Here is a 72,089-nt window from a genome sequence, read left to right as displayed (position 1 = left end):
AAAAGATAGTGTAGCCCTGAAACCGGAAACCCAGGGTAGAAATCATGGCACCATCTTAAACTGGAATAAGGATTCAGGCTGGGTTCACACCATAGGCATGTGCAGCCTATTACATTAGGGTGTGCACCCCAAAGCTCAAACACACTTTTGTGAGATACTGTATTTTTTTAAATACAGTATCTCACAAAAGTGAGTACACCCCTCACCCCTTGTAAATATTTTATTCTATCTTTTCATGTGACAACACTGAAGAAATGACACTTTGCTACAATGTAAAGTAGTGAGTGTACAGCTTGTATAACAGTGTAAATTTGCTGTCCCCTCAAAATAACTCAACACACAGCCATTAATGTCTAAACCGCTGGCAACAAAAGTGAGTACACCCCTAAATGAAAATGTCCAAATTGGGCCCAAGGTGTCAATATTTTGTGTGGCCACCATTATTTTCCAGCACTGCCTTAACCCTCTTGGGCATAGAGTTCACCAGAGCTTCACAGGTTGCCAGTGGAGTCCTCTTCCACTCCTCCATGACGATATCACGGAGCTGGTGGATGTTAGAAGCCTTGCGCTCCTCCACGTTCTGTTTAAGGATGCCCCACAGATGCTCAATAGGGTTTAGATCTAGAGACATGCTTGGCCAGTCCATCACCTTTATCCTCAGCTTCTTTAGCAAGGCAGTGGTCATCTTGGAGGTGTGTTTGGGGTCATTATCATGTTGGAATACTACCCTGCGGCACAGTCTCCAAAGGGAGGGGATCATGCTCTGCTTCAGTATGTCACAGTACATGTTGGCATTCATGGTTCCCTCAATGAGCTGTAGCTCCCCAGTGTCGGCAGCACTCATGCAGTCCCAGACCATGACACTCCCACCACCATGTTTGACTGTAGGCAAGACACACTTGTCTTTGTACTCCTCACCTGGTTGCCGCCACACTCACTTGACACCATCTGAACCAAATAAGTTTATCTTAGTCTCATCAGACCCCAGGACATGGTTCCAGCAATCCATGTCCTTAGTCTACTTGTCTTCAGCAAACTGTTTACGGGCTTTCTTGTGCATCATCTTTAGAAGAAGCTTCTTTCTGGGATGACAGCCATGCAGACTAATTTGATGCAGTGTGCGGTGTATGGTCTGAGCACTGACAGGCTGACCCCCCACCCCTTCAACCTCTGCAGCAATGCTGGCAGCACTCATATGTCTATTTTCTAAAGACAACCTCTGGATATGATGCTGAGCACGTGCACTCAACTTCTTTGGTCGACCATGGTGAGGCCTGTTCTTAGTGGAACCTGTCCTGTTAAACCGCTGTATGATCTTGGCTAATGTGCTGGAGCTCAGTTTCAGGCTCTTGGCAATCTTCTTATAGCCTTGGCCATCTTTATGTAGAGCAACAATTATTTTTTTCAGATCCTCAGAGAGTTCTTTCCCATGAAGTGGCATATTGAACTTCCAGTGACCAGTATGAGAGAGTGAGAGTGATAAATTTAACACACCTGCTCCCCATTCACACCTGAGACCTTGTAACACTAATGCCCCATACACACGGTCAGACATTGATCGGACATTGCGACAACAAAATCCTAGGGTTTTTTTCTGACGGATGTTGGCTCAAACTTGCCTTGCGTACACACGGTCACACAAAGTTGTCGGAAAATCCGATCATTCTGAACGCAGTGACGTAAAACACGTACATCGGGACTATAAACGGGGCAGTAGCCAATAGCTTTCATCTCTTTATTTATTCTGAGCATGCGTGGCACTTTGTGCGTCAGATTTGTGTACACACGATCGGAAATTCCGACAACAGATTTTGTTGTCGGAAAATTTTATAGCCTGTTCTCAAACTTTGTGTGTCGGAAAATCCGATGGAAAATGTCCGATGGAGCCCACACACGGTCGGAATTTCCGACAACACGCTCCGATCGGACATTTTCCATTGGAAAATCCGACCATGTGTACGGGGCATAACGAGTCCTTTGACACCGGGGAGGGAAAATTGGGTCCAATTTGGGCATTTTCACTTAGGGGTGTACTCACTTTTGTTGCCAGTGGTTTAGACATTAATGGCTGTGTGTTGAGTTATTTTGAGGGGACAGTAAATTTACACTGTTATACAAGCTGTATACTAACTACTTTACATTGCTGCAAAGTGTCATTTCTTCAGTGTTTCACATGAAAAGATATAATAAAATATTTATAAAAATGTGAGGGGTGTACTCAGTTTTGTGAGATACTGTGTGTGTGTGTGTGTGTGTGTGTGTATATATATATATATATATATATATATATATATATATATATATATATATACACACACACACACACACACGCTTTTCGAAACAAATTTAAACAAACATTTTAAAATGTATTAAAACATGTTTTAATCATCGGATTTATTGGCATATATCAGGTACGCGTGTGTGTGTGTGTTATACGTCGATTCCTGCTGTCTCTGAGGGAAGACGAGTGCCAAGCGCCTCCGGATTATACACAGCCGCGATCTCCTGTGTACCCGGCTCTCAGTCACCAACAGTCACTCTCCTGGCCCAACATTGGACCACTGTCCTGTCTATCACAGGAGGCGGGATTTTGTGTGACTGATCGCTGGGTACACCCGCATCCAGCTCCCAACACCCCCAGGCCTCACCACATGTCTTGTCTGCATCAAGACACCTGCCCACCACATGCTGGAGGACACCAGAGCCCGCCACCGTGATGGGGTAAGGACTGGGGGGGGTTTTCTGGGGGGCGCTAGTGCCGCCCAGAGGGGGGGTGGGGGCAGTTGTGCTAGTTCCGCTCTGCCGCCCCCCCCCAAAAAAGAAAAAACCCCACCAGCCGCCACTGCTCTTTTGTATGATGTCTGTGTGTGAGGCAGGCAGCAGCAAGTCCAGTCCAGTCTGTGAACGACTTATGCCCCGTACACACGGTCGGACATTGATCGGACATTCCGACAACAAAATCCTCGGATTTTTTCCTACGGATGTTGGCTCAAACTTGTTTTGCCTACACACGGTCGCACAAAGTTGTCGGAATTTCCGATCGCCAAGAACGCGGTGACGTCAAGCACGTAGAAAAGGCCGGTTCAGAACCAAGCGCAGCACCCTTTGGGCTCCTTTTGCTAATCTCGTGTTAGTAAAAGTTTGGTGAGAGACGATTCGCGCTTTTTCAGACTCGTGGCTTTCAGATCGTTTTCTGCCGTTCAGTTTGTGCTTGTGGGTTTGTATCTGCTCTTCAGTGCGTGCAAGCAAGTTCCGCGTGACTTTAGTCACTGTATTCTTGTTCGTTCGTTACTGGTTTTCAGGTCGCTCTTCACAGGCCTTGCTGTTCTTCAGTGCGTTCTGTTACTTCGTTCTGAGCAGCCGACCGTTTTCTAGCCATGTTTCGTATGCGTACTCCTCGTAGAGTTCGTGCTGTGCGGGGGCTTGGTGTTGGGGTCCTGACCTTGACACAAGTCCAGTCCATGAACAGGGTGGGGAGGAGTTCATGGACCAAGAATTGGTTGCTTCAGCGTGACCAGTTCTCTCATATGCCTTTGCTCCGTGAGATCCGTGAGAATAATCCTGATGATTTCAGGAATTTTCTCAGGATGACGGACCCCGTGTTTCACCGTCTGTTGGCTTCGCTGACCCCCTATATCAGCAGGCAGGATACCTGCATGTGGCAAGCCATCACTCCGGAGCAGAGGTTGGTCGCTACCTTGCGGTATTTGGCCACAGGGAGAAGCCTGCAGGACCTCAAGTTCTCGACAGGCATCTCCCCCCAGGCTCTGGGGATTATTATCCCAGAGACCTGTTCTGCCATCATCCAGGTCCTACAGAAGGAGTATATGAAGGTAAGATTTTTATCCTTTTATATCACATTTTATTGTATTGAATGTTTGATAATATATTGTATTTCTTTCCTCATTCCCTAATTACCATGATTGGAATATGCTGTGAATGTCCCCTTTGTCCTCATGCATGCTGGATTTTTATGTAATTATTATTTTATGTCCTTCATACATATTTGCCCTTCAATAACCTCCCCAGCATGGTGTCTCCTGCCCTATATTCACCTCATGTAGTCACTTAACAATGTATTTTATCAGCTCCATAGTAGTGCTTTACCCCAAACACCCCCTAAAATGTTTGGAAATGTTATTTTGGATTTAAATTCAGGCAGAGGGCCAGAGGCTTTTTTTTGTGGTGTCCCCAAATTTTTTGTAACCCTCCCTCCCCCAACTGCTAAGTCAGCTGATTCCAATTCTCTATCCTCAATCATCTATCTGCTGACTTTGCCAAACCCATACACACTATACCCACCCCTTTAGTGCTCAGATTTATGGATGAATTCCCCAAAGCATGTAGTGCAAGGGCCTGCCTGTATACTTTACAATGGTACTGTTTAAAGTTCTTGTATCCTATTATTATCTTGATAGGTAATAGCAGAATGTCCAAATGTGCTCAAATGTGTACAGTGTGTATTTATATCTTTGTATTATGACACTTCTTACCTGTCCAGTGGGCTGCCAATAGTGTAACTAAGGAGGGGCTGTTCCAAGTAATACCCTGTATTTAGGCATTCATCTCTCAATGAAGTGAAGAGGGTTACCTGTCCAAGAGTTCCTCCCCCCTATAATGTTAGAAATGGCCCATGAGGGGGGGGGGGAATATGATAGGTGTACCTTATACTTTGTTGTTGTTAAATTCCCCTTAATAAATGCTATCTGGAGGTTGACCCATAATGTTTGTGTCTAATCTGCTTGCCAGGTTTCTGTGAAAAAATAGTAATGTTTATTGTTTTTTCCTCAACAGTTTCCTTCAACGCCACAGGAATGGCAGACTGTGGCCTCCCACTTTGCCCAGCGGTGGGACTTTCCTAACTGCGGAGGGGCAATTGATGGGAAACACGTCCACATCGTCCCACCACCCAACTTGGGGTCGTACTATTATAATTACAAGGGGTTTAATAGTATAGTGATGTTGGCGGTGGTGTCGGCTAATTACGACTTCTTGTATGTGGACGTGGGGGAGAATGGCCGGATGTCCGATGGTGGAGTGCTCGCCCAGACGGAGTTCTACAGGCGTCTCCAGAATGGCAGCTTGGACTTGCCACCTCCAGAGGACAATGTTGAAGGTCTCCCATTTGTGTTCGTTGCTGATGAAGCATTTGCGCTGGGGGACCACCTGATGCGGCCATTCCCGATGAGGACCCTCACCCCGGAACAGAGGGTTTTTAATTACCGGCTGGCCAGAGCCCGAAGAGTGGTGGAGAACACATTTGGAATCCTGGCCAGCCGGTTCCGACTATTTCTGACACCCATCCATATGGCGGAGTATAAACTGAACCATATTATACTGGCGTGCTGTGTTCTCCATAATTTTTTAAGAAAACATTCAGCCAACTATGCTGGCTCAGTTGGGCCTGAGGCCGGAATACCAAATACATCAACAATGACGGCACTTGAAAGTGGCCGTCCTGGCTTGCCCTCCCTGAGTGCCCGTGATGTCCGGTTACGATACCTGGAGTTCTTTGCGGGTAGGGGGGCTATCAATATGCCAGACAATCTGTGACACCTTTTTCAAATAAAAAACAACCAAAAGCAATTCTTGGTGGACATTTACTGCTTGTGTTTGTTTGAGCTGACCCTGACAGAAATGTGTTGAGTGCAGAAAATGTCGTGATTGGGTAACCTTATAAAGAATAGTGTTGGCTGGTACTTCCTAAATGCAAAAACACATTTCACTACAAGTGCACTTGCAACTGCACTGAACCTGCACTTGTAGTGCAAAGTGTATTTGCCCTTAGGAAATAACCCCCATTTGTGCATAAAACAGCAATTACATCACCCCAAAAGTGTTGTAGTGTTGAGACAATAATCCACACATTCTTGAGTAAGGCACTTTTTTATACCTGCACAATCACATGTGCATTTACCAAAGGTTTTTAAAACAAACCAACATGTTTGTTGTATAAAATGTTTGCAGTAGCATTATGAAAAATCAAAATATCCATTTCAGATAAAACAGGCCTGTGTAAAACCAACAAGAAAGCCAAAAAACTAGAACTTACAAAGTTCACATTAGGTAAAACCTGAAGGCTAGATCAGACATCAGTATTTAGGAACTGGGTTTGATCTAGCGTTCAGATGGGGGCAAATCACCCCTGGAAAAGCCAAATTTGGAAGATGCACACCAATTTACGAATGGCAACATGTGCTATCTGCCATCAGGGGGATCAAGGGACGTGTTTTGGGGGAGCAAGCCCTTCCTCAATGCGACTTTATAATTGAGGAAGGGGTTGCCCCCCCAAAACGCGAACATTGATCTCCCGTGATGGCAGATAGCACATGTTGGCACACTGTGTGCATCCTCCAAATTTGGCTTTTCGAAACATTGTAAAAATTTAATTAACATAAAACAGGTGATTTTGTGGGGTTTAAATTCGCCCCAAAACATCAATGATGTTATTATTTTTTTTAATAACATCAGTGATTTGTTGCTGGATGTTTTGCAATTGGAGATTACATCCCATGATCTCCCCTATCAGTATCTGGGCACTTTCTGATGTAAAGCGTTCTGGATCCCGATCACCTAAAAAAGAGATAAAGAACAAAAAAAACAGGTCTCAAAAATCTGCCACCATCCATCTCTTTTACCTGAACCTGTGGTCGCAGACACTCACCTGTTGTGGTGCCAATCTCCACCACGTCTTCTTCTTCCTCCTGCTCTTCTTCTTGTGTTTGGGGTATTTCCCCTTCTTCCAGGGGGGGGGGGGCTCTGGTCTCCTGGGATGAGGGGTGTCCGAGTCTTTTCTCCCCTATGTAAAACAAAAATGGTATACTTAGCACACAGATATTTGATGGCAGAACTCTAGAAATAGGAAACATTGCTTGGAAGTGGGGTACAATTTTCTATGTTAGCCGAGTTCAAAGATGTATTTTTTTTATTGCCCTTTGTCAAGCTGCAATACTTTACCTGTTTGGTACAAGCTTCACAGATGGAGACCCCCCCTATAGTATACACTGGAGCACCTGTGTGCCCCCCCTAATAAAAATGGTGTTCTTGTGTCCCACACTAGTGCTCCAGTGTCCAGATGTGAAAACAGCTGCTCAGTGTCCTCTCCTTACACACAATCTAGTTTGCATTTCATTCTAGTAACAAATCCATCTACACAAACAAATATTTGGCATCCAAGTAGGCCCAAAAAAAATGTGTGAAAATGCATATGGCCTAAACAATGGTGTTCTAGAGGCCGAAAGAAAAAATGTTTGATACGAACGAATAATGGGCCCATGAACATTAAAGTTGACCTTTTAAACGTTACAATTACTAAAAGCATATGGAGCAGAACGAACGGAATAAAGACAGAAAGAATATGAACACAGCACAACTACTTACTTTTTTGCAGCACTCTCCTGATCTTTCGGTACTGCTCCGGCTCTCTCAACTTCAGGTCTGACCACCGCTTCCTGAGCTGATCTTTAGACCTTCGTACCCCGAAATTCCTCTCCAGACTCCGGACCACTTTACCAATGATTTTTGCCTTTCGGATGTTGGGGTTGGGGTAAGGCCCATATTTTCCGTCATAGTCGGACTTCTTCATGATGTCGACCATCTCCAACATCTCCCCAAACGACATATTTGTGGCCTTAAAACGTCTCCTTCTGGATCGGGACGTGCCTGGATCCGGGCTTTCCTCCTCCTCCTCGTTGTTCGAATTATCACGCACCTGGTGTAACTCCGCCATCATGCTCTTCCCCCACTGCGCCGAACGAAAAGGGGCGGGGAATAGAATAGAAAGAACGTCAGGGGCGGGTGGAGTTACACACATGCGCAGTGTGTATAAAGCGTAACACGCTTGCGTATTACGTACGATCTGTGAGCGGAGGAAGGAGCATTGGACGCGCCGATCGTAAGAACGAAGGTAAGAGACAAACTTGGGCCTATACTGCTTCTAGATTGAGGCCTATATTGTAACAAGATTAGGAGAGTTTTGTCTGACATTAGGCTTTGTCTTGTGTTGTTTCTTGCAGTGAACATGGATATCTTAATGAGAGATACTGACTTCATGTCACTATTCATTGATATGCTAAGGGAGCTGCCCTGTCTGTGGGAGATTACCCACCCCCATTTCAAGAACCAAGCAAAGAGGAAGGCAGCACTGGAGCAATTGTGTGAAATTGTGAAGCAGGTGATCCCCACGGCAGACATCACCTATTTAAAGATATTAATTGGTTGCCTGAGGAGCACATATCTAAGGGAGCGCAAGAAAGTCCTGGATTCACAGAGATCCGGAGCAGCAGATGACATCTATGTCCCCAGGATGTTGTACTATGACAGGCTGCATTTTCTGGCAGGCCAGACTGAACCCAGGCCATCCCTCTCCAGTCTTCCTTCCACGCTTCCTTCCCCCCCGGCTGAGGCTTCTGATGCCCAACCTGGGCCTTCCAGGCCATATGTGGAGGAGCCCAGATTGAGCCAGGTATAGCATTCCTCTAAATATTTCTGCTTGTCCAATCAATGATGTTAACTAGATGTTAGTTTGCAGTACTAATTTATGATTGTGATTGATGATGCAAAAACTAAAACTATGTCCCTTTTTCATACACAGGGAAGTCTCAGACAGGAGGTGGCTGATCTGCAGGTCCCTCCACCCCCCCTGAAAACAGAAAGTGGCAGCAGGAGGAGTAGCCTAGAGGAGGCGGCTATCATATTTTTTTGGAGGGCTACAGAGGTCCTGGGAGCACCACAGACCAGGGAGGAGAACATTGCTGCATTCATTGCCTATAAAATGCAGAGGATGGAGGAGGGCCAACAAGCCATGTGTCAGGCCCTCATATCAGAGGCTCTGGCGAAAGGTGTGAGGGGCCAACTTACACCTCACACACAGCTTTGGGATGGTCCTCCTCCTCCTCCTGCAGGTCCTCCTCCTCCTCCTCCCTCTCCTCCAGGGCCTCCCAGTCCTCCTCCAGGTCCTCCCAGTCCTCCTCCTCCTCCAGGTCCTACTCCTCCTCCTGCCACATCTCCAACAGCACAGCCACAGCCCGGAAGGAAGTGTGAAAGGAAGACCAGAGAGTGATTGCCCTGGATCCAGTCTGGTCGGCCAAAAGATGTAGCCTCTTGTGGTACCACAGCCTGGGGACACAGATGTCATCTGCTGCTATCCGAGTCTCTGTGAATCCCGGACCAGACTGCACTCCCTTACATATGGACTCCTCAGGCCACCAATTTTGAGGTTTAAGAATTGATGTCTGCCGTGGGGGTCCCAGGCTTCGCTAATTTCTCCTGTTGATCCAGTGTTGCCTTCCTCTTTGTTTGGTTCTGAGCCCTTAATAAAGGATTTTTGTTTTGAATTATACTCTCCTATGTGTTTTACTTCAAAAATAACAGTTTGTTTGTGAGGATTCAGGTACATTTCAAATATACAATGTGAAATGAACAAGGGACACCAACAACAAAAAATCTCATGGAGATTAAATAATAAAAGATATCAATGGTGTTGTGGTAACTTGCCACACAAAACACACACAAAAATATTCTGGAGTAAAAATAAAAATAACATTGAACAAAGATCAGCCTTGGAAAAAATCCAAACATTAAAGAAAAAAAAAGGCTTAAAAAGAAAAAAATAAAAACATAAAAAATATAAAACTGTCAGATGTGACAACTAATAACAATATATTGAGGGAATCCCACTAAAAAAACACAAATAAAACTTTGTGAGAAGTGTGTGTGAATATGAGCAGCAAAACGACTTAATTCTTGTCACATTATAAAGAAGAAGAGAGTGCGCTGTATTAAACCATTTTTAACATTGCAGCGTGACGAAAGTGCTGTATCCATTGCGAGCGCTAAGTTTACCAGAACGAGCTGTCCCGTGTCGGAATTTCTTCTGATCATGCGTGGCACTTTGTGCGTCGGAACAGGCCACACACGGTCGGAATTGACGCGATCGGATTTTGTTGTCGGAAAATTTTATCTCCTGCTGTCCAACTTTGTGTGTCGGAAAATCCGATGGAAAATGTCCGATGGAGCCCACACACGGTCGGAATTTCCGACAACACGCTCCGATCGGACATTTTCCATCGGAAAATCCGACCGTGTGTACGGGGCATTAGAGAGAGAACACACAAGTATCAACATTCTGGTTTGTAACATGAGCTGTGCGCGCGCATGACTCCTGAGTCTATGAATGACTCTTCAGAGCACATTAGATTCATGAGCTGTTTGAGCCAGCACTGCAGAATGACTCCTGAGTCTAAGAGTGACTCATTAGAGCACATAAGATTCATGAGCTGTGTGAGAAGTCTTTGAATGAGACTTGGTTCACACTGGCGTGTTCATGTGGGAAACCCTGATAATCCACTGCGGGTTCCCGCATTGCACAAGTGTTTTTCAAGTTTTTGGTGTGCCAGAACAAGTTATAATTTTTTAATGTAATTCAAGGTATCTGTTTTTTGTTTGTTTGTTTTTTTCTGGTGTATTGCAGAGATTATAGAATGGCTATTGCAGCAAAATAAAGTTACATAACATCTAATATGCTGACTGTACTGACTGTGTGTATCACAGGACTGAAGTTCATGATCCTTAATCTTAGCTTGAAGGAAATGAGTTGTGAGTCGATTCAGTGATTCAAATCATTTCACTGAACTGATCCAAATGATTTGAATCACTAAAAAGAATCACTTTGCCCAAGTCTAGTCTGCCCTATGGAGAGCAGTGCGGTGTGCTGGGCAGGAAGCAGTGATCGGGGCAGTGATCTAGGACAATGGGATCGTAGTCATAACCAATAACAACTAATATTTAATAATCTAATATAATATTTAAAGAATAATACATAGAAATGCCTGTGGTTTGAAATGGCCGTGACCTTTTATTTATAGGTATAAAGTATAATTAAAATATCAACTTATAATCAGAAATTATCAAACACACTTAACGTGAGTTAAAAGCATATTTGAAATAGCATATCAATATAAATATATATATAAATAGCTCAGCCATATAAACTCAAGCTATATAATGTAAAACCAAAAACAATTATCCATACGCCAGGCTCAGAATCTTAAGGAGCCTGGCACACCCCCAAGGCAACAGCCAATTCAACACAGGATTGAAAATCTAAATTTAGAATGTCCAGAGCGACATCAGATAAATTCACATTGTCAGGTCCATAAAACCCAGGCAAACCACCCTCTAAGTTCAAATGCCGAAAAGACATACCATGAACCGAAGGCATGAATTTATCTAAAGCTCTATTAATTCGCTTACGGATCTTCTCCAAAAATTTAAGGTCAGAACAGAGCAACCAATCAAGTCTAGGAATTATTTCAGAGAATATTAAAAAAGTATCAGGGAAAACAGCATGCAGGCATAAGAGATCAAGCTTAATATGAGAAAGCAATTCTAAGGTTTTACGTTCACCCAGATCATTACCCGATAAATGAAAAATAATGATATGGGGAACAGGCCAGCAATCATGCAGATAAGACAGAACAGAACGTAAATCGCTCCAAAGCATGCCACTTCTTCCATACCAATGAACTTCAAAACCATAAGGCAAGCCCAAATTATTTCCATAGACTCTCCATTCAGCCCTCTTCTGAGCCCAAAAAACATAGGAGTGTCCAATGATCCAGATGACACGCGGAGCACCTAAAATCAAAAACAAAGATTAGGCCTGACATATGATCTATAACAGTTAGATCTCCAACCACCAATATCTTTAATCATAGATTCATTAAGACCTACCAAAGCAGCAGTAGAGGCAGCACCAATACGAAACGAGTGTGATGTAATTCGCAGATGTTCCAAACGCAATGCTTTTAGGCATCTACGTAGAACAGCTTTGAATTGATAAATAGTCACCGGAGCACCCGTGACGTGAATGAGCAAGTGCCGAAAAAACACAGGTCTGACATGCAAAAATTGCCGAACCAAAGAGAAAACACAATAACGAGCACCAGGAAGTGCTCGCAATGTAATCCATCTACCACGACCCAATTGATCCGTTTTACCATGACGAAGTAAAACCTGAATATAATTAGAACCAACAAAAACATCATGAAAAAACAAACCCGATGCATCAGAAACTTTCAACGGGAGTAATTCAGAAATTCAGAACGCCCCAAAAAAACACAAGCAAAAGGCCAAATTAAATAATAACGATTCATAAGGAGAAAAACAAACATCCTTAGAAACGTCACAAAGACGACCCAAAAGGTCAACAGAAATCGGCAATCTATTATCAGCAACCGAGCGATTCTTATTGTAACCCCGCAAGGCATACCGAACAGAGAAAAAGGACATGCAAGATCTACCGCCCTGCATGCGCAAGAAAAAGGAAACACCCGACAAAGTCTTAACAATATGAGAATGGGAATAACCACGAGACATCAATAAACTCAAAAAAGACAAAATCAAGTCTTCAGAAAAAGGGGGTTGAAGATGGCCAAAAGAAAGCAAGAAGGAACACCACAAAGACCACGCAGCTTTATAGGATGCCCACGTGGAATTTGCCAAAGAAGCCCGAATAGCATTGAAGATAGGGTTCATCGAAGTTTCCATAAGTGAAGAGGGCATAATAGGCCAGTAGGATCCGCATGTGGAACCAGGAGTCGGAATTCCTGAAACTGGGAACGGGACAGAGCATCAGCAATGAGATTGTCCTTACCAGGAATGTATTTAGCCTTTAACCATATATTAAGATCTAAACATTTAAAAACCAACATTCTAAGCACAGCAAGAACAGGAAGAGATTTAGAAGACAAACAATTAAGAGCAAAGACAACACCCTTATTATCCGAATATAGTAAAATACGACGATTCCTAAAATGAACACCCCATAATTCCAAAGCAACCAATACAGGAAAAATTTCCAACAGAACAATATTCGACGTTAAACCGGAATCTTTCCAATACGTGGGCCAAACATCGGCCGACCAATGGCCATCCCAATAAGCACCGTAACCACAAGATCCAGCCGCATCAGTATGCAGATGCAACGCTGAAGCAGAACAAAAGGGGGCCTGCCATAAACAGTGACCATTAAACTTAGATAAAAAACGACGCCAAACCATAAGATCATCCCTCATACCAGAAGAAATCCGCACGAAATGAAAAGGAGAAGAAACACCAGAAATAGCGCGATATAAGCGCTTAGAGAAAACACGACCCATCGGCAAAACTCTAGACGCAAACGCCAACAAACCAAGCAAAGACTGCAAAACTTTCAACTTAACCTTACTTTTTGAAAGAACAAAGTCCAATAAAAGTTTAATTTTAACAATCTTAACATCAGGCAGACGGAATTCCATGGAGACCGTGTCAATTTGTATACCGAGAAATTCAAGGCAAGACGTAGGGTAAACAGACTTCTCTTCGGCCAGTGGTATACCAAATTCCTTACAAACAATTCTAAAAACCGTAAATAAATATAAACAATCAGAAGAATCAGCTTTACCAATAAAAAGAAAATCATCCAAATAATGCAACAAAGCAGTAGAACCCGCACGAAAACCAACTACCCACTCAAGAAAAGTAGAAAAAAGTTCAAAATAATAACAAGAAAGCGAACACCCCATTGGGAGACACTTATCAAAATAAAATTCATCTTGAAAATGGAAACCCAAAGAATTAAAAGCCGACGGGTGAATAGGAAGCAAACGAAACGCCGATTGTATGTCGGCCTTAGCAAGCAAAGCGGATGAACCAACTGCCCTAATCTTAAACAAAGCATCATCAAAAGAAGAATATTGGACAGAACACCAGGATGAGTCAATATCATCATTCAAAGAAAAACCGTAAGGGAAAGAGAGATGGTGAATCAACCTATAAGAGTTAGGCTCCTTTTTTGGAACAATACCAAGCGGCGAAACACGAAAATCAGGGAATGGAGGAGCGGAAAACGGACCCGCAATTCTACCAGCTCGCAATTCCTTATCCAACTTGTCACGAACAACAGACGGATGCAAAGAAATCGAAGGCAAATTAGGAAATATGTGACAACCAACCCCAGAAAAAGAAGGCAACAGAAAACCAAACAAAAAACCCTCACGCAAGACGATTGCCTTCAGATGCTCTGGATACTTGAGAAGCCAAGGCAGTATGCTTAGAATTTTCACTGGAGTTGTGGCTTTTAAGAAAAAGCTCCTTAGAAGGAGCAGAAGCACTAGAGGACAACTTCTTAAAACAGCGCGAAGCAGGGTGGCTACCCGCACAATGGCTACATTCATGTTTGTATTTACAGTTATTAGGCCATTTACACAGCCCATCATTAAAATGAAAACAAACTCCCCGGTGATAAGCAGTAGTAGGAGTAGAAGCAGTGACCTTAAACAGAGGCTTTTGAGGCAACAAAAGATTAAGCCATAAGCCAACCCCATTTCATATGTTTATGTACAGACAATTTTTGGCGAAAGGCCTCATCATAATAAAACCACGAAAAACCAGGGAAATTTTTGTAAGCTTCCAAAATGATTTCGACATGTTGGAACAAACCAGAACACAGGTCAGGACGTTTCTCACCAAGGACACCAGCGTAAATGCAAAATGCTTGCAGCCAATTATTAAAGGAGCGTGGCGCAATCTTCTTCCTATCATCATCTCTCTTATCACTATCCCTCTTCTCCAAGCGATGTTCATGATTGGACGGAAGCAAAGGTAATAAGTCGACATACTCCCCAGACCAAATCTTTTCTTTCATAGAATTAGACAAATGAAAACCCAAGGGGGATAATTCGCATGTTACAACCTCCTTTAAACAAGAATCCGGAATAAGCGTGTTAACAACCACCGCTGGAGCCGCAGGAGGCATAGGTGCAGCATCGACAGTCGTAGAGACAGGAACAACACGGGAGACAGACAAAGGATCTAGCCACGCAGAAGCTACACTTGGAGTAGACGTGGGATGAGCAACATTAACAGAACCAGCTAGATCAGATAAAAATTTAGAAAACGAACAAAACAACTCAGACAATTTTGAATAATCAGCAAACTCACCAGAAGTATCTGAAGTAACAGTATTCGCATTATGCGTAGAGTCAGAGAGCATAGGCGCCTGCGAAATCTCACAAGCAGTAGATGTACGGCCAGGCACCATGGTAACGCTATCAGATAGTAACGAAGGATCAACAGAAGAATTGTTTGGTAGCAAAACACCTAAAGCAAGAAAAAGAAACGCAATTATTATCAAAAATATGGTGTACTGCAGAACACTACAGAAGAACACAAACCTTTAGTTTTACAAGGACGCTTCCTTCCACTGTGCATCGCATCAGCACCAGTAACCGTGACAACAGGATCCGCAGTCACAGAAAGACCCGCAGAAGAAGCTTGAGCCACCGTCGCAGAAGTATGAACACTATAAAGGGTTAAAAAACAATATAAGACAATTAAAAACAACAAGAAATTAGTAACAGAAATTAAAAACCTGTAGAATTAAATAACCTATGATTAATGTAGCTGTTGTTCACATGCCCATCCGGGGAATCGAACCTGCGAGGTCTCTTCAAATGTCTCTGTGTTCTTCTCCCAGAACGAACTGCGCATGTGCGAGCGATCTCACCCGAAGGAGAAGGCCGAGCTACATCGTGGAATGAAGGAGTGCCCGGCGGAAGAGAAGAAGGCGGAGATGACGTCGGCGCAGTCAGATGCAGAGACGAATCTTCCGGCACAGAAGCAGGATGGAATGGAGGAAGTTCGCTCCGGAAAACCGGAGGATTAGCAGAAGCACAGGGAGGGGGGAGATCCTCAATGGAGAAACGAAGGGCTGAAGAGGGAGGGGGGCATGACGGAACACACCGAGGTAAAGGAGGAACAGGAACCCCGGAGCCAGAAGGGGGAATAGAGAAAGAAGAAGCCTGTGTACCCGGTCCCACGGTGGAGGAAGGCCCAGGGAGAGACAGGCAGTGACGGATCCAAGCATCACCATCCACAGCAGCCGCCCGATCCATCATCTGACGCAGCAAATGCTCCATGACAGGTAAGTGCAGATGTGCTCCTCTTCAAATCCTCGCCGTCTTCTGCCCAGTAATGACGCATCCTCTTCCTTTTATAGGCTGTATACTCGTGCCAGAGGACCGTTTGGGGCAACTGTCAAACTCGATCACCAATCAGAGGTAAGTAATTTATTAATAATTATTTATTTATTTATTTATTTATTTATTTATTTATTTTTTTATTTAAATAACTTTATTTAAATTTAAAAAGTAGGTCTGCCACGATCCCACAGGTGGTGGGGCAGGGACATTTCATGCCCTGCCCTTCACCTTTATTTCTTCCTGCTCCGCCCACCAGTACTGGAACTATGAAAGCCCCGACTTATCCAGAGAAACGAGGACCCGAGGAGAGAGCTAGTCTTTCTCTTTTCAAGCTTCTTGTGGCAACACAAAGCATAGGATGGTGGGCTCTGGTAACCACTTACTCCTGTCAGTAATTAGCTGTGAAGTAAACAGTCATGGGTTATACCATACTGTCTCTAAAGTCCCGGCTACGGCATCTCTGACAGCGAGAGGCTGGAGTGATATTCAGCTGTCAGGGATGCTGTAGCTGGAACTACAGAGGCAGTATTGGAAAATGCTTACTCCACAGCTAGTGGCTGCAGTTCTCCCAGGAATTTGGCATCCTACTGAAAGATAGTCCCACTTGCAGCACTACAAGTTAGCAGGGGTGCCAAAATGAAGTTATCACAAACACTTTCTGACCTTGGGGTGTGCTTGGGCATTAGGGTGTGCCCACACCTATGGTTCACACTATTGCGAATTGCATGTGGGTCTCACTGCATCCAATTCACATGACAGGAAACTGAAGAAGGAGGGTCCTGTGTGTCTTTGGCTCCATTTCAAGTCCGAATTCAGGCAAAAATGTGGGCCTGATTTGTCCCTGAAAAGGAGAACAGGAACACACCAGACCCCTGCTGTGATCCGCTCCACACAATAGTGTGAACCCAACCTAAAAGATGCAGAAGATGCATAAATGTTTAAATTGATAAAAAAAAAAGAATTTAATATTATGTTACCACACAAGTCTGCAAAAAAAAAAAATAGCCCGTAATAACAAACTCATTTGAGCATAAAAAGAGATTTATTAGGATTTCAATTACTTATTCTTTAATTGATGTATTATCACATAGTAGCATGAAAGCTTATTCCTGAATGAGGATTTATGGACTGCCCTGAGTTGGAGGCCTTCCAGGGTTGCTCCACCCAATCAAACAAAAGCAGATCTCTCTATATAAACTCTGCAGCTCCGTGTGTCTCAGTTTTCTTTTCCACAATGGACATAACAGGGATATTAATAGGGATCCTCATACTGATCTGCTGTTTCTTCATCTATTCGACATGGGACACAATGCACAGAAGACATAAACTCCCTCCAGGTCCTACACCTCTGCCCCTTATTGGAACTTTGCTGCACATTAAATACGGTGAGCTAGTGAGCTCATTAATGAAGGTTGGTATCTTTTTAATTCTATGTACAAGTCCTTGTTTGAAAAGGGTGATTTTTTTAGGGGTAGCATAATCATATAAGTTGGCCAAGGAATATAATTTAGATCATAACTAGGAATCCAGGAGAAAAGCTCCCTGAAATGACTTTTCTTTCTTATATTGAAGCTGTGGAAGCAATATGGTCCAGTCTACACTTTGTACTTTGGTTCTCGTCCCGTGGTTGTCATATGTGGATATGAAGCGGTGAAGGAAGCTCTGGTAGAAAAAGCAGAAGAGTTTGGTGCTCGGGGTCCTTTACACCACATTGAGAAATTCACCCAAGGCTATGGTAAAAAGCTCATGACTATTATCACTTGTCCAGTCTACTCCAAATGATTTACTGTATACCGTATATTGAGCGACTATTCAATATTTACACCTAAAGCAGAACTATATGCAAAACTTTTTTTACATTTTGGATAGAGTAAGAGAGGGTTATAACTCCGTCAGATTTGTTTTCGCCATCTGTGTCCCATTGCGGAGATTTCCCTTCCCTTCCTGTCCTATAGCTAAACAGGAAGTGAGAGGAAATCCCTGCAAATTAAGGTAATTTCTTGGGGATTCCCAGATCACCAGAACTAGTTTCCCCATTGGAAGAGTTTCCCTCTATTACTTTTCTGGGGACAATCCAAAATTTGGGATTTTCTTATACTTTCACTTTCTATTTGAATGGTAAACAGGACACATAAAGAGGATGAATCTCCCTAATGGGGCACAAACAGCAATAAATGGGGACACTTCTTCTAATGGGGACACAAGTTCTGGTGAGCTGGGGGTCCCCAATGAATCCCCTTAATTTGTAGGGATTTTCTCTCACTTCCTGTTTGGCTATGGGACAGGGAGTGAAGGGAAATCTCCCCAATAGCATAAAATGTGATTTTGGTAGCTTCCTTTTTTCACTTCCTGTTTAGTGCTAGTTAGTCTAGTCCTAGCTAGACCCTCCCCACCTCTTTCATTTTCCAATTGTCAATGTTAGATATTTGCATGCAGAGACAGGGGTAAAAAAAGTTGTTGTCTTCATATACTTCACAAGACTTGAAGAAAATCCTATGTACTGCAATTAGCTAAAGTAAAAAAGCATTAGATTCAACTTCTGTGTCTTATTGAAGAGTTAAGCAGCCTGTGGCCGATGCCAAGTCAGCAAGTGAGCATACTGTTCAGTCAGACTGGGTCTAAGGAGGTATGTCAAAGCATAAAGCTGCATTTAAAACAGAACATACAGTGAATTAAAGAGGTTGTAAACCCTGCTTTTTTGTTGTTTTTGTTTTTTATAAAAATAACAAACATGCCTATACTTACCTGCTCTGTGCAATCGCTTTGCACAGAGCAGCCCCGGTCCTCCTCTTCTGGGGTGCCCAGCTGGTGCTCCAGGCCCCTCCACTTCATCGGGTGCCCCCAGAGAGAGCTGCTTTCCATTGGGGCATCCCTGCAGGCTCCCACTCGAGTCCCACTGCTGCGTCCATTGGCACAGATGGCAGGACTGCTCCAGTGTCACTGGATTTGATTGACAGCAGCAGGAGCCAATGGCTCCTGCTGCTATCAGTCTGTCCAATTAGGAGAGAGACAGCGGCTGAAGCCACTGGGCTCATGCTCAGCACTGGAACAATTGAGTTTAGGTAAGAAAAAAAAGGGGGGGGGGGGTCTTGGGGGAGCTGCAGTACAGAAGGTTTTTCACGCTAATGTATAGAATATAGGGTAAAAAACTGAGGCTTTACAACCACTTTAAATTTCACAGGACTTCTAGATAGTAATGTGGCCTCAGCATTAAACACATCTGTGCTATAAAAAACATGACGGTGTACATCTATAGGGGTTAATCTACAATGCAGGATAAAAATTAGATACAAACAAATCCATTCAGCAGAAAGATTTTGTCCCATGAGTAAGTTTAAGTGGCAAATTTTCACATTTGACTGATGCATACCTTAAATCAAAACCAATTTCTAATTCAGGGTTAAGTCTCAGCAACGGGGAAAGGTGGAGAATCATACGGACCTTCACATTAAAAACACTGAAGAGTTTTGGGGTCGGAAATAAGACTATTGAAGGGAAGATACAAGAGGAAGCATTGTGTTTGGTGGAAGAATTCAGTAAGTTTCAAGGTTAGTACAAAGAATTTCATTAGAATTAACTACAGTACTTCCCGACTGGGCTATAGCCAAAGATGGCTACAGCTTGGTCGTCCAGTTCTGGGAGGGTGTCCATGGGTGTCCTCCCAGAGCCCCACCTCCCACGTACCCCCTGGGGTGCTCATTCGCCCTTCGGACACAGCTTTACAGATTACAGATCATTGTAAGGCTCCATTCACACTTGTACAACTTTAAAAATTGGTGCAATTTCCATTGCGACTTTACCGTGTGACTTGACGGGACTTTGATGCAACTTTTATGTGACTGGATGAGTGCAACTTGTGCAGAAATGAAACATTGGTTAGTTTTTTTTTTTTTTATTGTCTAACAAATTCCAAATTTCCAGAACAATCGGAATTTGAATCGGTCGAATTGATTCACAGATTCAAATTTTGTGTGAAGAATTGTTTTGGAGCGGCCTCCACATCCTTAACAACCAATGACTCATCAGCTGTCAGTGATGTTCCCCACTGACAGCTGAATGTAAAAAAATGTATGTAGCTGAATGTAAAATCTCCACTGGCTTAAAGCGGAGTTCCACACAAAAATGGAACTTCCGCTTTTCGGAACCCCCCCCCTCCGGTGTCACATTTGGCACCTTTCAGGGGGGAGGGGGGTGCAGATACCTGTCTAAGACAGGTATTTGCACCCACTTCCGGCATAGACTCCCATGGGAGTCTATGCCTCTTCCCGTCCCGACCGCGCTGTCTGCTGGGAACACACAGCTCCCAGGAGAGAGCGGGGACCACTAGGGACGCACAGCGCGACTCGCGCATGCGCAGTAGGGAACCGGGAAGTGAAGCCACAATGCTTCACTTCCTGATTCCCTCACCTAGGATGGCGGCGGCAGCTGCCGAGAACCGAGCGGGTTCTCTGCGTCCCCTGCCGACATCGCTGGACCCCGGGACAGGTAAGTGGCCATGTATAAAAAGGCAGCAGCTGCAGTATTTGTAGCTGCTGGCTTTTAATATTTTTTTTTTTTGGCGATGTGGGTGAACCCCCCGCTTTAAGCCAATGCTGTACCATGCAGGTGTAGTTTTTTTTTTTTAAATTGATCGATTGCCTAATTGTATGTTTATTTACACCTTCACTTGCTGTGATCACAGCATATTTTGCATGGTTTTGCATGTGGCTCAGATTGTCACGGCTAAACCGGGTACACCCCCCCCCCCAAAAAAAAGGTGCCAAAAGTGGCAGTGGAAGGGGGGAGGGTTATCAAGCTTGATGTGATAATGACTAAGCCCCTCCTCTTCATGACATTCACAAAAAGGGGCGGAGCATGGGTGACCTTAAAATTATGCCCCCCCCTGAAAAAAGTGTGGATGCCCATTCACACCGATTGAACTTTTGATCAGTCAATGGCCAGCTTTATTCTTCTAGTCCTTAGAGGTTTCTAGTCAACTAGAGAGATCAGTTTTGGAATAATTTAAAATGTAAATGTAAGATCTTAGGGTAAAGCACGGTTGAGATCAAAGTCACATGATAATATTTTCTGTTCCAGATGTTGAATTAGATCCAGATGATCTGCTTATGATTTCCTTCTCCAACGTTCTCTGTTCTATCATATTTGGAGATCGCTTTGATTACGAAGATGAGAAGTTTATTAAACTTCTGGACATTGTCAGGGAGTCGTTCAGTGTTGCGAGTTCCACATGGGGACAGGTAAAATTATGTTTATAACTTGCAGGGAATTTTTTTTTATGGAAGAATTTACTACCACTTTAAGAGGATCAACAATAACCAACATGGACCTGAGACTGAGCCTCTCTCTAACAGCTATCCTTATTTGCTTGACTTTTTTGGGTGCCCCTGGTATGTCCTGGTTCAACAGTCAATAAATGCGGGCGAACATAAGACCTAAACCGCCTAGATTCCCATCTCCCAATCCTCTTTACTGCTGCCTCATCCAATCCCCACTGAACTGCTTCCGTAGCCGCCCCTATCCTAAATGAATGGGATGAAAACTTTTCACCCTCTAAACCTAATGCCCCCAAACATCTTTTGAAAATCGCATTAAATTGAAATCGTGATAAAAACGAGCCATCCTGGTGTCTTAAAAAGGGGGCCTCACCCCCCGGGCGTATCGCTACAAACTCACGCACCAATTTTACTGGGCACAAAGGAGAACCGGGCAACGAAAAAACTTTCACCGTCTTACCCCTGCCCCGCTGATCCGTCTTTGACTTCCTAACTAATATGGACAACCTATCATCCCCACATCGAACGTCAGACTCCCCCAACCCCCTTTTACTCTTTTGGAGGGACTAACTAACTCACTGATCCGAAATGCACCAAAGAACGCTAATGCGAATGTCGCCCTGAACAACACCACCTCGTATCCAGGCGAGCAAACATTGTCCAAACATCCAACTATTTGACCCAACAACTGGAACGAAACAGGCCGCCTGGAGTCCCTCCACGGCTTAGCCCGCCTGTAACCCTTCATAACCTGCCTAACCCAAAAATCTTTCGTAAAGTCCGGTAAACTTTGAAATTTTAACCAAAACACCAAATCTGCCAACTTCTTCCCCATCCCCGACACCGACACCCCATCATCTAAATTCCTGGAAACGAAGTATAAAACTAACAACTTCTTCCTGTCCTTCCTGCTACTGTCTCAGCAGAGATACCCATTATTGCCATACCCTGTTGTGCCACGTCGTATCGCTCACCGACCGTTTTATCCAGTCTGCTAGTCCTCCAAGGCAAGCCTCCACAGCCAGTCTGGACACGGGACCCCTTCCTCCTCCGCCCCAGGTGCCAACTCCCGGAACCTGTCCCACTGAAAGCGAGACAGTGCATCAGCCACTACGTTTTCCACTCCTGGGAGGTGCACAGCATATATAAACATGTTTAGCTGTAGGCATCTCAAGACCAGGTGTCTAAGCAACCTAATCACCAGCGGTGACGCTGCTGATACCTTATTAATCACCTGCACCACTCCCAAGCTGTCCCCATGAAACCTAACTTTTAAATTCCTAAACAACTCACCCCATAACTCTACTGCTAACACCACCGGGAACAGTTCCAACAGTAACATGTTCTTCAGCAGACCTGCCTCCTTCCACGATTGTGGCCATGGCCCCGCACTCCACTTACCCCGAAAAAAGGCTCCAAAACCTGCTGCACCCATTGCATCTGTAAACAACTCCAGATCAAAGTTGCTCACTGGCCCTGACATCCACAACGCCCTGCCGTTGAACTTAGCCAGGAACGTGTGCCAAACCTTCAGATCCTCCCAGTGAGCCTTCAGCAAGCATATGTAGTGCCTCGGCGAATCCACCCCCGACGTACTTGCAGACAGCCGCCTGCAAAATACTCTTCCCATAGACAAAATTCGACACGCAAAGTTCAACTTACCTAGTAATGATTGTAACTCCCGTAGTTGAACTTTTCGTCCCCGAATTTCCTCCTGCAACGCCGTCAACTTGTCCTCGGGTAGCCTACACTCCATTGCTTCGGTGTCTAGAATAATACCCAAGAAACTCAACTCCGTAGTTGGACCCTCTGTCTTCTCCGGGGCCAGCGGGATGCCAAACTTCTCCGCAATATGTTCCAACGTCGCCAACAAGACCGCAAAGACTTCCGATCCAGGGGGACCCACGCAGAGAAAATCGTCCAAGTAGTGGATGATGGAGTTCAATCCCGCGACGTCCCGTACCACCCACTCAATGAAGGAACTAAACTTTTCAAACAGAGCGCAAGATATCGAACACCCCATAGGCAAACAACGATCTACATAAAATTCGTCCTGCCAACAACAACCCAATAAACGAAAACTCTCCGGATGCACCGGTAACAAACGGAAAGTCGACTCTATGTCCGCTTTTGCCAACAGTGCCCCTTGCCCATACCTCCTAACCCAAAATACTGCTGCATAAAAGGACGTGTAAGATACCGCACACTCCTCTGGGTCAATGGCATCATTCACCAACCCCCCTTTTGGGTATGACAAGTGGTGTATCAGCCTAAACTTATTAGGCTCTTTTTTTGGCACCACACCTAGCGAGGACACCACTAAATCCGGAATCGGTAATTCTGCAAAAGGGCCACTCATACGGCCCAACCTAACTTCTTTTTGCAACTTTTCCTTAACCACGTCTCCATGCAGCAACGCTGACTTCAAATTGTGAGACATCGGGGGTGTGTCAACCAAGCGAGAAGGGATTCTAAAACCCTCTAAAAACCCCCGGGCTAACAACCCCGCTGCCACCTTGTCAGGGTTCCTATCGAGGAAGGGCTCCATCCTTCCCACTTTCACCGGCGTTGTCCCCTTTAGCAACAGACTCGCCGGCACGGCCTTTTTCGTGTTTGAAACACCGCGACACCGGGTGTCCCCCCCCACAACATTCATGCTTGTATTTGCACGACCCTCCAAATCTACAGGACCCCTCGTTAAATTGCCAACAAACCCCTTTCTTTCTTGTGGCCGACTGTCCGGAGTTTGCTGATCCACCGCCCCCCCCCCGAAAAAACTGACCTGTCGGCCTAGCCGAAGTCATGAGGCGCATCCATAGGCTGATGTCCTTATGGTCCCACCTCAATGCTGGGCGGATGGCCCTCCGCTGTCGGAATTGCTCATCATACCGCAGCCAAGCCGTGCCCCCGTAGACTCTATAAGCTTCTCCCACGGCATCCAAATAGCAAAATAATGCCGAACAGTGCTCAGGATTCTTCTCCCCTATCATACTTGCCATGATCGCGAAAGCCTGTAGCCAGTTCGTAAATGTCCTGGGTATCAGCCTATACCGTCTTTTTTCTTCATCCTCTTTCTTATTATCCTCCGGCTTAACTCTATCCAAATTAAACTTCTCCAGGGGTAAGAGCGAAAAAATCTATACGTACTCCCCCTTCCAAATTTTTTCCCTCACTTCTGGCTTCAAGTGCGCCCCAAGCAGCCCCTCAAAGCACACATACACCTCACATTTTGCAGCATCTGCTAACCGCACTAAGTCTTGTTTCTTCGCCCCCTCCCCCGTTGCCCCTTCAGGTGTCTTAGGAACCTCCGCCTGCACTGCCACCCCCGCGACTTCAGTCGCCGGCGCCGCTCGCTCCTCAATAGGCACCGAAGGAGTCCCCGTGTCTGTGACCAAGCCCTCGCGGCTCCCCCGTCCCTCCCCTGGATCAACCCATGCCACCGCCGGAGACTGACTCCCGCTTGGCCCTGGCTCAAACCTTTTTAATAATTCCTTCAAACCCGTTACAAACCCTTGTAGCCCTGCATCCGCCGATGCGCGGTCTGCTACCTGCGCGGCCGGATTCACAGGCACGGTCGTTACTGACCACCCGCTGAGCCCCGCCCTCCCCCACTACCCCCCGCCCCCACATCACACCCCACATCACATGCATCATTACAATTCTTCTTACCCCGATGCCTGGGGGGGATTCCACCAGCCGATGGTCCCGTCTCCACCGCCACCGACTCTTCTTGCTGCCCATCGCTGTCCGACTGCGACAGCTCTCCTTCCGATCTTTATTCACCCATCTCTTCACCGATCCTCACTAGCCCTCCAGCAGCTTCATCACTGGATGCCGAGGATCTGCTGTGCCTTTCCCTCCTCCTCCGCGCTGAGGATCCGCCCGCCGTTTTTTTGCTCGCCTTTTTTGGCCGAACGACCTCCTCCGTGCAGTGCCGCCCACAGCCACTGCCAGTGTCCCCCTCCTGCCTGTCTCTCCTCTTGGGGCCACCGACCACCGCACCTGAGTGACCGGCTGCCGCAGCAACATTCCTCCTCCGCTGTAGCCCTGCCCCTGCCGTAGTTCGGCCTGGGGCCTGGCTTTCAGAGCCTGAGCCTTCTTCACCAACATCCGAAGTAGGACTGCTGGCTCTCCTGTCTGTAGTGCTCCTGTCGCCGCCCTGGCCAACCACTTGCTTGTGCCCCCTCCTCCCCAACTCCTGCACCGCCGTGCGCTTCACGGGCAGCCTTGTAACAGGCTGACCCGCCCTGCCCTGCTGTCCTGCATTACCCGATCGTGGGGGATGGGGACTGATAGAGTGTCCGCTTCTGTGCTGCGCCGCCGCCTTCTTCAGGGGCGGCCCTGTGACAGCCTGACCCGCCTTCTCCCGCTGCTCATCTGTCCCTCGCGCCATTGTAGCAGAAGGGTCAGCAGTACTGTAACCCCCCTGCTCTGTGTTGCTGCCCGCTTCGCGGGAGGCCCAGAGACCGGCCTACCTGCACTCATCCTATGCCTCTGCGACTTCCCAGGGAGGGGCCCAGTGGCATCGGGTGAGAAGCGAGTAGGCGGCCTAGATCACCTGCCTCTCGCAGATGCGCTCTCTCCCCCCCGGGGCCGCTGAGTCAGACTCACCCAACGCCGCCACCAACCGACCCTCTAGCCATCCAGGCCCCCTGGACGCCACCTCTGCCTTCAGTCGGGCAAAAAGATCTTCCACGGCTGCCATGCTGCACGCTTGTTCCTCTCCACCAAACTGAGCTGGGGCGGGATCTTTCCCCCAGCTCAGTTAACTCTGCTCCACCCCCAACCCCAAAACTAACCAGTCACACACCACTTTACAACTACTTTTTTCCCCACCAAGTTCCCCTATTAACCCTGTCATGCCCGCCCTCTGCTTATTTCCTTGTTTATTGCTCCGGGCTTCCTATATTAGAAGAAGAAGATTAATGTCCCTGAAATGTCTACCCTACTTCACTTAACTTTGCAGTCTGCTCACTCTGTTCAGCTGAATTTTCCATAGTATATTGTTATATACTAAAGAGCTGCGTAAACTGCCGGCGCTTTATAAATCCTGTATAATAATAATAATAATAATAATATTAATAATACTCTGGATATCCTGCATTAGGGATGCACCAATAGTGATACATATCATAATTATATAGTTGGTGAGGTTGAAAAAAAAGTCCATCAAGTCCAACCTGTGTGTGTGCTTTTGTTAGTAGTACGGTGTATACCCCTGTATGTTATGGTCATTAAGGTGCCCATCTAATAGTTTTTGAAATTATCGATGCTCCCTGCTGAAACCACTGCCTGTGGAAGAGAATTCCACATCCTTACCGCTCTTATGCCCCATACACACGGTCGGACATTGATCGGACATTCCGACAACAAAATCCTAGGATTTTTTCCGACGGATGTTGGCTCAAACTTGTCTTGCATACACACGGTCACACAAAGTTGTCGGAAAATCCGATCATTCTGAACGCGGTGACGTAAAACACGTACGTCGGGACTATAAACAGGGCAGTAGACAATAGCTTTCATCTCTTAATTTATTCTGAGCATGCGTGGCACTTTGTGCGTCGGATTTATGTACACACGATCGGAATTTCCGACAACGGATTTTGTTGTTGGAAAATTTTATAGCAAGCTCTCAAACTTTGTGTGTCGGAAAATCCGATGGAAAATGTGTGATGGAGCCTACACACGGTCGGAATTTCCAACAACAAGGTCCTATCACACATTTTCCGTCGGAAAATCCGACCGTGTGTACAGGGCATTACAGTAAAGAACCCTCTACGCATTTTAAGGTTAAACCTCTTTTCTTCTAATTTTAGTGAATGGCTGCATGTCTTTTTAAAGTGAAGGTCCACCCTGAAAAAAAAAAATGCACCAAAAAATACCTAAAAAATGGAAGAAAAGACAAAAAAAATATTTTTACTTACTTGGAATGGCTGTTGCTAGGCAGTCTTCCTAATCTGCCTCTTCCTACACCGTGGTGATCTTCAGTCTTCTGCTCCCCGCGTTGTCTTCTGGGGAATGGGGCGCAGTGTGTTATGGGAACTGTGTGTGTCCCACAACACATTGCATCCCATTCACAAAGCGCCGCGCCGCTCGCGCATGCGCAGTAGGAAACTGGCAGTGAAGCCGCAAGGCTCCACTGCCTGTTTCCCTTACCTAGGATGGCGGTGCTGGGACCCGAGAACTGAGGGACAGGTCGGCCTTGGCCGGCTGACATTGCAGGCACCCAGGACAGGTAAGTACTTATTTAAAGTCAGCAGCTACAGTGTTTGTAGCTGCTGACTTTTAATTTTTTTTTTCTAAAGACGGAATCCCGCTTTAAATTCTCTTGTGCGGAAGAGTTTTATCCCTATTGTGGGGTCACCAGTACGGTATTTGTACATTGAAATCATATCCCCTCTCAAGTGTCTCTTCGCCAGAGACAGTAAGTTCAATGCTTGCAGTCTTTCCCCATTGCTGAGATCCTCCAGTCCCCTCATTAGCTTTGTTTCCCTTCTCTTGACCCTCTCCAGTTCCAGCACATCCCTCCTGAGGACTGGTGCCCAGAATTGGACAGCATACTCCAGGTGCGGCCAGACCAAAGTCTTGTAGAGTGGGAGAATTATCGTTTTATCTCTGGAGTGAATTCCCTTATTAATGCATGCCAATATCCTATTGGCTTTGCTTGCAGCAGTCTGGCATTGCAGGCCATTGCTGAGCCTGTCATCTAATAGACCCCCAGGTCCTTTTCCATCCTAGATTCCCCCAGAGGTTCTCCCCCTAGTAAGTAAACCAATACTATGTGGTGCGATTTGCATCAATACAAAATTAACTACCACTATTTTATTCTCTAGGGTGTCTGCTTTCAGAAAATATATAATGTTTAGGGGTTTGTGTAATCTTCAGGCCGAAAATAATTTTTTAAACGTGTGCAAAAAACGCAAAAACGGCTCTGGCAGCAAAAAGGTTAAAGGATCTCTAAAGCCAAGAACAACAATGTAATGAAGTAACAGTGACAACACTGCTACTTCATAGTACAGTATAGTGAGAGGGTATTGTTAGGACAGGAAGTTTGTTAATGGCAGGATCACCAAAATTAATATACTTTATTGCATGTTTATATCTTATAAAGACACTCTTGGAGTAAAGAATATACATTTGTTTTACTTTTTTTTTTTCCCACAAACATTTTTTATATATTCCGTACAATACAGACTACTCAAATAATAGATAGAAGTCCATGACAGTTGTAAACAATCCAGATAACAAATATAATCAAAATCATAGAGTACAACAAAAGGAACAGTACAGTATTTTTGATTATTTTTCAAGGCTGCATATCAAACAAGGAAAAATCTGATAACACAACTGATTAAGAGTATTACTTACGATTATTTAAACCCCGTATTTTGTATCTTGTGAGGTTCAGGAAAGCCAGCATGCGGGGACAGGATATGTAAAAATAACCAAGGAAAAAGAAGGAAATAAAGGAAAAGAAGATGAAAAAAGGGGGAGGGGAAGGAGAAGGGAAGGGAAAAGAGTCAGAGGGGAAAAATAGATTCGGGGTGAGGGTGAGTTAGGGAGTTGCTCTGCTCCCCTGTTCCCTTTTGTTTATTCTTGGGGAGACGGATTATACTAAAAATATGTGGATGGTGGACTCATCCAGGAATCACTAGGACTGGTAGCGCTCAGTAGTTTTGAAGCGAGTCCAGCAGAACCAGGTATCGTGAATTTGTGTAATCATTTTTGGCAGATATGTACAGTATAAGTTCTTCCATCTCCTCTATCCTAGAGAGTCTAGCAAATCATACTATAATTATTGGGACATGTTTAGAGCACCAGTGTACAGGAATGCAGAGTCTTGCGGCATTCACCATGTGCATAGCCAGTGATTTGTGGTAGTCTTTTCTGGATAAAGTCATGTGGTGTAAGAGAAATTGCGCTGGGGTGAAGTCCAGAGTGAACGTGGTCACTTGTGCAATGAGATTGTGGACCTCGCTCCAGAATGGATGGAGCATCTCACAGGACCACCAAATGTGAAGCATGGTGCCTTCTGCCCTTCCACGTCTCCAAAAAGTATTCGGTATAGAGAGGGAGAATTTATGTAGGCGAGATGGGGTTCTATACCACCAGGTTTCAATTTTATAGTAGTTTTCCTGAATAGCTACATTCAGGGAATCCTTATGTGTGTATTTGTGAATGTTATCCCATTCGTCATCTGTAAGGGAAGCCTGTAGGTCTCTCTCTGACACCAAGCCTGCCAGATTTGGATTCAAAAATACATTTATGGTAATGCACAAGGTGTTCACGCCCTCCTGTGTGTTTTTTTGCAGTGGTTTCCATGTGCGTAAAGATTTAAACAGCATAAGTTGCCTTGCCCACATTGTCATAGAATCTTGGGATAAAAAAAATTCAAAGTTGTCTATATGTCCGGAAGGGGAAGGACTTAGTGAAGGACATGGATACCAGCTTCTCATATGAAAGGGGTTTACCTTTCGAGAAAAATTGATGTGTAAGTACATCTCTATGTGGCCACACCTGATGTAGGAAAGACCCCACCTCTCCCAGTGGAAAATCAGGGTTTCCCCTTATCATACAAATAACAGTGTAGCGCTATAGATAATATCAGCAGACTAACACATTGCTCATGGCATAAATAATGAAAGTCCCCTTAAATGTGGATGATAAGAAAAAAAGAGTAAACAGAAAGTAGTCTCCTCTACGGTAGTGAGGGTGCTCTCAAATATTCATAAGGTGCAACGCAGATCTGTGATTCCACCACCAGTAAGCCAAACCGCTCACCTCAATCAATGAACCCCTGAACTAACAGATTGGTCAGACAAGGCTTTCACCACTCACAGTGGTCATGGATGGAGGCTTGATTAGGTAGATCAATAAGGTAAGTTGTCACATCACTTTAATGACCGTACTCTGTTGCTCAGAAATGTAGGAGCAAAGCATTGCTGATGCTGAATATTTGGGACCAGGTTACAGGAAAGAATAACCTAAAGCACTGCTGTCCCATACACACATCACCTCCAGGCAGACTCTTCTCCTCCATCAGGACAGGATTTTCAGCTAGGCATAGTGAAGGTTGTTCTAATACAGCAACAGGTACATCTCTATGTGGCCACACCTGATGTAGGAAAGACCCCACCTCTCCCAGTGGAAAATCAGGGTTTCCCCTTATCATGGTTAGGGGCCTGGAACTGAGGAAAAGGCAATGGATTTTGCCACCTTTCTGAAGCAGGCCGGGGAAGAGTGAATGAGGGGATGTGTCTTGATCTCTCATGGCCAGTGACAGGTAGATATCCATGAAAGCATGTGAAGCAGAATATGCGTGAATGAGTTTTCTAAGGACATGCAGATTTTATTGTCTGCGGAATACTCCAATCTAATAATCTTGTAAGGTGGCAAGCCAGGTAAAACTTGTGAAGGTACAATAAACCAACCCCCTCTTAAGTTTCGGGCATGTTACATAGTTACTTAGTAGGTGAGGTTGAAAAAAGGCACAAGTCCATCAAGTCCAACCTATGTGTGTGATTATATGTCAGTATTTCATTGTATGTCTCTGTATGTTGTGGTCGTTCAGGTGCTTATCCAAGTTATTTGAAACTATTGATGCCCGCATAGCTCCGCTTTCGCATCGTCATGACACATATCAAATGCTGCTGTGGGCCACGATTGACCTTCCTCTATACCCTGGCTCCCTCCCATCCACCGCCCAGCTGTAATAGGACCATGCCTGGCCCACTCTTTACGACTGTAGGACTCTGTTAAATATTCTGCGGGTCTGATCTCCCCTCACCTCCCACTTCTGCGACTTCTCCATTGTCCATTGTTTCCTCCAGGTTGTGAAAACTCGGCACAATTTTTATGGTGGACCACAAATGGGTTCAAGGATATCCACTCCCTGTTCACTCCTACTAGGATACTGTCATTCAATGCACTACGCTCTTCGCATGATATTCCCTTGCGTGAACACTATAGCTACCTACAACTTAGGCATTTCCTCCAGCAACTCATTAAATCCCGTCCTACCACATATATTCTGACCCCTTTTGCGAGTATATGTAGAGCTAGACCTCACTCTCCAGGCCTGATATCTCTGATTTATTCTTCTATAATCTCTGCAAGAAAACCCCTGATTAGACCCTATCGCCTTCAATAGGAAAAAGAACTGGGAAGGCAGCTTGACCCAAAGGACTGGCAGGCTATGACTATAGCCATTTCCAAATGCTCACGAAACGTCCTTATTATGGAAAATGCCTATAAAGTGCTATATAGGTGGTATTACACGCCAGCTAGACTGGCCAGCTTTATACCAACCTACTCTTCCCTCTGCTTTTGGGGATGCTCGCAGGAAGGTTCCATGGCACATATTTGGTGGTCATTCCCAAGGGCGTGCAGGTTATGGGTTAGGGTCTATGCTTTAATTCGGAATTTATTTCATGTTATTCTTAAAAGGGACTCCTTTGAAGCTCTTCTAGGCAAACCTGTTGCCGAATTGTTACGACCGGAAAGGCAACTGGCACAACATATTTTTACTGCAACTAAGCTGACAATTGCTAAGGCCTGGAAAACCCCTATGCTTAGTTTTGGGGCGGTTAAAAACGTATGAATGATGTCATGGTGAATCAGAAATTAACAGCTATTTTGTTAGACACGCATGACAAGTTTGTTAGAGTTTGGCGACCATGGATTACGTATACTCAACCTTCCCGGTTTGACAGTACGCTCCTTTCGATTTAAGGCTCCTCTGGCTCACACCTCATTGACTCTCTCTCTCTTCTTCTTCTCTTTTCTTACTCCCCCTCTCCTTCTCAGACTCTTTCTTCTCATATTGGTTGCTTCCTTCCTTCCAGTTCATAATGCTGAATGTACCGATTGCATATACCTGTCAGGCAGACAGGGATAGTTCTGATCGGATTGGTTATGCTTGATAACTTTGTATTTTCAATATTTCCCTTTGCTTCCCTCCTGAATCAGTTTAATTTTTGAGTTACATCCACATGGACAGGGAGACCTTTGATCAAAATTCTTATATGGCTATGCTGGGTTCTATAGGAGGACACTTTTGCTTACAGACGCCTTGGGCTCCCTGGGATGCCTTAGACTGCTCATCCCATGGAGCATTGAGGCTAGCACCAGCATATCTCTAATGTTTATGTCCCTTTCTTCTCACTTCCCATATGTACTTTATCTTTTATTTTTCCTGTTTGTCCCTTGCTTATTGCATTTCTGTAACCATCTATATATTGTCCTGATAAGTTGGCTAACATGCTAATAACATTTTTGTGAAAGAAACTATTGATGCCCCCTGCTGAGACCACAGGGGAATTCCGCATCCTTGCCGCTCTTACAGTAAAGAACCCTCTACGTAGTTTAAGGTTAAATCTCTTTTCTTCTTCCCTTCCGCAAAAAAAGTTTTATCCCTATTGTGGGGTCACCAGTATGGTATTTGTAAATTGAAATCATATCCCCTCTCAAGCGTCTCTTCTCCAGAGATAATAAGTTCAGTGCTGGCAACCTTTCTTTAATGTCCTCCAGGCCCTTTATTAGCTTTGTTGCCCTTCTTTGTACTCGCTCCATTTCCAGTACATCCTTCCTGAGGACTGGTGCCAAGAACTGGACAGCATACTCCAGGTGCGGCCGGACCAGAGTCTTATAGAGTGGGAGAATTATCGCTTTATCCCTGGGGTTAATCCCTTTTTTTAATGCATGCCAATATTCTGTTTGCTTTGGTAGCCGTAGCTTGGCATTGCATGCCATTGCTGAGGCTATCATCTACTAGGACCCCCAGGTTCTTTTCCATCCTAGATTCCCCCAGAGGTTCTCCCCCTAGTGTGTAGATTGCATTCATATTTTTGCCACACAAATGCATTATTTTGAATTTTTCTACATTAAAACTCATTTGCCATGTAGTTGCCCACCCCATTAATTTGTTCAGATCTTCTTGCAAGGTTTCCACATCCTGCGGAGAAGTTATTGCCCTGCTTATCTTAGTATCGTCCGCAAATACAGAGATTAAGCTGTTTACTCAATCTTCCAGGTCATTTATGAACAATTTAAATAGGATTGGTCCCAGTACAGAACCCTGTGGGACCCCACTAAACACCCCTGACCATCCGGAGTATTCCCAATTTATCACCACCCTCTGAACTCGCCCTTGTAGCCAGTTTTCAATCCATGTACTCACTCTATGGTCCATGCCAACGGACCATATTTTGTACAGTAAACCTTTATGGGGAACTGTGTCAAATGCTTTTGCAAAATCCAGATACACCACATCTACGGGCCTTCTTTCATCTAGATGGCAAATCACCTCCTCATAGAAGGTTAATAGATTGGTTTGGCAAGAACAATTCTTTATGAATCTGTGCTGATTAATGCTAATGATACCGTTTTCATTACTAAAACCTTGTATATAGCCCCTTATCATCCCATCCAAGAGCTTGTATACTATTGATGTTAGGCTAACTAGTCTGTGATTCCCAGTGATGTATTTTGGGCCCTTTTTAAATATTGGTGCTACATTGGCTTTTCTCCAATCAGCTGGTACCATTCCAGTCAGTAGACTGGCAGCAAAAATTAGGAACAATGATCTGGCAATTACTTGACTGAGTTCCCTAAGTACCCTCGGGTGCAAGCCATCCAGTCCCGGTGATTTATTAATGTTAAGTTTCCCATGTCTAATTCTAATTCTGTCCTCTGTTAGCCATGGAGGTGCTTCCTGTGATGTGTCAAGAGGATAAACACTGCAGTTTTGGTTACTGAAGCCCCCCCGATTCCCTCGTGAAGACCGAGGAGAGGAATAAATTTAATTCCTTTGCCATCTCCCCATCCTTAACCAGATGCCCTTCCTCATTCTTTATGGGACCATTATGGTCTGTCCTCCCTTTTTTACTGTTTACAGTGTAAGATGGGAGTACTTGATACAAGGCAGAGAATTTTCTCCAGATAAACAATGAGCAGGCTTTTTTGTTGGACGCAAAAAAGAATGGCGGTAAATGGATCAGGATAATCTACAGCAGGTATAAAAAGTATAGAAGGATAGTCATTTTAATCAATGCTGAATCACAAACCACTGAACAACAAAACATTAAGATCCACCCAATCCTTAAGGTCAGTTTGTACTTTTCTTAAAGCTACATAGAAGTTGTGCGTGTATAACTCAGGTAACTTGGCTGGAATCTGAATTCCTAAGCATGTAATGACAACTTTTTTTCAAAGGAATAGGAAGAAATCTTGACAGTGGGTGACTCCATCTGGTGGGAGAGAGACTTTTAAGGCATGCAATTTGGAATAGTTCATTTTAAGGTTTGACAGGCCGCCAAACTGGTTTATGGCTCTTAATAGATTGGGCAGGGAGGCAAGAGGTTCTGCAAAGGCTGCAACCTTGAATTCCCTGTCTCCTATTTGTAGCCCCTTGAGATCCAAATCATAATTCAATCTGTTAAGAAAAGGTCCTAAGTGTTCCCCTTAATACTCATACCAGACCCAAAGCGCCTGGTAATGGACTGGGGTGGGGGATCCTATGCTCTTTTTTCCAATGAGTTTTATCCATGTTGCCGAGACCCGACAATTCATTACAGCCGCGATCAGTTTTAAATGACAATTTTTCCTGTAATTTTGCTGTGGTACTGTTCGAAACACAGGAAAAATGCGCTACTTTGCAGGCATACTTTAGACCCCCCCAGGCACAATATTTAAAGGAATATTTCATTTTTATTGTTTCACTTTAAGCATTAAAAAAATCACTGCTCCCGAAAAAATGTCTGTTTTTTTTAAATTTTTTTGCATTGATACATGTCCCCTGGGGCATTACCCGGGTCCCCAAACACTTTTTATGACAATGACTTGCATATAAGACTTTAAAATTGGCACTTTTGATTATTCATGTTCGTGTCCCATAGACTTTAAAGGTGTTTGTGTGTTCTCCCAAATTTTTTGCCTGTTCGCATGTTCTGCTGCAAACTGAACAGGAGGGTGTTCGACTCATCCCTAATTGTGACTTTAATAAATTATTGTATCTGAATGATCTTAAATTTATTGTACTTTCTTTGATGTATACCAATATTATTTGGAATAGGAAAGCTATCTGGATTGTCTTTTCAGTGACTGAGTTTTGATGGAAATCTTTCCAATTTTTCTAGCTGCATAGCATTCTTCCTACCCTTATGGAATACATTCCTGGACCTCATCATAAGACAACACTACTATCTGAGCAACTTGCTGCAAATATATTTGAGAAGGTGAAGTCCAGCCAAGAGACTCTGGATCCCAGCATTTCAAGGCACTTTATTGACAGCTTCCTTATTAAAATGGAACAGGTATTTATGTAATTAAATCTTTTACGTTTTTTATTATCATTTTAGTTTACAAAAATCTCAACTCCTAATGTGACAAAATTTACCATACTCAAAATAGCAAGTTATGGACAATGAGGGAGAGACAGCACAAAATATTGCAGGAGCATACCTGAGGCTGCACTGTCACAGGTTGATAAAGGATGCTTGGGATAGACTGGAATCACAGGGTGCACATTGCATATTGGAGTCTATGCATGATACAAAGTGCTCTAGGATCATTGGCCAGCACGGGATGCTCTGGCTTCACTGCTTGACACAGGATGCTCTTGGGTCATTGGACAATACAGGATGCTCAGGGTGCTCTGGGATCATGGGGGTTGAGGATACTTAAGATGATCTGAAATCACAAGGACCATAGGGTTCTACAAGGTGCTCTGGAGTCATAGGGGTCACAGAGTGATAAAGAATGCTCAGGGTACTCCTCAGTCACTTGGGTTACAGAGGTAACACAGGATGCTCAGGGTGCCTGGAGTCACAGGGGTCACAGTGGACATTGAGATTACAGGAGCAAATAAAGATAAGCACCAAGACAAAGTTTAGGACCAGGATGCAAGTGGTAGGAATAATACATGCTGGTTTAGCAGGAGCTTCAGTATCTTGAGAATCAAAAGAGTGTGTGATAGCATCAGCTCTAGAGTTGCAAGACCCAGGCTTGAATATCATCACACAGTCGAACCAAGAGTGCTGTGAGTACCCGAGTGCACGAGTGCTGTGAGTTCCAGAGTGCTCGAGTGCTGTGAGTAAATTAGTTGGTATGATGCCCAGCGGAGATGGAGATGCGACTCAGTGTACATCTTGCGGCATGTATGCGTTCCTTGATCATCTGATCGAGGGCAAATTCTGCTGTGCAAAATGTAAGCACATTGATTCCCTGGAAGCTCAGGTTCTGAATCTAGGGAAGCAACTGTCAACACTAAAAAGAATCCCCATCCCAAAGGGGAGCTGGGAACGTACCCGGCAGGTGTCGGCAGGGGCCAGCACAGAGGCGGGTGGAGACAAATATGTGCAGGCACCAGAGACGAATAGATGGGTGACAGTCAGGAAGGGTAGAGGGGAAAGTCAGGGAGGCCGATCCTGAGATGGAACATCCCAATAAGTACGCCCCACTGTGTGACATTGGTGAAACCAGTCAGGGACCAGAATTGCTGGAACAGAGTGACACCCCTAGCTGCCAGGGGAAGACCTCCTCCAGTAAGAGTGGGGGGGAGCCAAGGGGAAGGAAAGAAAAAAATTGGTAGTAGGGGACTCAGAAGGACAGAGAGGGCAATCTGTCACAAGGACCTAAAGCGCCGAACTGTATGTTGTCCACCAGATACTCTGGTTCGGCACATCACGGATCTGGTGGACAGATTACTGGGAGGGGGGGGCTGGGAAAGACCCAGCAGTCATGGTGCACATTGGCACCTATGACAAATTCAGAGGAAAATGGAGTGTCCTAAAAAACGATTTTAGGGATTTAGGAGCTAAATTGAGGAATAGGACCTCCAAGGTAGTATTTTCAGAAATACTACCGGTACCTTGAGCCACACCAGAAAGGCAGCGGGAGATTAGGGAACTAAACCAGTGGCTGAGGAGCTGGAGTACAAAGGAGGGGTTTGGATTCCTGGGGAACTTTATAGAAGGGACGGACTGCACCTAAATGAGGAGGGTGTAGATCTGATGGGAGTGAAGATGGCTGAAAAGTTAGAGGGGCTTTTAAACTAGGTGGCAGGAGGAGGGTCCAGACATAGAGATAGCCAGTGTGGAATGTATTTCAGTGGGTAGTATTGGGGGCATTAGTGGTAGGTTGACTAAAACACCTAAACCCATAGTAAGTACAGTAACAAGTCTTATTTGCAACCTCAGAACACCCAATAAGAAGATAGAATGTGTCCGGACAAAACTACAAGGCATGTTCACTAATGCCAGTCTGGCGGACAAGATGGGAGAACTAGAGCTGCTACTGTATGAGAAGGAATTAGATTTTGGGGGAACTTCAGAGACCTGGTTCAACAGCTCTCATGATTGGCTGGCAACCATGCAAGGGTATCCCCTATATCGCAGGGACAGGGAGGGTAAGAAAGGAGGAGGGGTATGCCTGTATATCAAAAATGATTTACGGGTGAATGTGAGGGATGACATCATTAATGGAGCAAGGGAATAGGTGGAATCCTTATGGGTATAGTTACAAAGGAAGGAAAACAAGGAGAAAGTAATACTGGCAGTATGCTATAGGGCCCCTAACCTGAGGGAGGAGGGGGAGACGGACCTCCTATCACAGTTTGGAATGGTAGCAAGGATGGGAAGTGTCATTATAATGGAGTATTTTAATTATCCAGAAATAGCCTGGGCAGAAGGAACCGCACATTCATCTAAGGCTCACCATTTCCTAAATGTCTTAAAGGAAAATTTCATGAGTCAGATGGTAAATGCACCAGCAAGAAACAATGCATTACTAGACCTACTGATTACTAACAATACAGACTTGATCACAGGTGTAGAAATACAGGGCAACTTAGGAAACAGCGATCACGGGTCAATTTGTTTCAGCATAAATCACACAAATAGGAAACATAACGGGAATACAAATACACTGAATTTTCAAAAGATCCAACTTCCAGAAACTACGCTCCTTGTTAGACAATACTAAATGGGATAAAATCCTAGGAACAAAGAACAAAGAGGAAAAATGGGTGTGCTTTAGGAGTATATTAAATAAGGGTTTTAGCCAGTGCATCCTAAAGGGTAATAAAATTAAAAGAGCTAATAAAAGCCCTTAATGCCAATGTCAAAATTCATATAAAAGCAAAGGCGAAGGCCTTTAAAAAATACAAGTCTGCGGGGTCATCATCAGCATTCCAACTGCACAAAGAATGCAATAAGAAATGTAATGCCCTGTACACACGGTCAGACTTTCCGACGGAAAATGTGCGATCGGAGCTTGTTGTCGGAAAAAATCCGACCGTGTGTAGGCTCCATCGGACTTTTTCCATCGGATTTTCCGACACACAAAGTTTGAGAGCAGGATCTAAAATTTTCCGACAACAAGCTCCGATCGCACATTTTAGGATCGTGTTTAGATCAATTCCGACGCACAAAGTGCCACGCATGCTCAGAATCAAGCAGAAGAGCCGCACTGGCTATTGAAATTAATTTTTCTCGGCTCGTCGTACGTGTCGTACGTCACCGCGTTCTTGACGTTCGGAATTTCCGACCAACTTTGTGCGACCGTGTGTATGCAAGACAAGTTTGAGCCAAGATCCGTCGGAAAAAATAGGATGGATTTTGTTGTCGGAATGTGCGATCGGGTGTACAGGGCACATTCCGACAACAAAATCCATCAGATTTTTTCAGACGGATCTAGGCTCAAACAGTCTTCACGAGGGAAACAGGGGGCTTCAGTAAACAAAACTGCAATGTTTATCCTCATGACACGTCAGAGGAAGCACCCTCATGTTTAACAGAGGATAAAATTAGAAACAGACTTGAAAAACTTAACATAAATAGGTCACCGAGACCAGATGGCTTGCACCCGAGGGTCCTTAAGGAACTCAGTCAAATAATTGCCAGACCGTTGTTCCTAATCTTTACGAACAGTCTACTAACTGGTATGATACCAGCTGATTGAAGAAAAGCCAATGTAGCATCAATCCTTAAATGACCAAGATATATTCCTGGGAACTACAGACCAGTTAGCCTAACATCAATAGTATGCAAGCTCTTGGAAGGGATGATAAGGGACTATATACAAGATTTTGGTAATGAAAACTGTATCATTAATAGTAATCAGCATGGATTCATGAAAAGTCGTTCTTGCCAAACAAATCTATTATCCTTCTATGAGGAGGTGAGCTGCCATCTAAATGAAGGAAGGCCTGTAGGCGTAGTGTATCTGGATTTAAAGGCATTTGATACAGTTTCCCACAAATGTTTACTGTACAAGCTAAGGTCTGTCTATACCTGGATTGAGAACTGGCTACAAGGGCAAGTTCAGAGGGTAGTGATAAATGGGGAGTACTCAGAATGGTCCAATGTGGAAAGGGGGGTTCCTCAGGTTTCTGTCCTGGGAACAATCCTATTTAATTTATTCATAAATGATCTGGAGGATGGGATAAACAGCTCAATCTCAGTATTTGCGGATGATACTAAGCTGAGCAGGGCAATAGCTTCTCCGCAGGATGTGGAAACCTTGCAAGAAGTTCTGAACAAATTAGTGGGGTGGGCAACTACACGGCAAATGAGGTTCAATGTAGAAAAATGTAAAATAATGCATTTAGGTGGCAAAAACATGAATGTAATCTACTCACTAGGGGAGAGCCTCTTGGGGAATCTAGGATGGAAAAGAACCTGGGGGTCCTAGTAGATGACAGGCTCAGCAACGGCATGCAGTACCAAGCTGCTGCAAGCAAAGCTAATAGAATATTGGCATGCATTAAAAAGGGAATTAACTCCATAGATAAAACGATAATTCTCCCACTCTACAAGACTCTGGTCCAGCCGCACCTAGAGTATGCCATCCAGTTCTGGGCTCCAGTCCTCTGGGCAGATATGCTGGAATTGGAGAGAGTACAGAGAAGGGCAACACAGCTAATAAAGGGACTGAAGGATCTTACAAGATTATAGGTTCTTTACGGTAAGAGCGGTAAGAATGTGGAATTCTCTTCCACAAGCAGTGGTTTCAGCAGGGAGCATAGATAATTTAAAAAAACTATTAGATGGGCACCTAAGCTACCACAACATACAGGAATATACAATGTAATATTGACATAAAAGCGCACACATACAGGTTGGATTTGATGGACTTGTGTCTTTTTTCAGTCTTACCAGCTATGTAACTATGTAACTAAGAGAAGAACATGGACCAACAGATATGCCTGGAATTCAGGTGGCAAGCAGTTTCTAAGAACCATATGAAATTGTGAAATGGTGATTTGAAGAGGTGATTAGCTTTTTCCCGGGGTGGGGGAATGCCAAGGCCTTTCCCCATGGAGCAGGAAGATCAAGGTGATAATTATACTGGTTTACAAACCTGTGGCAACAAAAATATCACCTATCACACTGAGGGGCCAATCAGGATGAGCCAGAGACAGGAGAAGAATAAGCCAAGTGATGATGATTTTCTAGGCTGCTGAGATGTAGAAGGCAAATGAAACTGCAAGCAGGCACATGGCGCTATCTGCTTTGCACATAACAGTCTAATTATTTTGATGCCACTACAGGTACAGCAGACCTTGAAAATGTAAGATATGCTTTACTGACATCTGCGCACCCCGTAATGCAAATATCTAATATATAATATTAAAAAAAGCAGGTCACAAACACAGTTCTTAACAATACTTTAAACAAATAACCTCTGTCCCTGCTTGCAACAGTTTAGGGAGTCGCAGATGATGTTACCTTCCTCGTTGTTGCCTCCTGGGAAAGCTGGGTGCTTGAAATTCCACTGAAATGCACTCCTAAAATGGCCTTGTGTGCATTATATTCTCACAGAATTGCATTGGCGGGGAATAATCTACCAGTGAAACTGTTAGATTTAAGGTTAATTTAAAACATACAAATGTGTCTGGTAGCTGGATGTCTCAACATGAATACTTGACTTACTCAAACTTGTTTAGTTATGGATTAAGAAGGAAGAAGCCAGAAACAGCTTCTGCCATTGATATGAACTGTAATATTTCCCATCTTTCTGCAGGAAAAGGATAACCCCAACACCGAATTTACCATACGAAATCTCCTAGTTACCGCCCATAACTTATTCATAGCAGGAATTGAGACTGTGACTACCACCTTTCGGTATAGCCTTCTCATCATGCTGAAATACCCAGAGATACAAGGTGACTACAAGGGGTAAACTAAATGAAGAATATTTAAATATTTGTTCTGTTGCAATGGGGAAATAGATACTTTTTGCAATTTTTTTTTATGTAAGATTGTCATGTTGCTGTCACACAAACTGAAATGAATGATGGAATCAATCAATCAATGAATGTACATGGCATGTCTGGTAGACAAAATGTATGAAATACAGAACTCTAAATAGTTAAGTACACTAGTAGTCAGCATGACAAGGCAGGTGTAGGGGACGCAAACATGTCTCGCTGGCAGTTCCTCCACTCAGTTGGGCCTGTGTAATGCAAGTGGGACCCCCGATTGAGATAACCTTTACTCCAGGCTTAGTACTCTCACAGTGGTTCTAAAGCAGCCCAAAGTCCGCACATGCCATTTTAAAAATGTAATTTAAATACTAAGGGGGTTGGAAAAGCTGGAATACCCCCACAATAGTACATCTCAAACCTAAGGTTGTGGCTTGGGCTTAAGGCACCCTAAAGGGGAACTCTGGAAACTTTGCTCGTAAGCGGAGGCTTTAGTCATGAGAAATCTGCATTAAAATGGCAATCCTACTTAGAAGCGAGCACGTCATGACACAATTACCTCTTCATGTCTCATTCACTTCTTGACCGGCTACTTGAATTAAGCCAACTCTCGAGGATCCTCTTCATACTTTTTCCCCCATAGGGCAGTAGGGCTAGATACAAAGGGGCTCTGTGACTTGTGTCTGGTGCTGGATACATAGGGGCACCAAAATAGCCACTGATTACTGTATAAATGCCACTGGCAGGGAAGGGGTTTACACTAGGGGACGATCAAGGGGTTAACTGTTCCCTGGGAAGGCGACTGGGAGTAGAGAGAGATCGTTGTTCCTGATCTCTAGGAACAGCAGATCTCTCTCTACTTCCCTGACAGAATGGGGATCTGTCTGTTTACATTGACAGATCTCCATTCTGGCTCTCTGAGGAGCTATTGCGGGTCGCCGGCGGACATTGCGCCGCCGGCCACGCGCATCGGCTCCCGCGTCTCACTCCGGGAGGCGCGTGTGCCCCCCTATACCTTTAAAAGCGTCCGTCGTACACCTACGGCGGTTTGTGCAGCCGTGCCAACCTGCCACAGTATAATGACGGCGGCTGGTCGGCAAGAGGTTAATACAAGGTGTTCTCCTATATTGTGTTACAGGAACATGCCGATAGGAAAATAGAGCAGGGTGACAGAAAGATAAGATCATCAGTCTGCTGTTTCTTTTTTTACTGTCTAGTAACAGGTTGAGAGTGGGATAAGACCTGTAATGCCGCATACACACGACCGTTTTTTCTGTCAGAATAAACTCTGGCGGTTTTTCTGCCGGAGTTCTTACGGAGTTCCGCTGAAATGGACTTGCGTACACACGATCACACCAAAGTCCGATCGTTCAGAATGTGGTGACGTACAACACTTTCGACGGGACTAGAAAAAGGAAGTTAAATAGCCAGTAGCCAATAGCTGCCCTTGCGTCATTTTTGGTCCATCGGAACAGCATACAGACGAACGGTTTTCCCGATAGGAATTGATTCCATCGGAAAGATTTAAAACATGTTCTATTTCTAGATCCGTCAGAATTTTCGAAAGTAAAGTCCAATGAAGCCCACACACAATCGGCATATCCAATGAAATGATTCCGTCGGACCTTTTCTGCCAGAAAGTCCGGTCATGTGTACGTGGCATTAAATGTTACTTAACTGTAACAGAAAAAAATCAGGTCTTCTGCCCTTCCAGACAGGGCTGTAATGTATGGTAGGACTGTGTATATCCCAAAGCCTGAAGGAATACCAATCTTTTGAAGTAAAACATCTCTCATATACAGTATGTAATTCATCTGTGGATTTAACTGTTTGTCTTAACTCACCCTGAAATAACACTTGCAGGTCTAATCCTTCTCCCAGTAAATGGGAGAAACAGATGACTGATAATATCATCTCTTTGTCACACAGCCTTTAGCTTCTGTCATCATGCCCCTTTTTAGTACATGAGCACTGCAGCACAACTAACTGCTTCTTTATGTTGTTCCTCCCATTCCTAGACTTAGTTCTGCAGTATAGTGGCGTGCAAGGGGCTGAAACCAGGTCAAGTTTGGGTGCAGAGAACATTATGTGATTGTAGAAAAGCCCTCTAAGTTGGCATCCTGCTCCAGGTTGTGTGGTAACCATACCCTGTTAGTCAATAGGTTCTGTAGGGTTGGGGTATAAGGAGTTAGTCATTGGGCCTTTGGTCTGCAAATAAGATTGTTTGAAGCCATCCAGAATCGGGATGTAAAAAGGAACATTTTACTTGGACTTCCCCTTGAAGGGGAAGCTTGAGAACTCCTGATATTGGAGGTATCGCTGACAAGGACATGTTGGGACATAGAGTAACCCATTGCTAGGATGCAGGTCTAACATCTTGAAACACCTCTCTCGACGTGTTATTGGGACTTTAAGGACTTTGTAACTCACTCCTGTGGTGCCACCATTGTCCTGTATGGCTGTGTGTACATATGACCTTCTTGAGTAAAGCCTGTTTGTAGCATTGAAAGAGTCTAGTGTGGACTAGGTTATTTAGTCTTTTCCAACTAGGGATTAAGGGTTGTGCCAATGGAAAGGAATTGGACTAAGGCTGGCATGCAAAGCAGGCTGGATGGGGTCCTGGGTTCTGGTCAGGCAAGGCAGGGCCGACCGCAGGGTGTCTCGGAAGGGTGAGGTCTGTGGGCCAACCCTGGTGGGCTTCATGCTAGAGAACCACAGGAGTCTTGTGGATTGCCAGAACCAGCATGGAAGAGGTTGAATTACATTCCACATGGTCCTGTTACATTGCACACTGTAATCCATTCTATACTATTTGAATTGGCATTTTAAACTGCATTTGTCTGAAATATGATTTCACAGATATTGTATTTGTACAGCCAAACTCCATGATGAGATTGACCAAGTGATCGGACGGGGACGGCTTCCAAAATTTGATGACCGGTTACACATGCCATTTACGCAGGCTGTGTTGAGTGAAGTGCAGAGATTCAGTGATGTGTCACCCCTAAATGTTCCTCACATGATGACCAAAGACACAGAATTTAGAGGATATGTGATCCCCAAGGTAGGAAATCTCATTTATTTTTACTTGCCTAGTGTGACCTCCACCATCACCACTAATCAAAGATGATATTTTATTGGTCTGCCTCCATGGACTGAGTATATATGAACTGACTTATTTTTATTGTTAACAGCACTTAACTATTGTCCGCACTATATTATTTTATTTAAGTGTACTTATGGGCTGGAATCACTTTTAAAATCAGTGTTGGGAGGCTTGTGCAGGTACCTCCAAGTGCCCCTGGTCATGTTTCACAGCTGTCTGTTACCCCAAAAACAGTGTCCCTTTATTAAGCAAACAGCAACTGTATCTCTTTCTGGTCACTGTGGATGGCCCTTCTTGGTTTCTCAGCACTTGATTGGCAGCCATGTGTGCCAGGTGGCCTTCATGGCCAATGATGAGTCAAGGACATTGGACAATAGCAGACCACAGAGCCAAAAGGAAGAGATCTTGTCAATATTTGCATAGACTCTGGAAAAAAAACTGTAGGCTAGTGTCACTATCAATACTCTAATTCAGTCAACGGTTTTGATAATGGGTTCTAGACTTCAGGGTTGCTTTAAAGTTAACCGGACCCAGGAACAAAAATGTAGTATGTTGCAGCCTATCAGTATCTAGTTTTCTTTTTTTCAGACTAGGTATATTTCCTGCAAGTACACAAAAATACCTATTGATCTTCATAGAAATCCAGTGTCCTTTTTTCCTTTTCGCTTTCTGTGCATTGAACTGAAATCTCAAACAATGTTATCAGCCTTACTAGCTGTGAACTACAGAACACACCCCTCCTATGTTATAGATGAGGAGAGGTGGAAGTGTTCTGTAGTCCCATAATATTTCCGGTGCTAGGATGACAACGCTGCTCAGCCATAGATATAGTACAGTGAGTGAGCACTGTCAGCCTAGGACAGGAAGTCTACTAATAATGTAACTTGGAAATTTTTTACTGGGTTGTATGTGGGTGATATCACATTAATCCTTTGTAGCACTACCACTGTAGGAGCTGCTGATTTAACTAGTTCTTTCCCAAAACAGTGCTGAGGTTACCAATCACACACGCAACAGTCCATTCACTCTGGCTTCTTAAACACTTCAATACCAGGCACTTTCGCCCCTTCCTGCCCAGGACAATTTTGAGCTTTCAGTGCTGTTGCAATTTGAATGACAATTGCGCGGTCATACAACACTGTACCCAAACGAAATTTTTAGCATTTTTTTCCCACAAATAGAGCTTTCTTTTGGTGGTATTTGATCACCTCTGCGGTTTTTATTTTTTGCTAAACAAACTAAAAAATACTGACATTTTTGAAAAAAAAATGTTTTTCTTTGTTTCTGTTATAAAATTTGGTTTTCTCCTTCACTGACAGGCACTGATGAGGCAGCACCGATGGGCACTGATGACTTGGCAATGATAAGGTGCCACTGATAGGCACTGATGAGGAGGAACTGATATGTAGAATTGATGGGCACTGATAGGCGGTACTCATATGCAGCACTGATGGGCACTGATAGGTGGCACTGACAGGCGGCACTGATGGGCACTGATAGGTGGCATTGATGGGCACTGACCGGCGGGACAGATTGGCATTAATAGGTGGCACTGATGGATACTAATAGATGCACTGACGAGCAGCACTGATTGGGCAGGTACTGACAGGTGTTAATGCTGGGCACTAATTGGCACTGTGATGGACACTGATTGGCACTATGGTGGGCACTGATTTGCACTGTGGTGGGCACTGATTGGCACTTTATTGGGCACTGGCAGGGAGTTATGATGGGGCACTGACTGGGCACCAATTGGCACCAATTGGCAGCTTATGGGTACATTTGATGGGGGCTGTGCTGATAATCAGTGTGCTGATTATCAGCACAGACCCCCCCTCTAAAGGGAGAGCAGCTGATCAGCTGTCCCTGTCAGCGCAAACCGAGGAATGCCGTTTACCGGCACTTCCTGGTTCTCGCGATGATCAGCTGTGATTGGTCACAGCTGATCATTTGGTAAGAAGCCTCTGTCAGAGGTTTCTTATCACGATCGGAGGCACTCTCAAACACTGCGCTGCGCGATCACTGCGTTGCACGTCGGCATGTTATCCTGCTGGACGTCATATGACGCCCAGTCAAGATAACAGAACCACTTCCCGGACGTCATTCTGTTATAGGCCGGGCAGGAAGTGGTTAAAGTCTAGGGGATGTCTCTTTTAAGATTTATTGCTTATAGAAGTTGTAACAGGAGAGGGTTTAGGGTGGTATGGGATACTCCAAAAATGCAAAAATGTCACACTTCACTGGTCGAAACTTCTTAGAGCAGTCTTTAAACCAGTAACCCAGGGGAAAGCCAGAACTGAGACTCTGTAGGAACAGTCTCAAAGAAAGAACTACTGCTGAACCCCAAAGTAGAACAGCACACAGTCACTGGTTTCTTAAGCTTGGATCAGCACTCACAATTTTGCATGGTGGCTGCCCACCTCCCAGCTCCCACCAGGCACTTCTTCAGTGGGTCCTCCAGACCAAATTCGTATCTCCAGAAATAATTAGAAATAGGTCCCCCAGCACTGCTATACCTGGCACCTCAATACACATCAGCAGACTCCAGTAGAACTGCCTTAAAGGGGCAGCAAACTCTGAGTCTTGTAACCTCTCCAGCAGGACAAAAACAGGGCTGCTCCAGGCCTCAGACTATTTGTTCTCCCCAGCCAGTTACTGGTCACACCTCCCAAAAGATTTGCTGCAGCACAATAAATATTAAAGCTGCCCATTTGATTCTCCCAGCCCTCTATGTTCTGGAAGCTTCCAGAATGCAGTGGGAAGCAATCAAACCTGCAGCCTGTGAGATATTGAACAGCCCAGAGAATATAGTACAGTAGCTGCTTCAATGATTACAGAGGAGTCAACAAAAAAAACTAAATTTACATATCATTCAAGCAACCTACCTAGGAGGGTTGTAGGTAGATGGTCTACTTTCTCGACTGCAGGTAGCTGTCAGGAAAGGTCCCCTCCGCTGGTAATATCGATCATTTGGCGTGCAGTTCTGAGGTCCACCAGCAGGTGTCTCCTGGCAGTTTGGAGCTGTCAGAAGAGCTTTTCCCTGCTGGTATTTATTCACCTTTGGGCCACAGTACTGGCGTCCACTAGCGGAGAAATCCTGGCAGTATGGAGCAGGTATTCCCCTCTGCAGACAGGTGTCACCTGACTTTAATTAGCAGCTGCAGTATAAATACCCGGCAGGTGCACACTCATCTTGCCTTGGTATTGTCCTTGAGCCCTGACCTGCATCCTGTTTACCTGATTCCTGAAACCTGATTCCTGTACCTGATACCTGATTCCTGGAGCCTGTTGTTCCTGTTCCCTGTCTGTTTCCTTGCTCTGGACCCTGAGCCTTGTATCTGACCCGTCCCTCCTGTGATCCATCCATCCTCTCTTGTCCTGTTTGTTTCCCTTCCCCAGCTGCTGACCTCCCGTTGACGACCCTGGCCTGGCTCTGTTTATGATCTTTGTATTTCCCTTACTTGTATATATTTGTTCTGTTATTATTATTTGTGGGGTTCTGTTTTGTATTGGTTGTGGTGCACTGAGTGATATTGGAGGTGGTTGTGTTATATTTATTCATTTATCTTTAATAAATCATTTATATATATACACGCCTGGGTTTCCTCTGTTGCAGTCCACACAGTTCTGGTCTTATCTGGTACATGACAGAATACCAAGGCCGTCCCTGACCAGAAGTGGCTGCACAGAGGAACCATCTTGGTTCTGCTGGCTTTGCTGGAATGAATCCCAATGTGATCCCATATTATGCTCTGCTGGCATCAGAAAGTGGCGAGTATCTCCGCCAGTCACTAAAAGAGTGGACCAATGGCCAGCTACTTGAGCTCATCAGTTTGGCTCACTCCCTGGTTGACCAGGGCTGTATGTTGTTTGGGGATGTGCAGCCTTTGATCCAAATATGTGCTGAGCTAGTCCTGTCCTGTGTTCCTAAGACCAGTGATGATATTTCTCCCCCTTTCAGTGCTGATCAAGTGGAGTCTCTGGTGTGGCTGTTAGAGAATGATTCTGCATGCTTTTTTGAGCACTATTCCATCTGTTCTCAGCAGAAGCTTTTGGAGTGTATTCACTCAGTACAGACCCTTGTTAGCATGTGATCCGTCCTTTGTCCAACCCATACTCATGGCCTGATATGTTAAAACCAGCCCCAACCAATCCACAACAAACCACCTCTGCCATCAGACACCTACCTGCCCACAAGTCTGTCTCCCCATCACCCACGCCAAACTCAGTTGCAGCTCAGTATACATTGCTCCCAACCAGATACTCTTATCCAGTCTCTGCGCCCTGTACCTATCCTGCATTCAACCCACCTGCCTCTTCTCAGCTGCCTACTAATCCACAAAAACTTCCCCCAGCTACTGTTATCTCTTCTCCACCATATCCCAATCCTCCTTTCCAGTCTGCTGCACCCCCTACCTACAGAGCCTCAGTGACTAAACCCAAGAAAAAAGGAAAGTTTTTTCCAACCAAGACGATCCTGCCAGTAACCCAACCTGCCTCCGCACCAGCTAATCCAATCCAGTCTGACGTCCCAGTGCTTGCAACTCAGTCCGACGTCCCAGTGCTTGCGACTCAGTCTGACATCCCAGTGCTTGCGACCCAGTCTGACATCCCAGTGCTTGCGACCCAGTCTGACGTCTCAGTGCTTGCGACCCAGTCTGATGTCCCAGTGCTTGTGACCCAGTCTGACCTCCCAGTGCTTGCTATCCAGTCTGATGTCCCAGTGCCTGTTATCCAGTCCGATGTCCTGATGTCCTCTTTCCAGCCTGATGTCCCGGTACCCGCCTTCCAGCCGGAGGCGCCAGAGTTCCAGCCGGAGGCGCCAGAGTTCCAGCCAGAGTTCCAGCCGGAGGCGTTCCAGTCGGAGGTGCCAGTGTTCCAGCCTGAGGGGCCAGTGTTCCAGCTGGAGGTGCCAGTGCCTACTTTCCAGCCTGATGTGCCCACTCTCCAGCCTGATGTGCCCACCTTCCGGCCTGATGTGCCTGCCTTGCAGCCTGATTTGCCCGCTTTCCGGCCTGATGTTCCCACTTTCCGGCCTGATGTGCCCACCTTGCAGCCTGATTTGCCCGCTTTCCGGCCTGATGTTCCCACTTTCCGGCCTGATGAGCCCCCTTTCCGGCCTGATGAGCCCCCTTTCCGGCCTAATGAGCACGCTTTCCAGCCTGATGAGCCCGCTTTCCAGCCTGATGAGCCCTCTTTCCAATCTGATGTCTCATTGCCCGCTGCTCAGCTCGACGACCTGGAACCTGCTGACCAGCCTGATGTGTTCCTGTCTGCTGCCCAGCCTGATGTGTTCCTGTCTGCTGCCCAGCCTGGTGTGTTCCTGTCTGCTGCCCAGCCTGGTGTGTTCCTGTCCGCTGCCCAGCCTGGTGTGTTCCTGTCTGCTACCCAGCCTGATGTGCCAGTGCCCGCTTGCCCGGCTGGACACCATGGACTTTCCCCAGCAACAGCTAGTTGGAGCGTCCGGAGGTCGCTTCTTCAAGGGGGGGTACTGTCAGGAAAGGTCCCCTCCGCTGGTAATATCGATCATTTGGCGTGCAGTACTGAAGTCCACCAGCAGGTGTCTCCTGGCAGTTTGGAGCTGTCAGAAGAGCTTTTCCCTGCTGGTATTTTGTCACCTTTGGGCTGCAGTACTGGCGTCCACCAGCGGAGGGATCCTGGCAGTATGGAGCAGGTATTCCCCTCTGCAGACAGGTGTCATCTGACTTTAATTAGCAGCTGCAGTATAAATACCGAGCAGGTGCACATTCATCTTGCCTTGGTATTGTCCTTGAGCCCTGACCTGCAGTCTGTATCCCGTTTGCCTGATTCCTGAAACCTGATTCCTGTACCTGATACCTGATTCCTGGAGCCTGTTGTTCCTGTTCCCTGTCTGTTTCCTTGCTCTGGACCCTGAGCCATGTATCTGACCCGTCCCTCCTGTGATCTATCCATCCATCCTCTCTTGTCCTGTTTGTTTCCCTTCCCCAGCTGCTGACCTCCCGTTGACAACCCTGGCCTGGCTCTGTTTATGATATTTGTATTTCCCTTACTTGTATATATTTGTTCTGTTATTATTATTTGTGGGGTTCTGTTTTGTATTGGTTGTGGTGCACTGAGTGATATTGGAGGTGGTTGTGTTATATTTATTCATTTATCTTTAATAAATCAATTATATTTTCACTTACACACGTCTGGGTTTCCTCTGTTGCAGTCCACACAGTTCTGGTCTTATCTGGTACATGACAGTAGCGCTCTTCCGCAGTGGCATTGCAGTTGGAGAAGTCAAGAGGAACATGGTTTTTCTATGGTTTCCTGGGTCACTGGAGAAGTGATTTTATTTTGATGCCCCATATGACTCTTTCAGCCATCTTTGGTCAGGCAGAGGCTACTGTATTTATGGCCCTGGCTCCCAGGATTGGCATGCATTTTGTTAGTGGGTAGCGTACGGATAGGTACCCCGCCTGGTAGGAACAGAATTAGCGGCAGGAAAAAGTTTCTGAAGAAGAGAGAAAGCTTAGGGCTCGCAAATTCTCTGGACATTTTCCTGTTTGAGCACGAGGCAGGCAGGACGCACTTTGTTCCTCCTAACAGGCGCTCTACACGCTTCTGAACATGTGAGTGTTCCCAGTTGGGTTGTCTTCCCACTAGGGATGAGCCGAACACCCCCCCCCCGGTTTGGTTCGCAACAGAATCTGCGAATGGACCGAAAATTTGCGCGAACTTTAGAACCCCATTGAAGTCTATGGGACTCGAATGTTTGAAATCAAAAGTACTAAATTTAAAGGCTAATTTGCATGGTATTGTCCTAAAAAGGGTTTGGGGACCCGGGTCCTGCCCCAGGGGACATGTATCAATGCAAAAAAAGTTTTAAAAACAGCTGTTTTTTCGGGAGCAGTGATTTTAATGATGCTTAAAGTGAAAAAAAAAAGTGAAATATTCCTTTAAATATCGTACCTGGGTACCTGGGGGGTGTCTATAGTATGCCTGTAAAGTGGCGCATGTTTCCCGTGCATAGAACATTCCCTGGAATAAAAGTTATTTAAAACTGCTTGCGGCTTTAATGTAATGTCAGGCAATATGGATGAAAATCAGTGAGACAAAAAGCATGGGTACCCCCCCTACCCCCCAGTCCATTACCAGGCCCTTTGGGTCTTGTATGGATATTAAGGGGAACCCCGCACCCAAATTAAAAAAAAGGAAAGGCGTGGGGCCCCCAGGCCCTATATACTCTGAACAGCAGTATACAGGCGGTGCAAACAAGACAGGGACTGTAGGTTTGTTGTTAAGTAGAATCTGTTTGTAATTTTGAGCTGGTACATTTTTAAAGTGTAGCTCCAGCCATAAAAATCTATTTTTAAGCTTTTTGGAAAACATATGGAAGGGTTATCACCCCTGAGACATTTGTTTTGCTGTCTGTGCTCCTCTTCAGAAAATTTCACCTCACTTTCTGTCCCAGTGACAAATGTTTTTTGACAATTTGGGGTTTTTAGTGAAACAAGGATTGGTGATAAAGCATTAGTGGAGAGGAGACACGTTTTTCCCATATTAACTCTTGCAGGAGAGAATTTCCCTTCCTAGGGGTAGATTTCATCTCACTTCCTGTTGTTTCCTTCCGTTTGCAAGAAGGAGTCGTTTGTAAGTTGGATGTTTGAAAGTAGGGGCCTGCCCTATATACTCTGCAGAAATCGGGGCCTTAGGTGTTGGTGTTGTCACAACACTGTAAGCTTTTACAGTTACTCTTGGTGGGCGCAGGAACGGGCTCTGCTGTGAAATATTAGATCAAGAATTGTAATTACATGCCCCTGTTGAACAGGGGCAGAAAAATTGGGCCTTTGGTGGTGGTGTTGCCACAACACTGTAAGTCCTCACAGTTACTCTTGGTGGGCGCAGAAACGGGCCCTGCTGTGAAATATTAGATCAAGAATTGTAATTACATGCCCCTGTTAAACAGGGGCTGAAAAATTGGGCCTTAGGCACTGGTGCCACAACACTGCAACCCCTCACAGATACTATAGTTGGAGCACAGGAATGAGCCCTGCTGCAAAGTATTACAATTTTTGATGCAATTACACGCCCTTGTTAAACAGGGGCTGAAAAATTGGGCCTTAGGCACTGGTGCTGGTGCCACAATACTGCAACCCCTCACAGATACTCTAGTTGGAGCGCAGGAACAAGCCCTGCTGCAAAGTATTGCATCAAAAATTGTAATTACACGCCCCTGTTAAACAGGGGCTGAAAAATTGGGTCTTAGGCGCTGGTGCCACAACACTGCAACCCCCTCACAAATACTCTAGTTGAGCGCAGCAATGAACCCTCCTTGCAAATTATTGCATCAAAAATTGTAATAACACGCCCCTGTTGAACAGGGGCTGAAAAATTGGGCCTTAGCCACTGGTGGTGGCGCCCAGAACCAAAAATATTCTTACAAGCTATCAGCATGATCATTGAGGAGGAAGAGGATAGTCACTCAGCATAACAGGATAGTCACTCAGCATCAGCATAGGCAGTCTTGAAGGGATCTGACATTTCAAAAAAAAATATTCGATTACATCAGCATCAGGTGCTTGGTAGCTGGTGGTTATCCAAGACTGATTCATTTTTATGAAGGTCAGTCGTTCTACCTAGTCAGTGGACAGGAGCACCCTGTGATCGGTTACAAAGCCTCCAGCAGCACTGAATGTGCGTTCCGAAAGAACGCTGGATGCAGGACAGGCCAGTAGCTCAATTGCATGCTCTGGCCAGTGATCCATCCTCAAGACCCAGTAACCCAGAGGATTTTCAGTGGGAAAAGTGTCCAAGTCAGATCTTGCCCCTAGGTATTCCTGCACCATGTAAAACAGACGCTGGCGATGGTTGCTGGAACCGATCATACCTTGGGGCTGCGGACTAAAAAGTTGTCTGAACGCATCGGTCAGACGGTAACCTTTGCCATCGCTTCTTCTTTGACTGACTGAAGCCTCAGCAACACATTGTCCAGGAACAGGAGTTTGTAACCTCCCAGTCTCTGGGAACGTGTTGTGCAGACCTTTCTGCAAGGCCATCCGAAGATGTTTCATCCTCTGCTCCCTCTGCGACGGCATGATAAGGTCCGCAACCTTACCCTTGTAACGTGGATCAAGGAGGGTTGCCAGCCAGTATTGATCCTCTCCTTGATACCACGAATACGAGAATCCTTCCGCAGGCTTTGCAGGATCAGGAAGGCCATGCAGCGTAGGTTTGCTGAGGCATTCGGTCCGGAGTCCTCTGGGTCACTACCTCCTCCCAGCCACATACAAGTCCATGGGTTTCTTGGGACTGTAAATAACCCCTTAAAGACTGCTGCTGATGCTGAGTGCCAGGCTCCACCTCCATGCTGACGCAATCCTCCTCTTCCTCCTCCTCCTCCTCGTCCTCTTCCTGTGTGATCGGCGGGCACGCAGGAACACTGTCTGGATAAAGGGGGCCTTGAGAGCTAAGGAAGTCTTCCTCTTTCTGCATCTGTTCTGCCTCAAGTGCCCTGTCTATTATTCCACGCAGCGTGTGCTCCAACAGGTGGACAAGGGGGACAGTGTCACTGATGCATGCACTGTCACTGCTCACCATCCTCGTGGCCTCCTCAAATGGTGACAGGACAGTGCATGCATCTCTGATCATGGACCACTGGCGTGGGGAAAAAAAACAAGCTCCCCCAACCCTGTCCTGGTGCCCTAGTCGCACAGGTACTCATTGATGGCCCTCTGCTGCATGTGCAGCCGCTGCAGTATGGCCAACGTTCCACCTGGTGGGTATGTCACAGATTAGGTGGTTCTTGGGCAGGTTAAATTCCTTTTGGAGGTCAACCAGCCGAGCACTGGCATTATATGACCTGCAGAAATGCACACAGACTTTCCTGGCCTGCCTCAGGACATCCTGTAAGCCTGGGTACCTGCCCAAGAACCGCTGCACCACCAAGTTAAGGACGTGAGCCAAACAGGGCACATGGGTCAGTTGTCCCTGTTGGAGGGCAGAGAGAAGGTTGGTGCCATTGTCGCAAACCCCCATAGCTGCCTTAAGCTGGCGTGGCGTCAACCACCTCTGAACCTGCTCCTGCAGAGCTGACAGAATCTCTGTCCCAGTGTGGCTCCTGTCCCCCAAGCACACCAGCTCAAGCACCACATGGCATCTTTTTACCTGCGTGTTTGCGTAGCCCTTGAACGCCTACGGAGCACCGCTGGTTCCGAAGACAAATCAGCACAGGAAGAGGCCATGGAGGAAGAAGAAGAGGAGGGGGTGGAGGAGAGAGGTGTGGCAGAATCACTACTAGTAGTATTTTGGAGACGTGGTGGCGGAACAACTTCCAACACTACTGCACCCTGTCCTGCATCCTTCCCAGCTGCCAGAACAGTCACCCAGGGCATGGTGAAGGATAGGTAATGTCCCTGTCCATGCCTGCTGGACCATGAGTCAGCGTTAATATGCACCTTACCGCTGACTGCCCTGTCCAGCGAGGCCAAGACATTGCCTTCCACATGCCAGTAGAGAGCCAGAATTGCCTTCTGTGAGAAAAAGTGGCGTTTGGGAACCTGCCACTGAGGAACCGCACATTCCACAAACTCACAGAAGGGGGCAGAGTCTACCAACTGAAGAGGCAGCAGTTGAAGTGCTAGCAATTTAGCCAAGCTAGCATTCAACCGCTGGGCATGTGGATGGCTGGGAGTGAACTTCTTTCGGCGGTGCAGCAGCTGGGGCAGGGAAATTTGCCTGGTACAATCTGACGTCGGTGTAATGATAGCAGATTGCCCCCAAGTACTTGGCTGTGACACACCCAATTCTACACCTTCCTTCCTCTCAGTGCAGGTCTCAGGGAGGACTGAAGGTATAGTGGGGTTGGAGATCCCAGCTGATGAGGAGCAAGGAGAGGTCCTCTTTGTTCTTTGGTGTGGGTCTTTTAGGTGCGCTTGCCAACGAACTGCATGGCAGGTCGACATATGTCTGGTCAAGCATGTGGTGCCCAAGTGGGTGATGTTTTGGTCACGTGAGATACGCTTGAGACATATGTTGCAAATAGCAGCGGTGGGATCTGAAGCACTCGTCTCAAAGGCCCAAGACAAAGAACTTTTGGAATAACGCGCAGAGACAGCAGCGCCCTGCACATGCGGAGCTCTGCGGTGCGATGCAGTCGGTGTGCTGCCCTTAAGCTGGCCCCTGGAGGGCATCCTGCCTCATTGGTGATGTGCCTCCTCCTCCTCTCTCCTATTAGGCACCCACGTGGAGTCAGTGACCTCATCATCCCCTCCCTCCTCATCACTGGAGCAAAGCTGGCAGTATGCTGCAGCTGGGGGAACACGACTGCCACATTGCTGTCCTTCTTGGGCACCCCTCTCTCTGGGCTCACGTTACTGCCTTCCTCTAGCTGGGTACCATCATCGGAGCCTTCAAAATGCTGGGCATCCTCCTGGAGCATGTACCCAACACTGTGGTCAAACAGTTCGGGGGACTCCTCAGGAGGACATGGTGGGGCTAGGGAAGGAGTGACTGATGCCATTGAGCTGAGGGAAGAGGCCGCGTTGGCAGCTGCTTTGCCAGACAAAGTACCCTGAGCCTGGGTGAGAGAGGATGAGGAGGATGAGGACGGCTTTGTCATCCACTCTACCAAGTCTTCCGCTTGTTGCGGCTCAACACGGCCAGCTGCCGTAAAGGACAAGCGCGTCCCACGGCCACGTGCTGATGAGGATGCACCGTCTCCACGACCAGCACTGTTGCCTCTAGACACAGAGCCTGCTCGCCCTCTTTTATTGGCTTGTGACCGTCTGCCTCTCCTTGTTGGCCTTCCAGACATACTAATGGCCTGCAGTGAGATGTAGCTGCACAAAGATGGGATGTATATACAGTCAGGTCCATAAATATTGGGACATCAGCACAATTCTAATCCTTTTGACTCTATACACCACAAAAATGGATTTGAAATGAACAAACAAGATGTCCTTTAACTGCAGATTTTCAGCTTTAATTTGAGGGTATTTACATCCAAATCAGGTGAATTGGTGTAGGAATTACAACAGTTTGTATATGTGCCTCTCACTTTTTAAGGGACCAAAAATAATGGGACAATTGGCTGCTCAGCTGTTCATGGCTAGGTGTGTGTTATTCCCTTTACAAGGAGCAGATAAAAGGTCCAGAGTTAATTTCAAGTGTGCAAACTGTTATAATTCCTACACCGTTCACCTGATTTGGATGTAAATACCCTCAAATTAAAGCTGTCTGCAGTTAAAGCACATCTTGTTTGTTTCATTTCAAATCCATTGTGGTGGTGTATAGAGCCAAAAAGATTAGAATTGTGTTGATGTCCCAATATTTATGGACCTGACTGTATATATACTGATACTGCAGCTAGCAGAATCAACTGCCTGCCTGTAGTATTATTAGTATGAGAACATCAGCAATTGTCTTCAGGTAGCTTTAGGTGCACACTGTGCAGAGGACACAGTACACTAACTGTAAATACTGTAGCTGCCTGTCTGTGGTATTAATATAGGATCAGAAGAACACCACCAATTTTATTCAGGTAGCTTTAGGTGCACACTGTGCAGAGGACACAGTACACTAACTGTAAATACTGTAGCTGCCTGTCTGTGGTATTAATAGGAGCAGAACAACAGCAATTGTCTACAGGTAGCTTTAGGTGCACACTGTGCAGAGGACGCAGTACACTAACTGTAAATACTGTAGCTGCCTGCCTGTGGTATTAATATAGGATCAGAAGAACACCACCAATTTTATTCAGGTAGCTTTAGGTGCACACTGTGCAGAGGACACAGTACACTAACTGTAAATACTGTAGCTGCCTGTCTGTGGTATTAATAGGAGCAGAACAACAGCAATTGTCTTCAGGTAGCTTTAGGTGCACACTGTGCAGAGGATGCAGTACACTAACTGTAAATACTGTAGCTGCATGCATGTGGTATTAATATAGGATCAGAACACCACCAATTTTATTCAGGTAGCCTTAGGTGCACACTGTGCAGAGGACACAGTACACTAACTGTAAATACTGTAGCTGCCTGTCTGTGGTATTAATAGGAGCAGAACAACAGCAATTGTCTTCAGGTAGCTTTAGGTGCACAATGTGCAGAGGACGCACTACACTAACTTTTAAATACTACAGCTGCCTGCGGTACTAATAGGATCAGAAGAACACCACCAATTTTCTTCAGGTAGCTTTAGGTGCACACTGTGCAGAGGACGCACTACACTAACTTGCAAATACTACAGCTGCCTGTGATACTTATAAGATCAGAAGAACACCACCAATTTTCTTCAGGTAGCTTTAGGTGTACACTGTGCAGAGGACGCACTACACTAACTTGTAAATACAGCAGCTGCCTGCGGTTCTGTACTAATAGGATCAGAAGAACACCACCAATTTTCTTCAGGTAGCTTTAGGTGCACACTGTGCAGAGGACGCACTACACTAACTTGTAAATACTACAGCTGCCTGCGATACTAATAGGATCAGAAGAACACTACCAATTTTCTTCAGGTAGCTTTAAGTGCACACTGTGCAGAGGATGCACTACACTAACTTGTAAATACTACAGCTGCCTGCGATACTAATAGGATCAAAAGAACACAACCAATTTTCTTCAGGTAGCTTTAGGTGCACACTGTGCAGAGGATGCACTACGCTAACTTGTAAATACTGCAGCTGCCTGCGGTACTGTACTAATAGGATCAGAAGAACACCACCAATTTTCTTCAGGTAGCTTTAGGTGCACACTGTGCAGAGGACTCACTACACTAACTTGTAAATACTGCAGCTGCCTGCGATACTAATAGGATCAAAAGAACACAACCAATTTTCTTCAGGTAGCTTTAGGTGCACACTGTGCAGAGGATGCACTACGCTAACTTGTAAATACTGCAGCTGCCTGCGGTACTGTACTAATAGGATCAGAAGAACACCACCAATTTTCTTCAGGTAGCTTTAGGTGCACACTGTGCAGAGGACTCACTACACTAACTTGTAAATACTGCAGCTGCCTGCGGTACTGTACTAATAGGATCAGAAGAACACCACCAATTTTCTTCAGGTAGCTTTAGGTGCACACTGTGCAGAGGACGCACTACACTAACTTGTAAATACTACAGCTGCCTGCGATACTAATAGGATCAGAAAAACACTACCAATTTTCTTCAGGTAGCTTTAAGTGCACACTGTGCAGAGGATGCACTACACTAACTTGTAAATACTACAGCTGCCTGCGATACTAATAGGATCAGAAGAACACCACCAATTTTCTTCAGGTAGCTTTAAGTGCACACTGTGCACAGGACGCACTACACTAACTTCTAAATACTGCAGCTGCCTGCAGTACTGTACTAATAGGATCAGAAGAACACCACCAATTTTCTTCAGGTAGCTTTAGGTGCACACTGTGCAGAGGACGCACTACACTAACTTGTAAATACTACAGCGGCCTGCGATACTAATAGGATCAGAAGAACACTACCAATTTTCTTCAGGTAGCTTTAGGTGCACACTGTGCAGAGGACGCACTACACTAACTTGTAAATACTGCAGCTGCCTGCAATACTAATAGGATCAGAAGAACACCACCAATTTTCTTCAGGTAGCTTTAGGTGCACACTGTGCAGAGGATGCACTACACTAACTTGTAAATACTGCAGCTGCCTACGGTACTGTACTAATAGGATCAGAAGAACACCACCAATTTTCTTCAGTTAGCTTTAGGTGCACACTGTGCAGAGGACGCAGTACACTAGCTTGTAAATACTACAGCTGCCTGCGATACTAATAGGATCAAAAGAACACAACCAATTTTCTTCAGGTAGCTTTAGGTGCACATTGTGCAGAGGATGCACTACGCTAACTTGTAAATACTGCAGCTGCCTGCGGCACTGTACTAATAGGATCAGAAGAACACCACCAATTTTCTTCAGGTAGCTTTAGGTGCACACTGTGCAGAGGACTCACTACACTAACTTGTAAATACTGCAGCTGCCTGCGGTACTGTACTAATAGGATCAGAAGAACACCACCAATTTTCTTCAGGTAGCTTTAGCTGCACACTCTGCAGAGGACGCACTACACTAACTTGTAAATACTACAGCTGCCTGCGATACTAATAGGATCAGAAGAACACTACCAATTTTCTTCAGGTAGCTTTAAGTGCACACTGTGCAGAGGATGCACTACACTAACTTGTAAATACTACAGCGGCCTGCGATACTAATAGGATCAGAAGAACACTACCAATTTTCTTCAGGTAGCTTTAGGTGCACACTGTGCAGAGGACACACTACACTAACTTGTAAATACTGCAGCTGCCTGCAATACTAATAGGATCAGAAGAACACCACCAATTTTCTTCAGGTAGCTTTAGGTGCACACTGTGCAGAGGATGCACTAGACTAACTTGTAAATACTGCAGCTTCCTGCGGTACTGTACTAATAGGATCAGAAGAACACCACCAATTTTCTTCAGGTAGCTTTAGGTGCACACTGTGCAGAGGACGCACTACACTAACTTGTAAATACTACAGCTGCCTGCGATACTAATAGCATCAGAAGAACACCACCAATTTTCTTCAGGTAGCTTTAGGTGCACACTGTGCAGAGGACGCACTACACTAACATGTAAATATTTCAGCTGCCTGCGGTACTGTACTAATAGGATCAGAAGAATACCACCAATTTTCTTCAGTTAGCTTTAGGTGCACACTGTGCAGAGGACGCACTACACTAGCTTGTAAATACTACAGCTGCCTGCGATACTAATAGGATCAGAAGAACACCACCAATTTTCTTCAGGTAGCTTTAGGTGCATACTGTGCAGAGGACGCACTACACTGACTTGTAAATACTGCAGCTGCCTGCGATACTAATAGGATCAGAAGAACACCACCAATTTTCTTCAGGTAGCTTTAGGTGCACACTGTGCAGAGGACGCACTACACTAACTTGTAAATATTTCAGCTGCCTGCGGTACTGTACTAATAGGATCAGAAGAATACCACCAATTTTCTTCAGTTAGCTTTAGGTGCACACTGTGCAGAGGACGCACTACACTAGCTTGTAAATACTACAGCTGCCTGCGATACTAATAGGATCAGAAGAACACCACCAATTTTCTTCAGGTAGCTTTAGGTGCACACTGTGCAGAGGACGCACTACACTGACTTGTAAATACTGCAGCTGCCTGCGATACTAATAGGATCAGAAGAATACCACTAATTTTCTTCAGGTAGCTTTAGGTGCACACTGTGCAGAGGACGCACTACACTAACTTGTAAATACTACAGCTTGCTGCGATACTAATAGGATCAGAAGAACACCACCAATTTTCTTCAGGTAGCTGTAAATACTGTAAAAACACCTGCATGCCATTTATTAGGAAGAGAAGAACAGGAACGGATCTAGCTAAACTGAATACAGTGTATATATATATATATATATATATATATATATATATATATATATATATATACACACACACACACAACACCTAGGATGCATATATATATACACAATACACTGTAAGTGCAACTAACTGACTCACCTGCCTACTCTATCTAACTTAAATCAAATGACACTGTCATTCTGTCCATCTCTCCGCCGCCGCAACACACTACACAAGGCTGCCACGCAGGCGGCCTTATATAGTGTGGGGCGTGTACTAACCCTCCTGAGCCATAATTGGCCAAAGCCACCCTGGCTTTGACCAATTACGGCTCTCTGTACAGACGGCGCTGTGATTGGCCAAGCATGCGGGTCATAGTGCATGCTTGGCCAATCATCAGCCAGAAATGCACTGCGATGCCGCAGTGAATTATGGGCCGTGACGCGCCACTCGAATTTGGTGTGAACGGCCTATATTGTTTCGTAATTCCATGAACAGGCGAACGGGCAAACATACGATGTTCGAGTCGAACACGAAGCTCATCCCTACTTCCCACCAGTTTGTTGTGACCTGTCTTTGCATTATTCCAATACAAGTTCTTTCATCGCACTTGGACTGTGTGTGTTATTGCCACCGCACTATGCTGCACCCCACCTACAGGGTGCTACACTTATGTTTCTTGGATCAATGCATACAGATTCAACCATGCAATACTGACTACTTGCTGGCATTGGAATTGCATGCACATGGTAGAAAGAAAAGGATTTTAAAGTCTGTATTATAATAAATATCTTGTTTTGAATGAAGAATTGTATTTTCTATATGGCAGGTTCATTTTATTTTTTTGTCTTCTCAGGGTATGGAAATCTATCCTCTGCTCTGCACTGTCCACCATGACCCCACACATTTCACCACGCCGTTTAAATTCAATCCCAACCACTTCTTGGATGACAGTGGCAAGTTCCGAAAGAACAATGCTTTGATGGCATTCTCTGCAGGTATATCTTTTGATAAGTGGCAGGATGTAAAAAATTAAATTACAGGTCATAGCTTATTTTGATTTTCCTGCACACTGTGAGCTTCTCCCAGAGTGTATTAGAAGCTGCAGCAAGTCAGATAGAGTCATTTCCTGGCTGGAGGACATCGGGCATCTTCTAGCTGACTGTCCCTGTCCCGCCCCTTTCACTCATTGGATTTAAGTTCTTGAAATCGCAGAGGGTAAGTATTGTGTGCATTACCTAGGGAAATCTTTATGCCAGAGGTTGTCAAAGCCCGGGCCATGGCCCAACACTGGGCCATGGAGCCTTTGCTGCCGGACCGTGCCGCGAAGGAGCCTTAGTCAGCGGTGCGGAGGCCGTGCAGAGAGACAACATCATCTCTCATTGCCCGCACCGCTGTTCCGCCCTTACTTACAGGGCCACGAAGGCTGGTCTACACAGAGGTGCAGCCGCGGCCGAGCAGAGATAGAATGACGTCATCTCTCACCGCCTGCCCTCAATCTGGTACAGTACCACTAGCTAGTTTACCTGCTCTGAGGATAAGAGAGGCTGTCAGCACCTGTAGTATACTCTGCAATGCTGGGGGGGAGACTTGATTTTTACATTTAAATTAATTAGTGATGAGCTGCTATTATTTAGTGGCAGGTAACAGTGACAAACCACATCCGGTGGCAGGTAATAGTGACAATCCACATCTGGTGGCAGGTAACAGTGACAATCCACATCCGGTGGCAGGTAACAGTGACAATTCACATCTGGCGGCAGGCCGCAGCAGTGACAATCCACATCTGGTGGCAGGTGACAGTGACAAACCACATCTGGCAGGTGACAGTGACAATCCACATCTGGTGGCAGGTGACAGTGACAATCCACATCTGGTGGCAAGTGACAAGCTGAATATGGTGGCAAGTGATGTGACCAGCTGCATCTGGTGGCAGGTGACGTGGCAAGTGACAAGCTGAATCTGGTGGCAGGCCATTTGGCAAGTGACAAGCTGAATCTGGTGGCAGGTGACAAGTTGCATCTGGTGGCAGGGGACATGGCAAGTAACCATCTACATCTGGTGGCAGATGACGTGACAAGCTGCATATAGTGGCAAGTAACAAGCTACATATGGTGGCAAGTGACAAGCTGCATCTGGTGGTAGGCGACGGTGGCAAGCAACATGATCAGGGCTTCCTCTGATTCTACATTATGGTGAGTTGAACTATTTCATTCTATATTACAATGTGATAATAGAAATAATGCGCTTCAATCCTCCTGAAACCATATCAACCATGATGCCGTGATGACTGAAGCACCAAAACCACCAATTGCCAGCCCACTGCTTGCATCACTATAGCCAGGGTCTGTGATGTTCTCAGGATGCCATGACCCTTCCCACCAGCCATGATCTGCTTGCATTGCATAGAGAAGCACAGGCACCTATTGATGACAAGGTATGTAATGAAAACTGAAATTTAAATAGATTAGGATGGAAAGGAGGAACCTGGGATGGCAAAATATACACAAGCAGAATAAAGTTGTATGTAGCTTGCTTTGTATAAAAATACATTTATTCATCAAGTTTATATATTTCTCACAGGCAAACGCGCCTGCCCAGGAGAGAGCTTAGCCAGAATGGAACTTTTTATCTTCTTCACCACCATCCTGCAGAAGTTCACACTGACTTCCCAGACTGAATTCACTGAGTCTGAAATTGCTCCACAGATGGCTGGATTCATAAACACTCCCCCCCACTATGAACTGTCATTCATTCCACGTGAACCCTGAAGTGTATGCTGGATGGATTCTATATAGTATGTGGACTATAAGGTTATCTGAAGCTACTCATGAAATATTATAATTAAGAGGTTACTTATTATTGGGGGCCACTTGTGACATTTACGTGGGATAAAGTGCCTTCACCAAGGCGTCCAACTGTAAATAAAGTGCCTTCACCAAGGCATCCTGTAAATAATTGCAGAGAACTGGGGGCTCTACCACTTTTTGTCCAATAGATCATATAAAATTGAATGAGGCGGACCAAGTGGGAAGTAACGTACCAAAGTCAGAATGTAATTTGACAGCTTGATGGAGTTCAGACTGTGTAAATAGCATGTGCTAATATCTCTTCTATTGACAACTTAAGGGACATCTTCACTTTTATTGAAGTTGTCTTTTAAATGTATCCCCTCCCTCCTCAGTATTGCTCACATATTATCGTCAGCCCAACTCCTGAGTACTTCAGTGTGCAACCTTCTCCTTCACTGCAAAGCCATTGTAAGAGAAGTATCCTGACCGGGTCATATGCCTACTTGGCCCCTTTCATTTATTTGGCTGCTTCATACTCTTCCTAATGGCTGTGGGCACATGATTATGGACCGATCATAGGAATGAATAAGACAAAAGGTGATTGTGCACTATACACATGGACTGGCCAGGATGTGTTTTCTTATAAGGGCTGTGCAGCGCTTAGGCAGGGCCCTACAGTAAAGAAGTCAAAAACAGTATTGAAGGTGTTTTAGTATGTGAGCTACACTTTATTAGATCAAAAATAGTCACACTTGTATAGAGATGACAAGTGATATAAGACATATGTAAACCAAACAGAAAAAATAGTTTCCAGTGAAAAAAAATACAAAAGAAAAAAGTTAGTCCAATGAGTAATAAGAAAATACCTCCTTTTCTGTGTTCAAATGTTCTTAAACAAGCCTCCATCACCAATAAGAGGAACGTTCAATCGTAAAGCCACCACCTTTATGGGGAGAGTGCATGCTTACCGACTAAATGTGACCCCCCGAAATTAAAGAGAAGACAGCAGAGCTTTTAATCAGGCACCAAGCCCTGGATCACCATAGGGCAACTCCTCCGGCCCCCCCCGCTGACAGATGATTGTGGCTGGTTCTCAGTCGGGCATTGCCCCATAAACATATCTCATGTGAATATATAGAAAAGATGCTACGAAAGTGTAAAACCTTATGGGCATGTTTATTAATTAATTAAATTACAATTATATTTGATTAAAATCAAAGCACTTTAAAGCAAATCCTCGCAGGCCAGAAAAACAGCACCCGCACTTCTTCAGGGATGATGTCAGCACGACACTCCGCCCTACGCGCTTAGTCAAACGTGATGCTGTGACCCGTGTGAGCTACACTGGGGGGGGGGGGGTAAGGGTATAGTTAAAGATCAACTTCACTAAATGTAAAGTTTCCCTTTAAAATCAACCTGCGAGGATGAACATATGACAATAGTCTTCTCTGACTTATTTTTTAAAAAGTCCTAGGTCAATGGATGACATCCTTATCATGATTTTCTTTTACTGAACTGGAAAACACATGGAAAACAGTTAAGACTTTTCATACCACAATGGATACATGACTGCCCAAGACCAATGACCTACTAAATAGTAAAGCTAGGATATGGATGACAGCTTTGAAACTTGCACTTTTACAAACAAGTGAGCAGTAGCAGCACTTATATTTCTGGCCTCATATGTCCACTATACCCTGTGAAAAAGGAATCAGAGTGCTGGGTGCAAAATAACAGAGACAAACCGCCTGAAAGTTCCTTACATTGCTCTATGGACAAAGAACTGTGCTTGAGTTCCTGGGTGTACACATCTGCTACAGCCATAATAAGATTTTGTTGTTTTTTTTATGCCATACCTAGAGATGTAACCTTTCTGGAAATTTTTTTTTTCCCTGGAAAAAATGAAAAAAGAAAAAAACAAATCGGTGTGGAGTAGTTTAACAAATTGCAAGTCATTTTGTTACACTGAGAATTTGAAATGCAGTATATACAAGTATTATGCTTGAAATAAAAGTAAATTTAAACTAAACTTGCTTTGTATGATATTATTTTTTTTATTACAAATTGAATAAAAAGGACTGTATATGTTAAGAACATTTCAACTATACAGGTACCCACCCCCTTTCCCTCAAAATAATTGAAAGCATACTGTAACTTCACTTTGGTTGAGAAAAAATCATTCCCCCTCTGGCTCGGTTCACACTGGGGCGACTTGTCAGGCGACCTAGTCGCCTGACAAGTCGCCTCCCGTTCTGTGCTATGGAACCGTTCTAATTGGAGCGACGCAAGTCGCTCCGACTTAGAAAAAGGTTCCTGTATTACTTTGGGGGCGACTTGGGGCGACTTGCATAGACTTCTATGCAGAAGTCGTCTCGCAAGTCGCCCCGGCAGTCGTTTGCAGGTCGCCTCGCTGAGGCGACCTGCAAGTCGTGCCGCCCATGTGTGAACCGAGCCTCTGGGTGATCTATGTACGTTGCATTTTAACAAACTTTGTTGCAGATTTCTACCTTTTGCTATTCTAAAGAAATCCCTGTTGGTTCCTCTGGGCCCCTGTGCTGAGTTGGTCTAATGGGAGTGGTTTTATACTTATCAACCAGCTGCTGCAGCAGCATGACTCTAATGAGGAAAATTGCAAGGTCTGCATCCCTTTAGACCTGATTTCATATTGGGATTATCTCACCAAAAATGACATTTTGTTGCCAGGGATGCCAAAAATCTGACTTGTATATTTGTCCCGACTTGACCCAATCACACAGGTAGGAAATAATGTTTCTAGGGAGCGGTTTGTGCACATTTTGTGTACAGAACACCTCCAGGTAGCCATATTGCATTTTACAGACAATTACAGAACTTCAGATTAACCACTTAAGGACTGAGGCTCTTTCTGAGATTTGGTGTTTACCATTTTTTTTGCTAGAAAACTACTTAGAACCACCAAACATTATATATTTTTTTCTAACAGCCTATAGAATAAAATGGCGGTCATTGAAATACTTTCTGTCACACCATATTTGCGCAGCGGTCTTACAAACGCACATTTTTTGGAAAAAATACACTTTTTTTGGAAAAAATACACTTTTTTTAAATCAAAAAATAAGTCAACAGTAAAGTTAGCTGAATGTTTTTTAGATTGTAAGAGACAATGTTACGCCGAGTAAATTGATACCCAACATGTCATGTTTCAAAATTGTGCTTGCTCGTGGAATGGCGACAAACTTTTACCCTTAAAAATCTCCATAGGCGACGTTTAAAAAATTCTACAGGTTGCAGATTTTGAGTTACAGAGGAGGGCTAGGGCTAGAATTATTGCTCTCGCTCTAATGATCACGGCGATACCTCACATGTGTGGTTTGAACACCGTTTTCATATGCGGAAGATGCTCACGTATGAGTTCGCTTCTGCACGTGAGCTCGGCGGGATGGGGCGCGTTTAAATTTTTTTTTTTTTTTCTTATTTATTTTACCTTTTATTTTTTTATTTTTACACAGTTCTTTAAAAAAAAAAATGTGTCACTTTTATACCTTTTATTGTACACATCCCTTGTAATAGAAAAAAAGCATGACAGGACCTCTTAAATATGAGATCTGATCTCAGATATCATATTTACACTAAAATGCAATAAGTAAAAAAAAAATTCAATGTCATTTAAAAAAAAAAAGTCTATTCAAGAGCTATGGGCAGAAGTGATGTTTTGACGTCGCTTCCGCCCTGCAATGGCATGAAGACGGGTGGGGGCCATCTTCCACTCACTCACCTCCATACCACACACAGAAGAGGACCCGATCACCTCCGCTGCTACCGATGGCTCTGGTAAGTGGCGGAGGGCACCAGAGCGCGACGGGAGGGGGGGCCCTCTCCCGCCGCCGATAAAAGTGGACTTACGGCGAATCCACCACAGAGACCACATTTATCTGAAAGTTGACTTCCTGCTGAAGAAGAGGATACCAGAGTTATGGTAGCTATCTGCTGCCATAACAATGATATCCCTCTTCATAGTACCGGCGTATAACGACGGCAGGCAGTCCGTAAATGGTTATAAAGGAAAGGTAATTTTTAATAACATTCAATTACAATATGACTTGTGACACAATTGTATATGCTATATTATTTTTTTTATTTGCTATTTTTTTCCATGAAAGTGGAGTTACCCTTTAAAAGCTTCCTGCTAATATGCATTTTCAGTTATTGACAATGCTGTTCCAGAAGCATATATTGCTCTTGCAAGAGCTTATGAATGTTCTCCTGATTTTCAGGTGTCATTTTATCTATAAATGAAGGGATTGTGGAACTGTTTGTGATCCAGAAGCAGCAGAAAGAGTGTTTCTAGAATGACAGCTCCGGAGGGAAAAATTACTCATACTTTCATTATGGTCCTCATCATTTCATTCCATATAATATTTTTAATGTCTTTAGGGCCCCTCTGGAATGTCAGGATGTGTTTTGTCATCCTTGTAACATTTGGATATAATATTTCTTCTCACAATATTTTTGTCTAGATGAAGCATCAGTGAGATCAGGACATGGTCCAACCATATGATTGTGACAATTTTAGTGTCAGAAGTCTGAAAGAGGACAGCTTTGCTCCACGAGAAACATATCAATGCTAGAATAGACATAAAGAGAAGATGAATAAAAGGTGTAGTCTTTTTCTGATCCATCTACAATTCTCCAGACATCATATAGACCTTCCTCATTTATCAAAATACACAAATCATTAGTGCGCTTCTTTGTGGGGCTGGTAGAGTCTAAAGCGAAATCAGAAACCCTCCCTTGTGCCAAGGTTCAGCATGTGGGAGACCTGGTTGATAAATCACTGGGAGGGACTGGGCATGACCCAGCTGTCTTGGTCTATGTTGGAACCAACGACAGAATACATGGAAGATGGAGAAACCTTAAGAATACATTTAACGAGCTAGGCTGCAAGTTGAAGGGAAGGACCGCCAAGATTATATTCTCTGGAATATTGCCTGTGCCATGCACAACACAGGAAAGGCAGGGGAAGCTTAGAGAACTGAATGCATAGCTAAAAAACCTGGTGTAAGAAGGAAGGATTTGGGTTTCTAGAGCACTGAGCGGACTTTTCATTAGGGTCCTATAAGCTAAAGATGGTTTGCACCTAAATGGAAGGGGGTCTGCTGTGCTTGGGGAGAGGTTTATGGGAAGCCTGGAGGAGGATTTAAACTAGGATTGAAGGGGGATTGTAATCCGACCAGATGTGCTACTGGCGCAAAACTAAAAATATACTAGTTTGCTGCAATCATGTAAGCCTACACAAAAATGGTAGAGTATCAATATAATATAAAAGTGGATTGCGCTAACTTCTGTGTGAGATACCACTGCTGAAATATGCAAAAATAGGATATCTTTCCTATGTAGCGTGCTTTTCTGTATCAATTAATATTGTGTCAAAAATATACTGTCCACTTATGCCCTGTACACACAGTCAGATTTTCCGATGGAAAATGTGTGATAGGACCTTGTTGTCGGAAATTCCGACCGTGTGTAGACTCCATCACACATTTTCCATCGGAATTTCCGACACACAAAGTTTAAGAGCTTGCTATAAAATTTTCCGACAACAAAATCAGTTTCGGGAATTCCGATCGTGTGTACACAAATCCGACACACAAAGTGCCACGCATGCTCAGAATACATTAAGAGACGAAAGCTATTGGCTACTGCCCCGTTTATAGTCCAGACATACGTGTTTTACATCACCGCGTTCAGAACGATCAGATTTTCCGACAACTTTGTGTGACCGTGTGTATGCAAGACAAGTTTGAGCCAACATCCGTCGGAAAAAATCCATTGATTTTGTTGTTGGAATGTCCGATTAATGTCCGACCGTGTGTACAGGGCATTAGTGTTTACTAGTGACAAAATAATATTCCAAAAAACTGTTTAAAGTGCTAGTGCTAAAAAATAAAATATGACAAATATTAAAAAATTAGCAATGTGCCAATATTACTTAGTGACCATCAAATATCACATATCAACATGCATATAAACTACTTGCTGCAAAAAATGTCCTCAGCATGTGCAAAAACACTACAGCCCGCTAGATGTCCTCAGTGGGTAATTACTTCTGTGCAATGACATAGGTGCTACCAAAAGCTATTTAAAAAAATATTAATACTATACAATGTGCCAATATTACTAACAAAATATTACATATCAACATGCATATGTACTGCATAGTGCAAAAAAAATGTCCTTGACATTTGCAGAAACACCACAGTACGCTGGATGTCTTCAGTGAGTGATCACTTCTGTGCAATGACGTTCCTTTTCAGTATATTGTGCTCCTAATTCACCACTTATCGTGACTTCACCACCACCTCATGCAATGGCCACTCACCAGATGTAATAAGAATAAACGCCTTTGGTTTGTGATGGGTCAAATAGCAGCCTTTCCAAGCAATGTATTAGTATCTCTTGCTCTGTTCAGTGCTCATAAAGACATATGGATTGCCATCATGGTATAGTATGTCATTTCATTTTATTAAAAAAGTTAAAAACATGGTTAAACTCACGTTATGGTGCCCTTAAGCTGGCACCAAGCAAATCCAGCAATGTATATGGAGAGCGGTGTCTCAGTTTGTTTCCACTCTGTTACTGTGTCTCCCCACAGCGGCATGCGATGAGAAAGTTCCCAGCAGCCTCAAAAGGCTTAACCATGTGGTGAGTGGCCATTGCCCGAATCCAGGATCTCCAAGAACAGCTTGAAACTGCATTTTCCAAAATCAACGATCTCGAGAATCGTTCAAGGAGATACAATTTCCGCCTCAGGGGGATACCGGAATCTTTCAAGGACACTGATCACATTGTAAAAACATTCATTAAGGAGCTTATACCCGACATCCCTGCTCACCGCCTAGAAATGGACCATGCTCACAGAGCACTACAACCCCCCCTGCCAAGATGGCCTCCCGCCGGACATTATAGTCAAGACGCATTTTTACAAAGTCAAGGAGGAAGTGATGCAGTGGTCCAGCGCAGAAGGGCCACTAATGTTCCAAGGCCACCCCATACAAGTTTTTGCAGACTTATCCCCCTTTACAATACAAAAAAAGAGAGCTCTGAAACCGCTCCTTCTTGCACTAACCCAGAAATCGTTCACCTACAGATGGTCCTTCCTTTTTCGCCTAACCTTTTCTTACAACAATAAGATTGTTGTATGAGATAAACAATACAGTATATATAATTAATAATTTATAACAATAAAATTGTTCTCATCACTTTTGGAAGGTGAAAAACTCCTACTTCAGCTGGGCCTCATCTTCCAAGATCCAGAGTCGACGACGAATGTCAGAGCCCCCAACTCGTCCTCCAAGAGGCCACCACCTTCCAGCCCCATCGCCCCAGCGTGGCAAAAGCGCATGTCTAAAAAATCCAAGGACTCCGGGTTCGGTTAGGGAGGCCTGAAGACCCGGGTACCATGCAGACCCACTCTGACCCTCTTTGATCCTGCCAGATCCTCCGATGAACACTTCATCACCTTTACCCAGTGGCTATGCTTGCCGTAGCACTCCTTACCCCGACCCCATGGTTGGGGACTGCAAAACAATTTCATACCTGTCCATATCTTTTTTGTTTTTTGTCTCCTCTTTCTCCCAAAGTTTAAGTCCAAGGATCTACTTGTTTTATCTTGGTTCTTTTACCAAAGTTTTCAGTTGCTATGATGTTTGTTTTTCTGTTGGTCTACTCATGATCACTTGTTCTGAATACGGTATGCTTAATATCAAGATGGGCCTAAACATAATTGGTCAATCCTAAGGCCTAGGAACATAGCCTATGGGAGTCTTTGCTCCCCCAGACTTTGCATTCAATCTGCTATACTGCTATCCCTGGAGGTGGGGCGCTTCCCCCAGACCTCTGAGCCATTCCAGCTTGGCCCCCTATTATGGGGACCCCGGCCAGCTCGGTGGTCGGGGGGACCCCTCCACTCGGGCATTCTACACATTCTCAGGGGCTCGGCCTTCTCACACTGTTATGTTTTGGTTGCTGGAGACGGCCGGAGCGGCTGTCCTGCTGCTCCTCCTGTCTCTGACTGGAAAGGGGGATTATTCCTCTTCTTTCCACTTAGAGACTACTGGCTCCTCTGAATCCCGGAGGTGGCTCACTCAAGATTGTTTTTGGGGAAGGGTTTGATGGTGTGGGGATTGGGTTCTCACACACCATCGGTGATTGGGAAAAATGTTTTCCATTTGTTTCTGCTTATTAACATGGTACATCTGTCATACTTCTACCTATAAAGTCCTCCTATGCCCTCTACAGTTTCCACTTCATCTTCTCCTCTTCTTCGAAGGTCACTTAGATTTCTGCACCT

The 72,089-nt window shown here is 44.9% G+C and overlaps 1 protein-coding gene across 2 annotated transcripts; it reads left to right on the top strand.

The window, feature by feature from the left end:
• Positions 1-17,203: 17,203 nt before the first annotated feature.
• LOC141107691 (cytochrome P450 2G1-like) lies at positions 17,204-65,770 on the top strand. Of its 2 annotated transcripts, none has more exons than XM_073598594.1 (9): positions 17,204-17,433; positions 17,595-17,757; positions 19,421-19,558; positions 21,099-21,259; positions 35,434-35,610; positions 41,321-41,462; positions 44,378-44,565; positions 61,825-61,966; positions 63,552-65,770. In XM_073598594.1, the coding sequence occupies exons 1-9, from the start codon at positions 17,257-17,259 to the stop codon at positions 63,737-63,739; spliced, it is 1,476 nt and encodes a 491-aa protein (XP_073454695.1). In that variant the 5' UTR covers positions 17,204-17,256; the 3' UTR covers positions 63,740-65,770. The 2 variants fall into 2 exon arrangements, with proteins under 2 accessions (XP_073454695.1, XP_073454694.1); XM_073598593.1 differs by having other exon boundaries at positions 17,206-17,433; positions 19,421-19,570.
• The last annotated feature ends 6,319 nt before the right edge of the window (positions 65,771-72,089 follow it).

Source organism: Aquarana catesbeiana, linkage group LG09 (genome assembly GCF_042186555.1).
Source record: "Aquarana catesbeiana isolate 2022-GZ linkage group LG09, ASM4218655v1, whole genome shotgun sequence".
NCBI lineage: Eukaryota > Metazoa > Chordata > Amphibia > Anura > Ranidae > Aquarana > Aquarana catesbeiana.
The sequence above is the reverse complement of the archived record's forward strand: the minus strand, read 5'-3'. Positions and strand labels throughout refer to the sequence as shown.

What these genes read in the sequence shown, in the direction of transcription:
- LOC141107691 (XM_073598593.1), top strand. Translation starts at nt 17,257, where the DNA reads ATGGACATAACAGGGATATTAATAGGGATCCTCATACTGATCTGCTGT. An exon ending in TAGTGAGCTCATTAATGAAG is followed by an intron (nt 17,434 to 17,594) that starts GTTGGTATCTTT and finishes CTTATATTGAAG; the next exon opens with CTGTGGAAGCAATATGGTCC. An exon ending in GAAATACCCAGAGATACAAG is followed by an intron (nt 41,463 to 44,377) that starts GTGACTACAAGG and finishes GTATTTGTACAG; the next exon opens with CCAAACTCCATGATGAGATT.